General features: G+C 34.5%; 2 protein-coding genes across 4 annotated transcripts; one reads left to right on the forward strand and one right to left on the reverse strand.

The window, feature by feature from the left end:
• Positions 1 to 39140: 39140 nt before the first annotated feature.
• Positions 39141 to 49341, forward strand: NECAP2 (Adaptin ear-binding coat-associated protein 2). Its single transcript, XM_051208929.1, has 3 exons — positions 39141 to 44512; positions 47105 to 47429; positions 49147 to 49341. The coding sequence occupies exons 1-3, from the start codon at positions 44142 to 44144 to the stop codon at positions 49210 to 49212; spliced, it is 762 nt and encodes a 253-aa protein (XP_051074334.1). The 5' UTR covers positions 39141 to 44141; the 3' UTR covers positions 49213 to 49341.
• A 2334-nt stretch (positions 49342 to 51675) lies between these two features.
• On the reverse strand, positions 51676 to 59351 carry CCT6A_1 (T-complex protein 1 subunit zeta; the record flags this gene model as incomplete). 3 transcript variants are annotated; one of them, XM_012942598.3, is made up of 7 exons in its annotated part: positions 59163 to 59351; positions 58746 to 59127; positions 58502 to 58716; positions 58119 to 58470; positions 57938 to 58085; positions 54316 to 54652; positions 51721 to 51793 (listed from the first exon to the last, which is right to left on the reverse strand). In XM_012942598.3, exons 1-7 carry the CDS (start codon positions 59297 to 59299, stop codon positions 51721 to 51723), a joined length of 1644 nt encoding a protein of 547 aa, XP_012798052.2. In that variant the 5' UTR covers positions 59300 to 59351. The 3 variants fall into 3 exon arrangements, with proteins under 3 accessions (XP_051074335.1, XP_051074336.1, XP_012798052.2); XM_051208930.1 differs by having other exon boundaries at positions 51676 to 51793; positions 58119 to 58716; XM_051208931.1 differs by having other exon boundaries at positions 51677 to 51793; positions 58502 to 59127.
• Positions 59352 to 72089: the final 12738 nt, after the last annotated feature.

Genomic DNA, 72089 nt, shown 5'->3' on the forward strand with positions numbered 1-72089 from the left:
AGTTTGATACTGTCATGGGATACAGAAATTCATGTTAATTGAATATAATCTGATATTTCGAAGCTATAAACGTTGGTCAGGATTTGTTGGGTTTAAATTAGGTCACCTACTGTGGTTAATCATCATCCGGTTTCTCACTAATTAATTTTATTTATGTATCTGTATGATTGTTAACTAATAATTTAACTGATATATTTCTAAATATAAATGAATCCATTGACAAAAGTCTAAGTTTGGACAAATAAACAAAAAACAGTGGCATTAATTCATGCAATTTTCTGCAGCATATTTTTCATCAATAAATTTCTAATTTTACTTTCAAACTGATCAGTAGATTTTGTACAGTTTAAAATATTAATCAAAAGTTAAGCAACTTTTTTATCTTCAATGATAATTTTCACCCAGCAACATAAACATGTCGTAATATAACAGAAAACAATGAAATATAAAGTAGAAATAATTCGTTTCATACAGATATTGACAAGTTTTTTTTATCCTTACATTTATGTATCACATTTATGTTTATCTTAAACAAAGATAAACTGAACTGGTTTTCATAAATTAGTTTTATGTAATGAGATGTAATGTATTTACTGTTTTACATGTTTTATTCGATAATTTCTATTCAATATTAAATAAAGAATAAATGAATGTCTTAATAACAGATTTATGGATCACGAATAAATATGTAAATTATAATAACAGTTAACCTTTGGATAATATACAACTTATGTTTATTTATCGTCAGTTAACACTCATTTTCCGCGTATTGTCAAAACCCATTTTTTCCATAGAAATCAAGTGTCAATTTGAATAATCAAAGTAACTAAAGACAGATTATTTGCAATCCTATAATAGGGGAATTTATCTCCAAAAGAAGAAACTTTTAGGTTGAAAACATTGTTAAATAAAAGTAAATAAAAGAAATTCATGTACAAAAAATTCAGGTAATGATTAATAAAGTGATAAAAAGATAAAATATTGTGAAAGGTTTTTCAGTAATTATTATATAATATATTCAACAAGCTATGATCCGACTGTTTGGCACTATCAAGAAGTTTGTAGACAATATAAAATTTGAAGTCAGTTTACATTAATCGAAGAATCATTGAAAACCGAGAATTACCAGAAAGAGTTGTATCCAGCTTGAGACTCCTTGATAGTGAACACTGTATGAGAGGGAATTTAAGACATCTATGTTTCCCAATTAGGATAAGAACTTTACATTACTAAGTCAAAATTCAGTGGTCTAACATTCAATAATGTAAGATATATTTTGTCCTACTCCTCCCCAATAAAAATTCAACTCAGTAGGATTTTGATGATCTCCTCATTAATGTTAGTTTGTAAAGCAAACTGATTTCAGTCTTATCACTAAATTTAACCTTGCATCAAGAATTATCATACCTCTCTATTTCTGTACAGCATTTTACGATCATTTTCCACTACTTTAAACCACTGATTCATCCTCTATCTGTAACGCTTATTGATAAAACGTTTAAGAATCTAGGTATTCTAAATGTTAGAAAGACTCAGGCTTAATATTTTATTTATACTGAATAAGTTTAGAGAAACCAAAATCAACCGCCATTCCTAGAAGCAACCAAACATTTGAATGCTATACGCGATATTAGAGACTAATTTTCTACCTGATTAATCAGAACATAAGTTTGTAACTCATTTGAAACCATCTAGTTTTGATTATCAGACTACCGTGATTTTGAGTTAGTGTCCTTGTTAATTGGTATTTACTCTTTTCCTTAGTAACCACAAGAACCTCTTTTGTACTCATTATAACGTTGGTTCACTTTTTCTCATACTCTTCTACTTGGCACACCTTTTTCAACATGCTATTCTATACAACTCTTCAGCACACAATCTGTCTGCATTCTGCATACAAACAAACCAAAAGTTGAATGCTACAAATCGTTACTTTCATGCACTAATAACACAAGTATAACAAGTATAACACAAAATAAAGTTTATGTTGAAAAGCAAATTTTTGAGATAATCTGACTGTTGTTCCACTTTGACAGACTGAGTTTCTCAACTCCCTAAACGTCTTTTGTGGAGTTTTTAGAAACAAATAGTATGTGAAACACTAAACATAAGCTTGTTTGTATAATGCTATTTCTTGGAAATAAACTTACGCGACTTTATTTACTTGATAGTCTATTCATGATATAAAATTGGTATTGATATCTTGTTTGTTTCGTCATCAGTTTGTTTGTAATCGTGAATAATATTTTGCCTTTATGATAAATTGTTTATATTGATCAATAGATTTGTAAGTAGTGAACTAAAACTGAAAACGTAACATAAGATAATCAATATTCATTTATGTATTATGAATATTCAATATGGTAACTGTTTTTTTATTCATCCCAGTGTAATACAACACTTGAAGGATGACGTCGTGCTATGGTATTTAGTAGTTTGCTAAAAATAAATTTATTTATTTATTGAGAAATAATCTAGTTTACAAATCCATGATATAAAGTTGTTTCCGGGTAATATATTACAGTTTAGATTTGTTCTGGATTTTTTTCATTATTTCATTGTTTAATTAAATTGGTCACGTGTGGGGTATACACTTGACATCAGGAAATAATTCAGTTCTAACATTTCAATAATCCCATCTTTTCTTAGCTAGTATGTAACAATGAATAAAGTTATAAGCAGATGCACAAAATGATTTTAGGAATAATTATTATCGACTGAAATCAGTTAAAGATTCAAGAAATCCAACGAAACACTGGGTGTTCACTATGTTCTAGTTTGACTCTTCAGATTCCACTGTTGAATATGAACGAATAAATGGATAAGATGACACTATGAGAATTGTTCAAAGGCGAATTATATATTTTCATTGTGCATTCACTTAATAATCGGTTTACGGCATATTTATATAATTTTATATATAAGCTTTCTTTTAGATATGTTTCTTACCATTCGTAAATTACAGTTAACTAATTATGCACATGTTATTTAGTTTTCACTTAGACACATAGAAATTATGATTTTTTACTTATGGTGCATTGTGATTCTATAATTGACATAGATTTTCCTGTGAGTTTTCGAGCTACTTTTGTGATCTAATTAAGCATTAAGGATAGCGGGTCATCAATACAAACGTCATGTAGAAGTGAAGTGTTTGAATTGTTCCACGCTTCAGTTGTAGCTTGTTCCATCGACCTCGATTTTGACTGGTTATTGTTGACCTGTCACCTAAATCATCCACCTAAGCAACAAATCTTATCGACCATCTCAAGGAATCAATACTAGTGGGCTCAATGATCTAGCTATCCTATGAATAGTGTACAGTTAATGGACATTTACTTTACCGCAACTTCGCACATTAAGCAAATACTTACCAAATAAGAGTTCAATTTAACTTTGCCAAAACGAATACACAAATGAACAATGAATAACCGATTTCGTTCATGAATAAATAACGTTACTTATGTTTACGAATCTAATCCATTAAAATTCATCCACGATGAACTGTTGTAACGCTAACGATTGGATCATTTTTTAGAAAATTATGATTTTTTTCCAAACTTACACATAAACATGTACTTCTTTATTGTACAGTGTTTAAAGATAAATGGATCTAATTATTATTTTTATTATTATTTTGCAAACCATTTCTTGACTTTTGCTCTGATATTTATAGATCCACAAGGATGTGCAAATATAACATGGTCGTTAAACGTTTTCACTCATTTTTTAACAGTATGCTTTGAAATGCATTTAGGTAAGATAAGAAATAGGCTAGTTTTTAAGAAGCATTGTTACTGTCTTGGGTTTTTTTCAACTACAATCATGTAGAAAACGTTATCAGGTGAACAATTCATTTTAGAAAAACCTTATTCAACAGAATATTGTTAACAACTAAAGTACAGCATTACAATTAAAACAGAATATTTATAGTAAACATTTTGGTTTACATTTGTTCTAGGTATTCGTTTAGGTACAATTAAAACGTTTCCTGATTTATAATGGAATAAACATATCACTATTAATGTATTTGTAATTAGTTAACCGCTAAAATGATATTTCGTATCAGCGTTATTAGTTACACAGTATTTCTAATAATTGAAAGTATTTATGCAAAATTTACATGAAAAGTGCACCATTAAAACAAAGGCTTTAGGAAAATTAATGTTTTTACAGCATATTTGTGGATTCAATCATGAATTTTATTAATGAATGAAAAACTGAACAGTATCAGGTATGTATTTAGTTTTTGAATATTATGTATAGTTTTTCAACTTTTAAAATGAGTCCTACGAGAATAAATATGACAACAATTAAACTTTCTGAAAAAAAAATTGAGTATTCTAGAACATCGGAAAATTCATATGTAAAAGGTGGTAAACAAAATATATCATGTTTCATGATTCATAGTATTCCATTGCATCACCCATTGCGATAACAGTTCATTGTTGTGATAACAACTATGTCTTAGATAATATCGAACTAAAATTTGTATTCAGTTATAAAAACTGTCTGTGTATTTTGAAATATCTCCATTAAAAACTTTATGGCTTTATGATCTCAGTGAGTTGGTGCACACTTTTGTCAACTATGTGACTGCACAATTATTTTGTAGTTCAGTAATTGACAAGAACTGTTCCTATATTCTATGCTAATTGCTTATCAACTTGTAAGCAAGAGTTTATATTGATATAATCGTGGTTTGTTTACCTAGGAATGAAATATAACAAATAGTAGAAAAGATCAGTTCTAATTAGCATTCGTTAATTAAATGACTCCCAACATTTAAAAATTCTACGCTTAGTCTACAATTTTTGACATCTACATTTTAGTAGTCGAATTTTGGTTAACAAAACCTGTTGAAAAAATCAGATTTTCGCTCTGACATAATCGGATAACTTGGTGATCTAGAGGCAAAACGCTCGACAAGAAACCAAAGGTCCTAGGTTCGATCTCCACAAAAATTATGAATGCGCACTACTGGAGATCTTCATGCTAGAACAAAACATCCACCCATTGCCTCCTGATTTCAAGTGGATGCCTAACTTAAGTCAATCCGTTATGTCAAAAACATTCAATAATCTCCACGATGCCCCCATAATGATACTTTTTATTAAGTAGACCAGAAAAACTACTTGAATTAAACTATTCTTGTCTCATCATGAGGAAACTAATGACATTGGGGAAAATCAGTAGAATGATAGTGAAAATAATTTGGGTTGAAGAAATTTACTAGGTACAATATATAGGTAACAAGTAATGATAACACCAATTCGAAGCCAAGTTAAAAACATACATACATAAGTTGCATCTTACTTGATAAAGGATAAGCGTCTCTGTTTAAGAATTTTGTAGACGACATTATTATAATTACGAATAAGCATTAACTAAAACATAAAATTCACCATTATCATGCGGAATTTTTATAGTCCAACCTGTTGAAGCTGTTATTGTTCCTATTGTTTATAAAAATATCCACTTCATAAATTAATATATATTCATTGAATAGTTGTATTCTTAAAAGAGTAACAGGTAAACTTATAGTTTCTTGTATTAAATCGGTTTTTCAACTACCATTTAAAACGTAAATGTGTAAACTATGAATAAATTGCTTTGATTACAACTGTATCTCAGACTACTGAGAGGCTTGTCATAAGTTAGTCACACGTAAACCTCAACAAATAAATATATAAATGTAAGTATACATAAAACCAAATATATACAAGTTAATAATGATTAAAATGGCGTAGTTTGCAGTGGAATCATGACTGTCGTAAGGCTAAAACTGAAACTATCAAAAAGTAATCCAATAAACTATACTGAAAATCCATGTAAATTGTCATTTTCATCCCAAATAAGATTTTCACCTGTTATTTAAAAAAAAAACTGTATAAATATTTTCAGAGTTGTTTACTGGAAATTTTGTGAAGAGTATGAAGTTGGATCCTAGTGACTATTTTATTTTTGCTAACTAATTATAATCCCTATCACCGAGGAAATTCTGTTAAATTAACAAATGCATATGTAGGTATTGCATAGAATGACCAATGAATCTTTGTGTCAAACTAATCCGCATTATGCACTTTATGAGTGTTTGGTTAATTATTCCTCTGACTGAAGTCAGCATTCTATCAGTTGTATGAAAATGAATTACAAGAAATAACACTTCTTGGATTCTTATATATAGAACTTAGCATTTCGTAAAACAACTTTTATACCCAAAGGATATTATAAAACTGTATATGTGTTCACTGTTATTCTTTTCTTGAATCTTGCTTAAACTGTCTACAGAGATTTATTTTTATGCTAGTACCTCTTAAGGCCCTTCACCTCTTGGAATGAAATGATGCCATCTGTTATATGAAAGGTGTTGAGAAATATATGAAAAAACTTTACAAAGAACAACATAAATGTTCATTATGAATTTTATTTTATAAAAACTTTATGTAAAACAAAAGATTATAAATGGATCTAGCTATAATAGAATGATCATAAAAATGTTTTTAAAATCAATGTTTACTTATTACAACATACATTTCAAAGTATAATAATTGTTTGTTTTCCCGGCTTTGAGTATACAGAAAATAATGAAGGATAATAATAGATTAGTTAGTTTAATGAATGAAGACATACTGTATTGTTTATTGAATTAACCTCAGTAATTTTGATAAATGAAATTAGAAAAAATTATAACAAAATTAGAATTTTGTTATAATGACAATAAAAGTTCACCGTATCTAAGATATTCAATATTTTAATCAATCACTTTAAGGAATAGACTTCCATCCGAATTGGTTTAATTAACAAAGAGTAAATAACCAGATCAACTAATCACTTGAAAATTATGTATTGATTTACCATAAAATAAAACACTCTTTCATCTAACAGTCAATTATGAAATTTATAGTTTACTGTTTATTTATGAATGACAATATTTGTTCTACGTAAAAATAACTAATTGTTATAGCTCAGAGGGAGTATTTCGAAGGTAATTTGTTCTTTGTGCTGAACAGTTTATTCATACATTTGAATGCATAGTTAACCAATGAAGGTTGTAAAAATAAATAATCTTTGTTAAGTGTTTTAATCATCTAAGTTAGTATAAAGTAATACAAACTAAATAATACAGATAATTCTCCTGTTTAATACGTCATTAGTACAAAAATAAAATAAATGAGACTATATGACTCGAAAATAAGGCTATCGAGGCGATGTTTTTAAGAAAAACTGATATCTTAGAATGTTTATAAACAAAGTTATCATTACCAAAATTATTTTCCAACTAAATATAACAAGTCGGTAAGATTTGAAAATGAAACACAAACTGACATATTAATCCATAAGTTATACAATATAATCTTAGTAACCTATCGTTTCATAAAACCATAACTAATGTTTTTCGCGCTTTTAATACTTACTTACTTACGCCTGTTACTCCCAATGGAGCATAGGCCGCAGACCAGCATTCTCCAACCCACTCTGTCCTGGGCCATCTTTTTTAATTCCATCCAATTCTTGTTCATTTTTCTCATGTCTATTTTCATTTCTCGGCGTAATGTGTTCTTTGGTCTTCCTCTTTTCCTTTCGCCTTCAGGATTCCATATGAGGGCTTGTCTTGTGACGCAGTTGGGTGCTTTCTTCAATGTGTGTCCTATCCACTTCCAGCGCTTCTTCCTGATTTCTTCCTCCACTGGGATCTGGTTTGTTATCTCCCACAGTTAGTTGTTGCTAATAGTGTCTCGTCAACGGATCCGAAGTATTTTGCGTAGACAAGTGTTACTAAACACCTGTATTTTCTGGATGATGGCTTTCGTAGTTCTCCAGGTTTCTGCCCCATACAGTATTGAAAATTGTATTGAAAATTCTGACCTTGGTGTTGGTTGACAATTGCTTTGAGTTCCAGATGTTCCTCAGTTGTAAATATGCTGCTCTTGCTTTGCCGATCCGCCCCTTCAAATCTGCATCAGATCCGTCGTGTTCATCAATGATGTTGCCCAGATATATAAAGGGTTTTACATCTTCCAAATCTTCTCCGTCAAATGTGATTGCATTGTTGCATTCTGTGTTGTATCAGAGAATCTTGCTCTTCCCTTTGTGTATGTTGAGACCTACTGCTGCTGAGGCTGCTGCCACACTGTTTGTCTTCTCCTGCATCTGTTGTTGCGTTTGGGATAGAAGGGCCAGATCGTCTGCGAAGTCTAGATCATCCAACTGCATCTTAGATGTCAACTGTATCCCGCGCTTCCCTTCAGACGTTGACGTCTTCATGATCCAGTCGATCACCAGGAGAAAGAGAAAGGGTGAGAGTAAGCAACCTTGCCTAACACCGGTCTTCACTTCGAACGACTTTGTCAACTGTCCTCCATACACGATTTTGCAGTGTAATCCATCATAGGAATTCTGTATGATATTGACTATCTTCTGAGGCACGCCATAGTGTCGAAGAAGCTTCCATAGTGTTGTTCTGTCCACGCTATCAAATGGCTTTTCGTAGTCAATGAAGTTGACGTAGAGTGATGAATTCCACGCGCTTTTAATGGTGCTACCGAAACTAATAAGCCAGTCACGCAAGTAGACATTTCCCATTTTATGTACTGATTCCATTGTTGCTATTTATCAAGTAACTGGTTCCATCTCCTGAGAATGCTTCGTGTTCGAATTCTATCTCCGAAAATCTTTTTCAGAAAATATAAGCAAGGATGTGATTGATGGTAATCACAGCCCGGCGAGTTCGAAACTTCAGCAGGGCAAGCGTCGTCCAACCTTTTTTACTATCTTACTAAGCCATTTCGTATTACACTGCGTTTTATTTCCATACATGGAAGCACTAATTTGACACCCACTATCCTACTCAAAACTGAATTTTGATGCTTGGAATTCGTTAAAGTATTGTGACTCATTAAATTGTCAGACTAATTTTGTTACTTCAAGAAGCAATGACACAAAACATAGATCACTTTTTTGTGACATAATTACAGTGTTAAAAAAAAGCATAAATAACTCAGTGACATACAACATAATACATATGACACACCTTTCAGTGGAACTACACATCGTGAATAGCTTCATTAGATAATTTATTACTCAACAGTTTAATTATTACAGTAGTCCACTACCGTTATCAAAATTATTTACTGACATTTTTTTGAAGAACTAAGTAGACTATCTTCATGATAGAAGGCACAAAAACGAAGAGAAAACAAAATAGTTGTTAATATGATTTTTCTTTACTAATCTACTTACAAAATGCGGCTCAACTATGCAAACGTTTCACATGACGTTATCCAGCATATATGTAGTAGGCAACAAAAATGTGAAAAACTCCTACCGTTAAAGAAAATCAGAAAAGAACTACTTCTGTTAAAGTACATATTGTTATATATTTTTTCAACTTCTTAAAAACATTAGTAAGACATTACACTATTCGTGCTGATATTTCCCTACTACATAGAAATATATAATAATAAATAAAGCGATTATCATAATTGTTTTTAAACCTTATAAGGTTGTTATAATAAGTAATAAATAAATAACATATAAACTAGTGTAACATTAATTATGAACTAATGTGTGTAATATTTACATGAATCAGCATATAAATTATTTCAATCATTATGATTTAAACCCTTCACCATTCGAATGAGATAAAATAGAAGACTTTAGTTATCCATATATTCAATAACGATGATGAATTTTTAACAGAACGTAAAATTTTGTTTAAAATGCAATCTATTGAAAGAAAGAGAAACTATTCAAAATTAATATCTCATATTAACTCGGCGCCCAAATACTGTGAAACTATTCGATCAAATTTAGACGAAAGTTCTTATTTAGAAACTATTCAGTTTGCTTATTTTATTTTGTTTTTTTTTAATTAACAATTTTAACAAGAAATATTATAAAAATGTTTATCTCATTAGATTAGTTAGTATACAGTTTACAACAAACAATTTAATATTAGAAATTGCCGTTGTTGTTGTTGTTGTTAAACTGTTTCTATTCTGGTCAGTGTATTAATTTTTGTTTTACCGTTTTCATATTTACATCAACTCTTTACTGAGAAATATTATTTTTAAACACATGACAATGAAAAGAAGGAGGATTTCGATATATAAATAGTCAGATGATTTAATAATATATTCCGGAAATTGTAAGTTATGTAGAATAGTATGAAGACATATATATATATACATTACAAGCATATTGGTAACGTTTATAATGACTTCAGTTAAATATTCATATAAATATAGAAAAAGTGTTAAGTATAAAACATTTGCACATTCATGTGCTCTATGCACTTTCTAATTTATACACATGTTGTGAATGTTAATAGATGTAGTAAAATAATGTAATTTATACAAGTTAAGTCAGTTAATGTCATTAGAGAAAAAAAAGATTAAATAGAATAATGTATTTTTAAATGTATACAATAAACAGTTATACAATTACTATACATAACGTAGAATATAATTTATTTTCATCTTTGTTTAAAGATTACTTAGATGTACTCACAGGGAAACTTATTAGATTTCATAATGAAGCGTTTTGTGCCGTACTGATGAAAAGTTATCGACGTTATACTCAATAAAATTATGATAAAATATTGTTTTATAGGAAGCATACGTAATGTATGTTCGTCCTTATGAATCATGTAATATTATCCCTGGTGCATGACCAATTACAGTGCCACTTTAAAATGAACTAAAATTTGGCCAAGTCTATGTAATCGGTCACTTTTACCGTCAGTTAAACAAGTACTAAATACTGATGATGATGATGTTGATGATAATTACTACTTTCATTTTACATTAAAAGTCACTTAAAAATCCAAAATATTTTAAATAATGTGCTTTAACGAAAATGAGTGATTGTTTTACTTGAAACTTTGAAAATGTTCTATTATATGCTAACATTTTATAATCATTATCAGACTGCTGCTTCAGGTTAACGCACTCGCTACAACTAATAAATGTTTCCCTTCTTTTAAACTGTATGAACGTTTTACGTAACCAACCTAATAAGTAGAACTATCTCCTTACTAATGATTAGTATTGAAAAATTTACTCGGATCTATGCTCTGTTTTTGCAAGTTAACTAAGTCGTGAGTGAAATATTTATTAGTGGCGTCAAATGCGAGTCGTGATAAATAAAAAATATACGAACCGCTGGATTAGCAGTATAAGGATATTGTACTCATCAAGAAATCTATGTATTACAGGTTAAAGAAGAAGCTGAGTAGTCCCAAATTAGGGCTCGAAATTTCTTTGATGTTTGCTGCTTTACAACGATTCATTAGGTTATGTAAATTTTCCATCAGAATAAACTACAGAAGTTCTTTAGTTGCGTAATTTTTTGTGTATTGAACAAGCATAGTATCTTCAACAAATTACTTTGAGTATTATTAAAACTGTTTTACACAACTTGCTGTGTTATTCGCTTTGTCTTCTTCACATTTAGAAGCTTTTAAATGTGGTTAACTAAGAGTGGTATCAAAAATTTTTAATTCTGTAAAATTATTTTCTTTTTCAAACTCACCTGAGAATAATAAGCGTTGAGCGTTTACTTAGTAACGTTGATTTTTACAGGATGGGGTTGCTAACCTCGCACTCAACTCCCCATCTTTGTCTGGGACCAGGACCGGCAGTAACCCTTGAAGGGCTCAGTATAGAGTTATTTGAGATGGATGTCAACAAAATAATTAATCCTGTCTTAATAGATAAAACAATGAAATTTAATAGTTAAAACATCGACAGTTAAGATATGCTTATACTACAGCTCATGATAAAATCAATATGTGAATTCAGTTAGTAAAAGATATAGTTAAGCAGTAACAAACATATAATACGTAATCAAACGGTTAATAATTAATGGATTGTACTATTTTCAGTAAATAACATATTTATTTGAAATTTTACGTACGGAGCTTTAGTATTAAAACTCATATAACTGTAATTATTGTTTGATGATTAGAATACATTGCACACATGCACTTTTTAAAATGTAGGACATTTATCTGACTTTTAATGAGAGATAAATTTAAAACTTAGCCATAATAAAAGATACTGACTACTACCTTTTAAGTGATATATGTAAAATTCTTTGTTTTTTTAGAACAACTTTATCCTGATAAATATATTTTATTTAACTTCAAAAAGAGCATATGTGTAATGTATTCTAATCATCAAACAATAATTACAGCTATATGAGTTTCAATACTGAATCTCCATACGGAAACTTTCAAATAAGGATATTATTTACTGATATTAGTACAGTCCATTAATTAGTAATCGTTCGATTCTGTATTATATGTTTATTACAATACGAAATCTTTAGCATAAAATAGATTCCAACGAGTTTTCCCCATTCTTTGTATAAATCAAAACAAATAAGTAGGTACACAAAAATGAAATAAACTTATATAAAGTAAAATTCTTACAGGGACGGATATCCTTTTGTTTATTGTAAGATTTACTGATGATATAAACATTTAAAATCTTAACCTATCTTAAAAAGGTTAAAATGGCTTGTTTAGTATATATATATATATATATATATATATATCTTGATAGAATAAACAAATATATCATCTTAAACGAATTACATATAACCATAGATAATCTATAACTTCATTCTCATTGTTTCTTGACTTATGCAATAAGTTCAATATGATTTATACACGAAATAATGTAAATGTTATATATTTGCATTAATCGATTAGAATTTAATGCATGAATCAAAATTCTTATGAAGCCATTGAAAACATCAGTGTTGTTTTTTGAAAAAAAAGGGTGATATATTTATTACTAACTAAGTCACATGAATTACAATATAATACAGTAAGATAATCATTTACAAACTGGTAAAGTGGTTACTTGAAGTGACACTTCTTATAGCTAGCTGTATATTATTCTCTGAACAGCAAAGTAGACATTCTGAAGTAGGTATTATGCAGCTGTTTAATACTGGTGTGCGATACCTTGATCATGTTGACTTTCAACATTTTTTTTATAAATCTAAAGTCCCAACTTTAGTTTTTGACGATTTGTCGACTGAGTCACTTGTACACTTTGCAATTCTGATCAATTTGAAGCAACTATTAAAGATCATTCAATTATCATTCAATTCTTGTATGAGTTTAATAATAATATTACTATTTTAGTAAGGTAAAGAAAAATATTATCTAATATTTGATAAATCATTGCTCTACAATATGAAAGTAAACACAAAATTAGCTAACACAAAGTAAGTACATAGTTATCCCAAATCGAAAACAGATATAGACACAGAATATAAGCTCATACTTAATTACAGCAACATTTCAGTTATAAAGGCTAGGTTTAGTCTTTAGAATATTCTTTAAAGATTCTATCCACTCAATTATAAATTGAATAATTTAAGTTCAACGTTCTTGATTAGTGCTGACTGACAAACGTTTTTCTTTCAGTTTAAGTACGTGAGCATTAACACATCCCTCATGAAAATGTTTTACAGACTGAAAATAACACGCAACATATACAAATACATTTGTCATATGTATATTTGTAGTTTTATTAAATACTTTTGTGAACTTTTTTTCCAGAATTTGCTTTTATTTCATCAAATGAATTACTACAATCTGTAGCTTGATTGATTGGTTGTCATCATATAAAACTAAATCAAATCAACTATTTTAAAACTCAGCAATGACTTTATATGAATGTTTTGAGGCTTTAGACATTAGTTCAAGACCTATAATAAATTATTCAAATGTTATAATGCTATTCTAACTCCATTTTTCTTTAGGTTTTTCAAAAGTCTTTGTTCTTTTATAATAAGCATTTTAGTTACAATTATAATCCTAAATTACAATTTCAGTAACATTCATGTAGCTGTCAATAGATCATAATATCCAATACAAACCACAGAACCTACAACATAAAAATGGTCTTATTGTTTATTTTTGACTCAAAACTTAATAGATTAGATAATATTAGGGATATATATAGCTAGGGGCAACTACACAATGACATTAGACCACTCTATGAAGTAGTTATTTGTTTAGTTGGGTCATATTGGTAGATCCAAGTTACCTTGTTAAGATGTATGTGACAACCGTAATAAGGCATTACAGACACTGGATGACTTGACCAAGAATCGATAGGAGGTTAATTTAGTCTTGATCTTCCCTTAGGTGATGAGTTTTAAATTTGTCTTGTACCAATTATTTCTCGAATTAATTCTCTCTTCTCGAATCATATTATTAATATCAAATCTTCCCCACTAACACTAATATGGTTTCTATTTGTACTACTTTAGTGTATGTTTTGATGATTTTATTTTTCTGCGCTAATATAGTGTGGTAACCTTAACAGATAAAGTTACATACCATATTCTGAGTTGACTGACCAGTGTTCGCAATATATGACTTTATACTAACTGTTTCAAAATTTTACTCATATAGTTAATAGAATGTATGTCCACCGGAGCTTATAATTTTAAAATACCACATTATTATAAATACTGCCATTGTTTCTTTGACTTCAACGAACAACCAAGTTTGCTACAGAAAATGGTAATTCAATAAAATCTTAATTAAATTTCATTTATAGTCATTAAGTTATTTACTATCCAAACATTTTCTAAAAATATGCTGTGAATTAGTTAGATCACTTATCTTATCAAGTACATGTTAGTAACAAAATATTTTAACTACATGGCAGATGTTATGTATACGAAATTCTGTTAGCAGTAAGAATTGAACGAAAAGATAGTACTTTTCAGTCATTTAGTTGCGTAATTAAAGTATTACGGTAATTACTTGTCATTCTGAATACGCATCTAAAAGGATATACTTTAAAAAGTTGAAAAATATTGATATTTGAAACTGGTTATTTATATAAAAGTTGATTAAATTATAGTTACATATAAGAGACTATATGATACTATTATCTCTTTTATATTTTATATTTAAAATTAATGTTTAAATCGATTAACTAAAGTGAATTCTACTTTAGTTACCCGAGTTTGTACATTGATCATTTCTATTAGTGCAGATTTGATAGTGATAATAACTTTAGTTCAGTATGATTTTCAATGATTTAATTAATTTCTGTAAAAATTAATTCTGAAAGAAAGTAATTTGTTTATAGTTTATTCTTTCGATTGTAGCATGTGTTATAATTCATAGCAAAGATGTTTATAGCCAATTAAGTATGTCATTGTTTTGTTCGTTGTTATCATGACAACTAATGATAGAGGGGTGAACATCATTATAAATATATTTAATTTAAAAAAAAATTAATCTCATAAATAAACACCATATAATATTATTTCATTAACAGAGCACTTAATTATTATAAAGAATTTCAGTCAAGTTTCACAAATACCTAGTTTTATGAAGTTAAGTTTCTTATTGCCCATCATTGTCACGATATCATATGTAATTGCAATCAGTCTAATTAAACTATTCTAATATTATGTATAAACATGTATTCATTCACGAATAACATAGTTTAATTTTATAATCTGAAGATGATTCATTAATGTAATTAACAGTTGAGTATGTCATTGTTTTTATTCAAATATATGTTCATATCATTTTAATTAGCCTAACAAGTAATCATCCATTTCTGCCGAAAAGTATTTGTGACTTAGTGGCAATATCAAAGCAATACGCACAGGATTCACATATTCCAAGAAAGACAGATCACCACAATTGAAAACCTGGAAGCACTGGACGGCCGTTTTGTCCTATTGTGGGACTCCTCAGCAGTGCGCATCCACGATCCCGCGAGCGGGATTCGGACCCAGGGCCTTCGGTCTCGCGTGCGAACGCTTAACCAACTGGACCACTGAGCCGGCATCCAATGGTGATAGTTTCTAACATCAACCAATCCACGAATTTGCGCGACCAGCTTCCGTTGTAATGAGGTAGATACCTGTCTCTACCCGACAAGGGTTAGCTCCACTGATCCCGCTCGCGGGATCGTGGATGCGCACTGCTGAGGAGTCCCACAATAGGACAAAACGGCCGTCCAGTGCTTCCAGGTTTTCAATTGTGATGGTCTAACATCAATCGGTTCATGATCTCAATCAAAAACTTAATAATCTCCACAACCCCTATACTAGTAAAGACAGATCAATTGCAGTCTTGAACATCAATGAGAAAATTAAAAAAACCACTACACAAAAATTAACAAATAGTTACTTAAATAAGTGATTAGTCAAAATCTTCATTCGATTTTAAAAATATCATTTCATGGTAACGAAAATCTCTTTAAAACTAACCATTTGTTTAGTCATAAATGTACCTAATTTCTTTATATATCTTGAAATTTGTTGATATTCCTAGGTAATTATTCATAAAATGCTTATTTTACTATGACATCTTTATTTCATAAAAGTTAAAAAGAAATTGTTCTCTCTTGTCATTTACTGAAAATTCAAATTAAATTGAAATGTCAAAAATCTTTGAATGATTTCCCTTGATTGTTTTTGTAATCAAAAGAAACTATAAAGACTGATAATATATATATATATATATATATATATATATAACATTTTTGAAATCTAACTGCTGTACCTGATTTTATTATTTACACTTTATCGATAACCGAATGTCTTTGATCAAACTAAAGTGGTAATTGTTTCATTTCTGAACATTTGAAATACTTTAAGATATGTTAGTTACTTCTACAATTTATTTCCTGCCGAAAATATTTAGCATGTATAAACTCAGAATTCCGAGGAAGAAAATCAGCATCAGAGTATATGAGCATGTTTATAGAAAATAACATATTATTGTTACAATAGCAGTAAATGATACAGGATAATTTAAAATGATTACAGAATGCCTAACCTATTTTTCTCGTGAATTGGATACTTAACTTTTGTACAGGTTTCTGCTACTATACAATCGAAATACCTCAACTATCAATGAATTTTACCGAAGAACTAACTAGTATTTTTAAGTTAATGAAGCCAAATGACTATGAATATATATATTTTTTTCTTGACAATATATGTGTTTGTAAAAGTTGCGTTAAACATCTATGGTATTGGTGTCAATCATAACGTTTTATTAAGACACCTATTTTCAATGTAAATTACTATGAATTACCTTAGTTTCAATAATATAATACTCTTAAAATGAGCTATATATTCTATTAACTTCTGTTTAAACAGTCAGCGTATACAACAAAGAAATTACATTATAAAATAGTTGAAATACTCCTCAGTTACCCAAACGAATATCCTTTTATATAGTACAACTCATATATATATATATATATATATATATGAACCACCAACGGTTTCGCTTTGACTTTTAATGGATTTTTTTCTTCTACATAAAAGTTTAATCAATATTTTTTTTAAAAATCAGCTTCCTCTCTAGTAGGATTAATTAGGATCACATTAATAAAGCATGATTAACCAAGATAATTAATTTTATAAGAAAATAAGCACAGTTAAACAAAGAGCACATTAAAACAGTCTCTGGTACAATTGGTTATAATAATAATAATTGTTTTCATTAAACCAATCGTGTTCTCGTAATAAAAGCCAATACAATACCATGAAATCATAATATACCTCTACTTTTAGTAATCAAACATATAAAACAATTATTCACAAGTTTGAAAAAAGAAATTCAATGGACAATATTCAACAGTTGTACTTTCATAACATTTTGAATGTATATGATATTATGACTTCCTTTTGTTTAGAAATTATAATGAATGAAACAATCAGACTTTGTTTTCTAAAAGTTATGATTTATCATTTGAAGAAATTAAATAATTTATTTTTTTAAAAAAAAACATATATATATGGGTATCTTATGGAAATACTGAGATTTCCTTGTAATTAGAAACAATATAGCCGTTTATATGTTGTACTGTTGTAAGAAAGAAATTAACAATTACATCCTGTTTTGTACTATTTTTCATGGTAATTTTTTTGCAAATATAATAGTATAATGTAGGTGAAAAATAATAATAAAACTGAAAATTACAATCATTTCTCTCATATTTTTTTTTCTAAAACTAGAAATATATTTCAGTTGAAAGGTTTATATGGATTAATTTCTAATGAAAATGATTTTTTCTTTCTAATGTTCAATAGTTTTCTATCAAACATCAATCTATGATGAGATTATCCCAGGGTTATTAGTGTTATTTCTTTGTTTTATCTAAAATGTAAGTTTATCAATTCATTTTATGCTTTTGCATAATTTACATGAAATCAAGAAACTTAATCACTTTATCTGGATTTTCTAATTTACTTAGAGATTATCCTTGTATATTATTTAACAATTTTAGTGAATATCAAAATAAATACTTGAAATTAAAACATTTTAATTGATTGTTTATACCAAAATCAACTAAGATAACTGTTAGATCTATCGAAGCGTCCAAGTCACCCGATTGAGATACGCGCAAAATCGAAGTTTCCAAAACAACGATTTGTCTACAATAGCGGTTCTTTATTGAATAATACACAAAATTTAGTTACAACTTGTGAGGTGTCTGAGGCGTTTAAACGTGTCCTTCAAGTATGCAATAAAAAGGCTTCCTGTAATAGTAACATAAAGATTAATTACAACATAAGATAATACAAAGGACAGCTGATAGCTGTATCTAAATTTAATAACAGTTTATGAACAACCAAAACCCGAACCAAGAGCAAAACAATATGGAAACTGTTGCGTTTAAACAAATGCACAAAGCTGTGGATAACCGCTACAGTGATTAAGACAGAGTGATTATAATGATAAATACAATAAACGTTATAAGTATATGTGAATAATATATGTAAATATGCAGTATAAAACAATATACAAAGGAGTGGAAAGGGAGCGAGTAGGAACAAACTTAACATTAACCCTTAAAATAGTTTAGTTAATTTAAAAATTGATAACAGAATTAACCCATGATTCTTACTATTTAATTTATTTAATGATTTACTAAATACAGTTGAGACAACCCCTTGACATTCGTTTAGTGTAAAATATTTAGTATCTTGATATTTGTATTACATCTTTAAGATCAATAACATTTTTCTGTTCTAAATAATACGTTGGTAAGTAATTTTAAAATACAAATGATCTTAATTAAATAAACAGAATAATTGTTCTATAGTATGTATAAATTGACAAAGATCATTTTTTCAAGCATGATAATGTTTTTATTAAAAAATAATGTGATCATGTCCTTCAAGAAAATTTCTAGCAAATAATGCATTACAGTTTCTATGGCCAATTGTGATTTTGAAAACTAAATAATTGATGAAAACGTAAAATAAATTTTTCTATTCAGTTTTACAATGATGTTTAATAAATGTATTTGTCAACCCTAAAATAAGTAATCATAAGATTTAACTATCAAATAAGTTTTATTTTATATGATTCAAATATCATTATGGTTTAATTACACTGAAGGTAGTAGGTATACCTTCGATAATCTTAAAGACTGGAAACTTTTATCGAAAAAAATGATGAAAACTCTTTAGTCAATGAGTACAAAATCTGAATAAACCAACTCAGATATACTTGCTACAAAATAATCAACACTGGCAAATCATATCACTGCGTAAATATACAACTATCTTCATTTTATAACTTTATTTAATTTACGATTTTATGTGACTACGATTCAATATCATCCGTAGATAACTGTCTCTCCCGCTATAGACAGATCAGAGTTTTTCATTAAAGCTTACAAAAATCAGCCTCGAAGTTAGTTCCTAATAATCGTACGATCAAGTTCTATTTTACGTTAGTTAGATACTCAAATCACTTACATCGAATTCACAACCCATAAAGGTAAATTTCCGATGATAATAAGATAAACATGTAGAAACAATAAGTGGATAAAAAATTCAACGACTAATTCGTTGCAATTTTTAGTCTCTCGTAGTCGGGCATGTGTCAAGAATTGCAAAGAAAGGTAATCCATTTGAATTGTCTAAAGATGTGCACTATACTCTGTGATTTATACTATTTTCGAAGAAAACACATTTCAATCTTCAAGAAAATGTGTAAGGAAGAAATAACTTTCGACGTGAAATCTATAAAAACAAGCATTGTAAGCAAACGATACCATATTTCTAACGTACAATATGCAAAAACTTAGTTTAAGTGTTAATTAAAACTAGAAATAACTTTCTGAATTTTCGATTTTGTCATTCAGAACTAAGACAGATTTTAATGGAATTAACCTTTATTCATTTTTATTTTTGAGAACAAACTTGTTTACATTTAACAGAGAGACAAGCGTAAAATAAAGGTGGTCAACTTCAATGCATAAACAAAACGTTGTTTATTCGAACACTAAAAGGAATCAAAAGCATACAAATAAATACGTACACAGTGATAGATAAACAAATAAATGTTCACGATAAAAAAGGTAGATTTTTAGCATTCCAATGAGTAAGAAATCGAATTTTCATTCTTGTACTAATAAGTATAAATTACTTCTTCAGAAAATAACTAACGTTTCCAAGGTAAAACTAGTCTAAATGGTACAAAGAACAATTTAAAATACATTGATTGATCATTACAGAGTAACCAATATCTTATTTTTGTATTTATTTAGTACGGCTGACAAGTTTCGTACGATGCGTGATAGTAGGAGATAAAATACTGGAAACTGACTTCATTGATTTAATACTGAATAAAGTCTATCTATCAAGTGCAATGTGACCGTTAGTCTAGGTGACTCAAAATCTCATGCATTAAGTTTTTATGTTAAGCAGTTTGAGGTGGTCTGCAGATAGCCCTCGACCTAAGTTTCATGTAAGTTGGCATTCATCAATAAGGGGTACATACAATATTATGGGAACTAATACTCTCTTCTTTGCTGTCTTGCAGTGAATCTAAGAGACTAACTTTATTCATGTACTCAAACAGTCACAATATACAGCTACTATACAAGAACCAAGTGTGAATTGCTGGTGAATTCAATTTTTAAACTAATTTATTTTGTACACCTCAGTGCGGAGTCGTAGAGATTGTTGAATTTCATGGAATTCACGAACCAAACAAGGTTAAACAACCATTAAAAACATTAAAGCATTGCGTTTCTATGTTCTCAATAGTTGTCTAACTTTGATCGGCTCGTGATTCCCATGATATTTTGTTAGTGTTAGAAACCTTATTTTGATCTCAATCAACTTCTAAACACTCGAAATAATTTTTTTCATTCACTTAGAAATTTCCTTGGAATAAAAGTCATTTTCTTGGTATGTTAGTATTTTTTTAAGCTTATCAATCCGAGACTCTCAAATTTTATTATGTCATATAAAGTAAACCCCTTGAAAGACAGATATCCTATGAAACGCAATTTGAAATGCCATTGATTCGAATTCCTTCGAACATTTTGTTGGCATATTCATCGCCTATAGATTAGTCCACATGATAGATTACAATACAATATGACACACAAAATTTACTAACACAGCAAACATATTCCTGTTGTTCGGATGTCTATTATTTGTGTAGATTTTCAATACCAACTTAGCCTTAGATGAGTATATAGTCAATCGAATTATCGTTAATAATAATAATAATAATAATAATAATTCGTACCCTTGTTCCATTGTTGAATGCCATAAATACATCTTCATCATTAAAATATTTTAAAGAGTATACACACTTCCTAAACTATAAATAACATTGTATTGTTTAATCTTATATGTTAATTGGCTTTTATTGTTAGAATATTATGAAATTTTGTTTTTATCATATAATAATCAATATCTTATTGTAAAATTGTAATTTGAAGAAATTCCAAGAAACTAAATTATCAATAATGAATATAAATTAATATAGAAATAATGACAATCATTTTCATTTAAATTTCAAGTATACAATAAGCATCTCTTTTAAAAAAAAGACTAAGTTTTTTTCAAATTCCAATAAAACCAATAAAAAGAATAATGAATACTTCATTATTATTATTTCATTAAAATTCGTGGATTGGTTGAAGTTAGACATTAACACCGTCGGATGCCGGCTCAGTAGTCTAGTGGTTAAGTGCTCGCGCACGAAACCAGTAGGTCCTGGGTCGAATCCCGCGAGGTGCGGGGTCGTAGATGCGCACTGCTGAGGAGTCCCATACTAGGACGAAACGGCCGTCCAGTGCTTCCAGGTTTTCCATGGTGGTCTAGCTTTAATTGACTCATGATTTCAACCAGTAAAATTTAAATATTTACCAATAGAATTAAAAAAGAAATTAATTTGTAAAAGTTAAATAACTATTATTGTTGTTCTTTAATCATTTTTCATTTATTATTTAGCATATTTAAATGTTAATAAATAAATAAAAGAATTCTCTAACTGTTATAATAATCAAAAGAAAAAGAATGAGAATAATTAAAAGTATTTTTTGTTATTAAATATTGACTTTAATCCATTATATAATTTGTTTAGTAGAATAATGATATGAACAGGGAAACAAGAAGCCTTGACAAACTACGAAAGCTATTTTTTCGGGATGTTATCTCATTTAATTCAGAGTTTGGGAAACAGTAACATTTATTATATGTGAAAATTATATTTGAAATATTCTCAGCGATTGAAATATAACTAATTCCAACGTTTCGTCCAGCTAACTTGTCTGGACTTATTCAGGGTAATAATCAAAATCAAAATTATCAAAGAAATATATAGCTTTTTTAATTTTGATTTTGATTATTACCCTGAAGAAGTCCAGACAAGTTAGCTGGACGAAACGTTGGAATTAGTTATATTTCAATCGCTGAGAATATTTCAAATATAATTTTCACATATAATGACTTCTCTATACTCGGCGCCCAATTTCTGTCAAACTATTCGTTCTAATCTTGACGAATATTCGTATGAAGTAACATTTATTTTTGTTCTTAGTCTATTCTACAGAACATAAGCTTTCGTTGGATGTATGATTCACTGCCATAGCCTTTTTTGTTGCAATGCTATTGTAATTTAAACGTATTATTTTGTACTCTATTTTCTATTCTAATTCCCAGCTTTGGACATAATTGTATTTTCCTAATTATTGTACGTTGTGGGGTCGGGTTAGTCATCTATTTGTTCATGTATCTTTTTACACTGATCTGAAATCGGGAACCAGATCGGAATTGAGAATAAATCAAGTAATGTTTCAGTTGACTTGTCTTCTCTCACTCGCGTGCTTGTCAGCCAATCAGGTGATAGAATAATTTTCTTCTCTCTACCCCACTTCGAACTCACGCGTACTAGCCTCAGTGTTAAGCCAGTCAACCTATCGCGTCAAGTTATCCTCAGCACTAAAAGTGGGTAGACAGATCAAGGACGTAATATATAAATTAACAAATATTCTATTTCAATATATTAAAATTACAATTTTTCGATTCAGATCATGAACCGATTGATGTTAGACCACCATTGAAAACCTGGAAGCACTGGACGGCCGTTTCGTCCTATTGTGCAGCTCCTCAGCAGTGCTCATCCACGACTCGAACTCAGGGCCTTCAGTCTCGCGCGCGAACGCCTAACCTACTGGACTACTGAGCCGGCATCCGATTGCGGTAATGTCTGACCTCAACCAATCCACAAAGTTGCGCGACCATCTTCCATTGTATTGAGGTAGACACCTGTTTCTGCCCGACACTGATTAGCTCCACTTGTCACGGCTGACAACAACCGGTTCATGATCTCAATCAAAAACTTAACAATTTCCACAACCCCTAAACTGAAAATTATAATTAACGATTTATTTAAATCTTGTTTATTTGGTTCTTTTAATCGGTCGACAAAGTGTTTGTTTTTTTAGTTTGAACATAAAGGACTAGATAAATAACATCGGTCACTACTTGTTCTAAAAAACTGAACTCTATGCCATTTAAAATATAAAGTAAGTTTAGATAGAAGTATTTCACTTTCAAAAAATAAAATGAACGACAAACGTAACTAGTAGACGAATAAGAAATGCGAATGTAAAGTCATATTATTATACACAGCATAAGGTTTTATAGAGATTGTAGAATTTCCATAGTTTGAATCACGAACTGATTTTAGCTAGATCACCATTGAGAATCAGGAAGCATTGAATAGCTGGTTCGTTCTAGTGTGGGACTGATTAACACTTTCTATACACAACCCTACTGGGCACCAATACTACTGTCACTCCTGAAGTGACCAGGTGACTTCAATCTCTAACGTGTATTTGTATAACATTGTTTTTACAATTGTAGATTCATTTTTCTTCATTCTTTCTTATTATATAAGCTTCATGTATTTAAATCTTATAAACGACTGCTTTCGTTATCGCTGTTATTGCATAGCCTTTAATGTCAATTTTCATCACCCTTTCTTTATACCCTCCTAAGATTTCCTACTAAAATGTTCGTATTATTTATCGTAAGTATTTCAACCATTCGAACAAATCTCATCATTCTCCTACATTGATTGTTGTTTCATCAATCTTCATCGATGGAAATAGCTGATATACTTGATATAAAGTATGTACAATGCTTTATTTCAAAGGAGTTGGTACTGTTAATTCCATGTCCTGCCGTGGGTGTGGATTGACTCCGCCTGTAGATCTTCTAGAGTTACTGCCGGTCCCAAGCCCGGGTAAAGGAGGATGGTTGGGCATGAGGTTAGCGACCCCATCCTGTAGAAAACGAACTCGCTAAAAAAACGCTAACCACAAAAATTTATTCAAACCATTTAAACTCTGTCCTGGGAGTTAGAAGGTCTTCATTTAGAATAATTATGACGCTTCATGGTGAAAGCCGAGTTTCTCTGGAAGTCACGAGGCCGATGCCCCTTCTAACAACCAAAGCAACAATATTTATAGGCACATTGAACGTACGGACAATGTGGGAGACCGGGAAGATCAGTCAAATAGCAACGGAAATGAGGAGATACAACTTGGCAGTACTGGGAATTACCGAAACCCATTGGACACTAGCTGGACAACAAAGGCTAAATACGGGAGAGATGCTGCTATACTCCGGTCACGAAGAGGAAAATGCTCCACACACTCAGGGATTTGCTCTAATGCTGTGCAAAGTAGCACGAAATGCACTTGTAGGATGGGAATCTCACGGATCCAGAATCATCAAAGCATCATTCAAAACAAAGAAGGAGGGGATCACAATGAAAATTATCCAATGTTATGCACCCACCAATGATAGCAACGACGACATTAAAGATCAATTCTACGAGCGGCTACAGTCAATCATTGAGAAGTGCCCAAGAAACGACCTCACCATTCTGATGGGAGATCTAAACGCCAAAGTCGGAATAGACAACACCGGATATAAAGATATCATGGGACGACATGGACTGGGAGAGAGAAACGAAAATGGAGAAGGATTTGCAAATCTGTGTGCATTCAACAAATTGGTCATAGGAGGCACAATATTTCCGTACAAACGTATACACAAAACTACATGGATCTCATCAGACCACACCACAGAGAACCAAATAGATCATATTTGCATCAATAAAAAATTCCGAAGGACAATGGAAGGTGTCAGAAGCAGGAGAGGAGCTGATATAGCTTCAGATCACAACCTAGTTGTGGCCAATTTAAAACTGAAGCTAAAGAAGAACTGGACAACTGGAAAAACAGCACTACAAAGGTTCAATACAGCCTTCCTTCGAGATACTGACAAGCTCAATGAATTCAAGATAGCTCCCAACAACAGGTTCCAAGCCTTACAGGATCTACTGAAGGAAGAAGAAACTACTATGGAGGACAACTGGAAAGGTATCAAAGAAGCATTAGCTTCAACGTGTCAAGAGGTTCTGGGCCTAAAGAAGCACCATCATAAGGAATGGATCTCTATAGAAACACTAGACAAGATCAAAGAAAGGAAGAACAAGAAGACAGCAATTAACTACAGCCGAACACGAGCAGAGAAAGTCCAAGCGCAAGCTGAGTACATAGAAGCAAACATTCAAGTGAAGAAGAGCATTAGAGCTGACAAGAAGAAATACGTGGAAGAACTAGCAACGACGGCAGAAAAAGCTGCAAGAGAAGGAAATATGAAGCAGCTATACGTTACAACGAAGAAACTAGCAGGGAAATATAGTAAACCAGAGAGACCGGTCAAGCACAAAGAAGGCGGGCAAATCACTGAAATTCAACAACAGACAAATCAAGGGCGGGAAAGCAGCAGGACCCGACAATATACTAGCTGAAGCACTGAAATCAGACATCGAAGTAACTACAAACATGCTTCACCTTCTATTCAAAAAGATTTGGAAGGAGGAACAAGTGCCGATGGACTGGAAAGAAGGACACCTCATCAAAATTCCAAAGAAAAGGGATCTGAGCAAATGTGGAAACTACAGAGGCGTTACACTACTGTCAATACCAGGGAAAGTCTTCAACAGAGTGTTACTGAACCGGATGAAGGATGCAGTAGACGCCCAACTTCGAGATCAACAAGCTGGATTCCGTGAGGATCGGTTTTGCACAGACCAAATTGCAACACTACGGATCATCGTCGAACAATCAGTTGAGTGGAACTCATCACTATACATCAACTTCATTGATTATGAAAAGGCATTCGACAGTGTAAACAGGAGGACGTTATGGAAACTTCTTCGACAATACGGAGTTTCTGAGAAGATTGTCAATATTATCCGGAACTCATACGACGGACTACGATGCAAAGTCGTGGATGGAGGACAGCTGACAGATGCATTCCAGGTGAGGACCGGAGTCAGACAAGGCTGTCTACTTCTCCCCTCCTCTTTCTTCCAGTGGTCGACTGGATGATGAAGACCTCGACACCTGAGGGAAAACGCGGAATACAATGGACAGCTCAAAATCAATTAGACGATTTGGACTTCGCAGATGACCTAGCCCTCCTATCGCATACACATGAACAGATGCAGATAAAGACAGCCAGTGTAGCAGCAGTCTCTGCATCAGTAGGCCTCAGCATACACAAAGGGGAAACCAAGGTCCTCAAATTCAAAGCAGAGAACAGCAATCCAATCACTCTTGATGGCGAAACTCTGGAAGATGTAGAATCCTTCACATACCTGGGAAGCATCATCGATGAACAAGGAGGCTCAGATGCAGACGTAAAGGCAAGGATCGCATTCCTACAATTGAAGAACATATGGAACTCAGAACAACTTTCAACCAATATCAAAGTGAGAATCTTCAATACGAACGTCAAGGTAGTTCTACTGTATGGAGCTGAAACTTGGAGAACTACAACAACCACCATCAAGAAGGTACAAGTATTTATAAATAGCTGTCTTTGCAAGATACTCAACATCCATTGGCCGGATACCATCAGCAACAGCCTTTCGTGGGAGAGAACAAATCAGCTTCTAGCTGAAGAAGAAATTAGGAAAAGACGATAGAAATGGATAGGACATATATTACGCAAATCGTCAAACTGCATCACGAGGCAAGACCTAACTTGGAATCCTGAAGGGAAGCGGAAGCGAGGAAGGCCAAAGAATACATTTTGGTTTCAGAATCCCTCCATGTTTGTTGTTATGTCTCCTTTGAGTTCATTTGATCTGTTAGTAATTCTACTTACGATCCAATGACTACAGTACGAGTGAAATCTACCAAATAGAGATTGAATTATCTGCAGCGTCCACAAAAACAGTTTTGTGACTTTAAAGAAATCAACCACTTGATCTAGTTAACGTACAAATTACGAAATGGATTATTCGCATTTCTGGTGAACCTTTAAAATTTCTAACTATATCATTTTGTCCTTTCGCAATAAAGTTCTTATTTTAATTTTGTCTTCTGAAGAATAATTAAAGATTAACAGATCCTTTCTACTCACACACACATGTATAGAAACAAATTAAACCTAAGCTTACATATATGTACTCATATCTTCTCAATCTTGATGTTTCTGAATAAATTAACTAAGCAAATTGTTGAGAAAGAAAGATAAAATACCGGTTGAATAATCAGAGCTCAAGAAAATCTGATTTGCATAACTAATAAGGACTTCATTCAACTAAATGAATGGTTAAGAATAATCTGATCAATATAACATATAGCTTTTTTTATCATAAGATTGGTAGATGTTTAATTTGCTTCTCTTTCCATATTGCCTAATAAGGGTTTCTATACAAAGGGATACATAAAATTTTATAAACTTGGAAAGTAAAATAAGGAAGTCAACTGTTCAATTTATCTAAGCATAAATTTTATGCTTTTTAAGCCAACTCCTAAAGCTTAATAATAAGAATAATTGATATAATCTAGTGAATTGATGGTACTTTCAGAAATATACGTTATCGTTTACATCATTTGAATATAAATAATCAAAAATGTTTTACGTTTTATATCTTATAAACTGCATCCAGTCGTTTGAAATTTATTTAAGAAAATCATATTAGCCAATAAACACAGGATTACTTCAAAGTAGTCATTTGTTCGAAGAAAGAAAATGTAGTAATTATCGGTTACCAGAAAATAATAGGTGTTACTATTCCACATTGGAGCTAATAAATATCTTCACACTACAGCTGTCTAGACTATGTATTTTGAAAAATAAATCCAAGTGATAAATTTTAAATAGCTCAACTGTCTTCAGTATATTTTCCTAGAGTTTAACACGACTCGATTTTTTAAGTAATAGCGCTGAAACTGTGGAAAGAGATTACCAAGTAGTTTTGGCTTCAAATTATCTAATTAGTCTCTGAAGAATCAAATTGATGATGGGCAAAAGTCGTGATCCCAATTTTTCAAAGACTGAGTGTCCTAAGAAACTGATTTTCTCTAATCACTTACAGCATCTAATCATGTTTACTTTTCTGTCAGTGCTTTGTATAAAAGCATTTTATTTCATTGGATGGGCAGTCCATTCTTCTGACTAGGAGTCTTGTCTTAGATCACAAAACATCTCTTTCTCAATCAAATGAGAAAATTTTAATGACTCCACAATTTGACTTTAGATCATGAAAACTGATCAGGTGTAAAGAAATACATAATAACGTTCGGATCTCATTAGTTTATTGCACATTTAACAGTTTATTAAGATTTTCCTCTTAATGTAAGGAAGCTTGGATCAGGTTATCATTCAATTGCCGTGCAAATTATCTTCCTGATAATGTCAGAATTAGGTGTATATATAATTCTATACAATCACTGATATCTGCTTCTAGTAATACAATGTGAAACTAGTTGTAAAAGCAGCAAGAACAGTTGCCACAATAGTTCCTCGAATAGCTTGTTGGTATGCATGATTTCCCTTAACAAACTTAATGAGACATGGCTCTCTTCAACTTTTTGACGAATTGAAATCTTAATTTAGTGTTAATCACTTCTAAAAAATCTTATTAGTTTGTATTTTCACATGGAATTAACCTTATTCGTTGTAATAATCTTGAAGTATGTCTGAAAAAAGCATAAGCGCGTTGGTCTAAGAAAATTATGTCAAAATATTACCAGCTGCAACTTCTTCTTGACCCCCTATCAAAAAAGTGTGGCAATCTGTTTTCGTAGCAATACTTAATACATAAATGGCTTCTGTTAATATTTTTATTCCACACAATTTGCAGATTTCTTGTCACTTATTGTAAGACAGTTTGTTTATATCGGACATTTTAAAATGATTGTCACTTTCTAAATGCACGTCTCCCTCTCCCCTCTCCTCGTTCTGCTTTTCTCAACTAATTTGCCACGTCTTTAAGAAGTCTATCGTATATATTTTCAGTTAGTGTTTCAACATTTATCTGTTCGATTTAACGCCCTACCATTTATATTTACGTATTATTTTAGAAGCAACATTTCGTGAACATAAATTTGTGGACTAATTGAACTTACTCAAAACTCAGATTAGAGAAACTAGTAAATAAATCTTGTAAAACTGTCTCTCATTCTGATCTAATATTGCTGTTCACGGCTGCCATACATGTTCCATTCTATTTGGGTCATTTTGTTGTCTAACTAGTGTTATTGCACAAAGGATACTTCCTCCACACATTCGCTAGCTAGTTTGACAATGCTACTTTACCTACGTCTGTACTCGTCCAACTATAATGTTACATCCTGAATCACCATTGAACTATTCATATGTTTACATCATCTCTGTAAATAGCGGTTTACTAAGCTTGCTATAATTAAAGTCAGGCGTTCCAATGGACAGATGTTAATATTCACGACCAAATGTGTCATATTTTCAGAGACAAAAGCTATGGTATTGAGAGGCACTGGCATGATATCAGTGCATCCATAGAAGAAGAAGATACCGAAATTGTGGGACATGTTACTATAAAGATGCATATTTAGGTATGCAGTGACCTACTTTTACCAAGAGAACGCGATTGATTTAGTGGAAACAATCATTATTATAACCAATTGTACCAGTGATTGTTTTACTGTGCTCGTTTGTTTAACTGTGCTAAAGACAGCCATATTATTACTACTCCATTGATTGTGACCTTGCACGGGTTTGGTTGGGCTCGGTTACCACGCTTGTACTCCTTTAGCACGATCTCGGTATCTTTTCGATACCACGAGATCGCCAACAAATACATCTCGACTACAGCCATCAACTGCCTTCTGATATTTGGCTTACGGGGGATTTTATCGGTTAACTGGCACGTGGTCTTCTTGTAGTGGTGTTCATAGTCAATCACGACTCGACTCCATGCTACAGGTATAAACTGTGATCATAAACAATGGTTTAAGTTTTATTCACACCAACTGATCTGTACCCCCTACACCAAATGTCGACTATAGGCTGCCTTGATTCGGGAAGATAATTAGTTTGCCTCTCCAGCCATATGTTGGATCGGTAACATTTATGGACAGTATATTTAATACATTTTGAAAGGCTCCATAAGCTGCACTAACCTTCCTAACATTGATTGACCTGAAATAGTAAACCCTGGATAGCTTCCTTTACTTTTAATCAGTTTGGCCACGTTCTTGGACAGAATGGACGTTTTTAATCTGAGATTTGGTGAATGCACAAAATGATGTCGAGGAATTGGAGCACTTTCACGTTTGATCGTTGTTTGGTTTTTATTAATTTAGTGCTCATACGTTTACTGGGGTTAGACAAGAAGATATGGACGTTGTGAAACAAATTAGAAGTACCTGTCCTATCCTTTATCTGTAATCGTCTAGACATTGAGCTGTTGATGACAAAAACTGTTATTCTGATTCTGTACAGTATTTGGTGATTATTATCCTCTCGTGCTTGTTGACGAGTAATGATGATTGTAATGATTGTACCCTGTCCGTTAATCCGTTCTATCTCGAAAGCTGGTAGTGAATATTATGTGCTGTTCTATGTTCAAGGTATTGATCGGTACAATCATTTAATAAAATGAGACTGATTTGCAGCAGAGTTATTTCAATGAGCAAACACAACGTAACTCACACTGGATAAACCAGTTAACCAGATAACCAGTTAACTCACATGATGTTGTCAAGTTAAAATGACTATTTGAATATCGTAACTCTCCGTCCTCTAGTCACTTTTCTCCTCATTGCTTTTTAATAACCGATCTATACGTCTACTAAAGTATTGTGATTTGCTACTGATATCGACAGATATAAGTAGTATGTATCATCAATCGAAAGTGAAATGTCTGGCGGCAGAATGTTTCTAGTTTTACACCTAGGACCCTGTTACGTAGCATGTACGAAACTGGGTTGTTGGCCGAAAAGGGTGCATAGAGCAGTTCATAAGTAAATCTTGTGTATTTTAGATGCAGCGTAAAACCCTTTAATTTAAATTTTCATCCCATAAGTCTTAAGGAGAACTAATATGAAGTGAAATGAACTAACAAGTCCATTTGGATTTTGTTTCGCCAAATGACTATAAAGTCTAGATGATGTATAAAATGTATGTCAGTTTACATATGTTTGGTTTTTGACCCAAAACTCACTAGGGTTGAGAGGTATGCTTCAAAATTTACACTGTTCTAAGAATATGTCCCAAAGTTTGCACAACTACTTCTAGACTTGAAACGTTGCAACCAGATGAAAAATATATGGCTGATAAGTACTTATTGAAAATATACTGGTATTTGACAAGTGAGAGTCTTGATGTTCACTTTCAGTGGTCCCAGCAACAGAGACCATCTATCACTTACGCTACCTTCATACTCGACAAATTAATTAAGGACTGGTATACAACTCTGTCTGAAAGTATGTTTAAGTCGTTGAGTTTACTAGCCTTTATCGTAGTAACAAACGATCATAGTGTGATAGAATTGAATAAACACAACTGGACTGGAATAATACAGTAATCGATCACCCAAATAGTTGGTGAAATAAACGCAGGACTGCATTGGACTGGTCTAATCCGCATTGTATTGAAATGAATCCAAACCGTTCACAGTGTTAATTAGTCGGCTTTTCACAAACATTTGTACGCCAGTGTAACAGTGGAACGCGATTCACAGATTAGATTAGATTAGATAGATAGACTCCAAACATCTCATATTCGACCGAAAAATTCTTCCTTTTAATAGTTTTGATCGAGTCGCTTTCGTCACAGAATGTCTGGTACAAAGGTATCTACTCCCCTCTCCAGCTCATTAAATGTTGAGGCGGCAATAAAATCAGTAGCAATTATCAATGTCCTGACAAAATTTTCTGCCTGACCATTAGAACATTGATGTCTGGGAGCAGTAAACAGATGTTTGAACCCTACACCATTCAACCAGGTAGTGACTGTATCTGCAGTAAAATGAGAGCCATCATCAGTCATTAACACCATGGGATCCCCTTCTCGACCAAACACCTTTCTTAATGCTTGAATTGTGAAGTCAGAATTTGGTTAAGTTGTGAAAAAATTTCAGGCCACTTTGAAAAAGAATCAATGACTGCAAGTGCATAGTATTTGCTAAGAAATGGACCACAATAGTCAGCATGAATTCTATGCCAGGCATCAGACGATACTGGCCATGGAGTCCACTTCGAAGGATGATTTTTCAACTTATGACACTTTTCACAATTGTTTGCTTTACGACATATATCTTCATTTATCTCTGGCCACCAACATATGAGCCTTGCCAAGGACTTCATTTTTTCAACACCTAGAGGTCCACTATGAAGATCTTCAAGAAAGGATTTACACAATGAAGGAGGAATAACAACACGATCATTTAAACACAAAATAGCTCATCCCGCTTTCAAATCTACGTTTCAGATTAGCATCTCAACCTTTCCGTATAGCATTCAGTACACATCCAAAGTATCTACGAGTTTCACTAATGAGATCTGGACATCTCACTGGTAAAGGTTGCACTAACAAACAATCCGAAGTATTAACCGGTCTATCTTGTAATGATTGTCGAGAAACGTAGTCAACGTGTTGAATTTTATTTGGCACTTCTCTTCTGAACCGTATAGTCATATGCACTCGAAGAAATACTCCATCGTTGAACCATAACAGCTGAGGAATGTGCTAAGGATTTTTCAGGATGATAAATAAACTTAAAAGCTTAATGATCAATAACAATAGTAGATTTCTTTCCAAATACACATTTATGAAGTCTTTTAACAGCCCAAAACACAGATAATGCTTCTCGCTGAGTCTGTGAGTAATCTTATTCAGTAACAGTACGTTTGCGTGAAACACAGATAACTGGTCTACCTTCCTGCTCCAAAACTGCGCCAATACCCACAGACGATGCATCAGTAATGAGTACAGAATGTACGCTCGGGGAGTAAGTTCGAAGACCAACATCATTTTGAAGGAACTTTAGTAGACTTCGTAAGCATGACTCTTGTTCTTCACTTCATTTGAATGAATTGAATGTCAAAATATTAAATAAACAATTTGCACGACAAGAAAAATTAGGAATAAAACGTGAATAGTATTGAAGAGCACTCACTAGTGAACGTAGTTCAGTAAGATTTTTTGGAGACGATGCATTTGTCAGTGGAGCTAGTCGTTTCATATCTGGTCTCAAACCATTACCATCAACTAGGTATCCAAGATATTCGATACTAAATACACAAAATGAACGCCGATTTGGATTCACTGTAATAATAACAATAATAATAATAGTAATGACATATTTCTGCATGGGCAGGTACACGCCATTTTTTACAGGCATAATCCATAAATTACGACATTTGTTGGAGCACAGCATGTTTTTCAACTTATTAAGTTTATAGTTGTTATAAAGTTGACTCGTGGAGCGCTTGCTGTAAACTATGACCTTGACGAGACGCGTACATCAAGTTTGTTCCAGAAGTCAGAAGTTCCATAGCTGTGCACTCAGAGCAATATTCTGAAGAAAAAAGGAGAAACGGAAAAGCAGCAAGGCACTTGGATATGAACGCCAAACGTTGCTTAACATTGTGTAGTAGAACAGATAGAGGTATAATAAATCAAATTAAATTCATATTACCTCTTGTTAGAGTGAAATGGAATCAGATGCTCCATGTAAGAGAATGTAGTAATAAAGAACAATGATTTGTGACATTTAACAAGCTGGAGTAAGCTCACATGAAGGAAGGGAAGTCCAGGTTGGTACAAAGAAAGCGGTTTATTAGAAGGGAGTGTGTATATAGATGGTAACGTGTTAAGAATACCAATGATTATATCTTCTATTGTCTAATTTTTTCTTTCTCTTCTTTTTGTCCATCCGATGCCAGCCACACAATACTAGTGTAAAAGTCCGGTTTAGCATGTTATAGGTTGTCTTAGTAGAATAGCTAATCCAGCATAATATTGGAAACGTGAGTCTGAGTGGTGAGCGTAGGAAAACAATCTATATCACAGATTGATTGGCTTATTCTCAATCATAAAGAGCCTGATACATACAAAATGTTCTGCCCCCACAAACACGGGTGGATTGAAGTTATCGCCCTCACCATCAATGCTTGCTGGTCAGTAACTCCACCCTCCCTCCTTTTGTGATGTTAGGCTCATTTAAGATTATTTTTGTATGTATGTCATACCTCACGCAATCCTCTGCGTTCCACATCCTGTTGGAAAGCACTATTTATTAGTACCATTTTGCAAGCTTATCAGGCAGTTACAAGCTATGGACTGCGGGTAAGGCACCGATGCAGTGCTTTTGTTGACTATAGTATAAAGTATAGTTTGCCAATCAGAGTATAAGCATCAAGAAGTGTGTAATGTAGGTTAGTTGTTTATTAAGGCAGGCGGAGAAGTATAGAAGTACATGAGTTGTAGATAAGGTAACGAGTGGAGAAATAATACTAATTGCTAGTCAACATAGTGTACAGAAGAGTAAAAATCTAATAAAGAATAAATAGGTAGAAACTCACACTAACTTCGTGCTGATGTTATTTTGTGTTGTCCTAACCAGTTGATGGGTAACAGGCTCCATAGATGCGAGACCACTGGTAGTAGGCAGTCGATTGTGCGGTTCTCTTGACTTTTTAGGGTGGTGGTGAGTGTCCCTAAGCGACCGAGTTCAGCTGAACAGTATCGATAGGTCCAGTGAGTTACCTGTCTACTTCAAGTGAGGAAATAGAGTGAAAAAAACAATACAGCTGTAAATTTAAAAAATGAGGCAAACTGAACTTGAAGTCCACTTTGGTCTAGACATGGAGAGATCCTATGATGTCAGAGTGGGGCGCAGATGTGTTCGTACGTGCAAGATCAGTGCAAGTGAGGGCTTGATCGAGGAGTTTTACAAACGTATGTAATTCATCTGCCGTGCGTTTTTCGGAGGGAAGACTGTTCCATACCAATGCACACTTGATGAGGAAGAAGTTTTCCCGATGTTTTCATCTGTATTTCTCAACTCTGACCGTAGATACTTTGTTTCGAAGTTCGTATTCACGTGAATCTCGGGCAATAACTACATTACATGTTGAATAAGTAGGGTTTTTGAGTAGTCTGAAGTGGAGAATCAAATTAGACCCAAGCCTTCCTTTCCAAAAAGGTTCTATTTCTAACTGTAGTCAATGACTCATTCAGTCGTAGGTATTTTTACGGGTGAAGTCTCGTTGTATTCCTTCCACCTTTACTATATCAGATACGTGTAGGTTGGAAAATAAGAACGGGCAGTATTCAACGATAGGTCTTACGCAAACTTTACAAAGAAGGATCATAAATTCATTTTGACAGAAATTGCGGAGAATGAAGCCAAGCAAGCTAATAATTTTAGATGCTTTGGCTGAGCTGTGTTCAGAGAAATTAAGACTGTGAGTAACGTACCCCCAGATCAGCCAGTGATGGCAGTCTGGGCAGTGTGTTGTTGCTAAGCGTTAGTTTTATTTTAAGAGACGTGTCTACTATACATAACCAGCCTCATCTCTCTATGTTGAGCTCTAACCTCCAGCGTATGCACCAGTCGTCTACCACGTTGATTTCATGTTGGACTGTTTGCATAGTACTACGTAAATCACAAATGTCAGTTTTATAGATGGCTTTTAAGTCATCGGCATATAGGTAGGTCTTACCTGTGCCAAAGCACTTGCATGTATTGTTGATGTAGATTATAAATAGCAATGGACCCAAGACACTACCCTGCACAACACCACTGGTTATTCCTCTCAATTAAACGACGCAATGAAGCAATAAGTCTCTCGTCATGAACTACCTTATCAGAACCATGAACAATGAGGTCATCTTGATAAACTTCAACACCTTCAAGATCACTAACTACCTCATTCTTAACTTCCTGAAATATGGATGGAGAACAACTTAGACCAAATGGAAGGAAATTGTATTTGAAAAGACCAAAAGTAGTGTTCATTGTCGTCAAAATAGATGAAGATTGATCTAAGGAGATTTGAAGATAAGCATCTTTTCGGTCAACCTTCGAGAACACTTTAGAACCGTGAAGTCGATTTAGAATATCTTCAGCTTCTACCGTCGTGCACGTTTGCTTCAACAAACAGGAGTTCAATGTTATTTATAGTCACCACAAATTCTAGGGGTCTTGCCGTCCGATTTCAGTGGCGTAACAATAGGAGTTCCCCATGCTGAAGACTGAATCGGTTCAATTGTGCCTTTCGCACACGAATCGTTCAAAGTCTTATGTACTGCTTCTCGATGACCATAAGGAATTATTTGTCTTCTAAGAAAGACTGGTTCACCCTGTACTTGGAGTTTTATAGGCTGAATTTTCATACCTCCACTGCACTTAGCACACATAGCCATCAAATCTTTAAGTAAAGTATCAGAATTTTCTTTAGAAACTAGGAAAGACAACTCCACTTTAAACCTTTTCAAATTCTTTAAACCCAATATTGACAGCCCTGTTTCGCTAACTAAAAATTCACAAGGTATGTATGAAGAATCATGATCTCTGACTAGCAATTCACGGCGAGACTCTAATTTAGGGACGAGCCAATCAGAAGCGTCTGAGCAATTTCAATTATTAGCCAATCAGAAGACAGTTAGTATAAAGTAAAAATATATTATAAGAAAGTAATGAATTACAGTGGATATTCTTCTTTCACATGATTTAGAAACTTGTTAAGGTTTGATAAAGGTTCAGAGGCTCTGAATTCATGATGCATACGGTATAGAAACTCGTCCATGGGGTTAGGGTGGCGAGATTCTAATTTAGGGACGAGTCAAACCGAAGCGTTTTAGAAATTTCAAGGTCACGGAGCCAAGTTCAGCACGTGATACTAACATACGATCGGTTTACAGCGGATTTTAGAGAAGAGGTATTTATTGAGAGGCTACAACCCTAACCCTATGGACGAGTTTCTATACCGTATGCATTATGAATTCAGAACCTCTGAACCTTTATCAAACTTTAACAAGTTTCTAAATCATGTGAAAGAAGAATATCCACTGTAATTCATTACTTTCTTATAATATATTTTTACTTTATACTAACTGTCTTCTGATTGGCTAATAATTGAAATTGCTCAGACGCTTTTGATTGGCTCGTTCCAAAAATAGAGTCTCGCCCAATTCACAACATCCTCGTATGGGCAGTCTGTGTCCAGTAATCCCCAATATTGATACTTCACTGGGTCGTACTACAACGTTAGGATCTAAAGATTTCAAGTTCTTGAATGAAATAATGGACTCTATACTGCCTGTGTCCACAATAAAGTCATGAAATGGACCAAGCGATGTATACAATCGCTTTTGAATATGAGCATTACCTTTCGATATGGTAGACAAAGATAAACGGTCATTAGGAACAGCTGAATTAATGGGATATAAATTCCAAGGTTTAGTACTACTTGAGGCAAAATGAACAGTAGCTTTGCATACTGACTGAATGTGTCCTATCTTACCATATTTAAAACATTTAGCATTACGAAATGCACATGAATTACGAGAATGAAACTTTCCACATGATAAACATTTACCAAACTTGATCTCACCTCTGTCATTTGCTTTGTAATTCCTTGTTGAAACACCTTTCATATTTACACGAGAATAGGAATCACTGTTAAACGAGCGCAAGTTTGATTGACCCTGAGATTGTAGTTCATCATGATGAGTAAGTAAAGTATTAGAAATGTTCATCGATTGGATATCAGGTTCATTCACTGCCTCGTAGTTAATACACGCAGTTCTAGCATCTTGAAAGAAACAGTTGGGTATTTTTAACAGCTCTCTTTCCAAACCCGGTATGTTAATTCCTGCAATTAATCGATCTCTCAGTTGCACACGAAGTTGATCACCGAAATTACATTTGGCTGCTTGTTTCTGCAATTCAAGGATGAATTCCCTAACCTCTTGGTCATTTCGACGCATCATCTTATGAAATTTTTCCCTTTCACTGCATTCAAAACTAGTGCACTTTACATGATTTAATAATAGCTCCTTAAGAGTTACATAAGGAAGTGAGATGGGTTTTTCTGGATATGCCAAATTTGTTTAACAAGCGGTACGCTTCTTTTCGGATGAATGTCAGGAGATTTGCCACAATTTTATCACCTTTAACATCTTTCTTGGTCATGCTCCAGATTTCAAACCTTTCCAAATAATCCTCAAAATCTTCGGAAGTTGAATGAATATCTAACTGTTCCATCGCGACGCCAATATGATAATTAGAAGTATTTGAATTATAGTACAAACCGAATCACAGAAATAACGCAATTGGATCAAGAAGTACTAGATACTGTATTTGGAATTCGAAATCAAGAATTCGACAAGTACAAAAGAATCATTAGTGCATTCAAACACCACGATTTCATTACTTACTAACTGTTGTAAGACTGAACCAACTGCTGCCTGAAACGCATCTGTACACAAAGTAAGTGTCGTGTCCTGTTTGAGACTTGAGTAATTATTTTGCCTCAGAAAAAGCATCTTTCTCTTCGAAAGATAATATTAACCTTTCAACCTCGTCCTTCTGACCTCCCACATTGTCTGAACATTTCATGAGCCTATATTAATAATTTCTCTGCTTGTTAAAAGGAGCACCTGCCTCGTGACTTCCGAACGATCTCGGCTTACACCATGAGGCGTCATAATTCTTCCATCAACTCCCAGGGCAGAGATTAAATGGTTTAATTTGTTTATACTGGTTGGCGTTTTTTAAGAAGGTTATTTTCTATGGGATGGAACTGCTGACTCCTCCCCTTTTATCCATGCTTGAGACCGGCACTAACCTAGAAGAGCTACAGGCCTAGTCCACAAAGGAAAGTCCTCTGCTCAAAGAACGGCATAAATACCAAAGAACTAACATTTAAGTGTTTCTGCCCATCAGTATACGTAGTTTAGGGTTTAAGTAAATATTAATTGTACATTGAAGTTCTTCGCAACTACTTTAGTTTATCGCGTTATCCGTTTAGTGTAAGCAGTGGTTGAATACCATGTTTCCATATAAAATTTCATTTATATGAGCTTATTTGTGGCTATAGATGTAAAGTTAATATTTCATTTTGTGGGATAGTGCTTAGTGGGGCACTTCAGTGCACAGCTTTCAGTCTTCAGTAGTGTTTTTGATTCCGCATACAAACTACCTTTTTACTCCCATATTACCATTAATCTTGTTATATGCTGACAAAATTATGATGTAGAAAGTTAGACGAAGTGGAAAAACTAGTTTAGAATGCCAGAAATGTCTACAGAAACTGCAATCGGTGTATATTTTTGTAAGGCAGTTAGTCCTTGAATTTTGTATTTGCTAACTAGTGAATGTAAGTTCATCATGCTGCATATTGGCCACCAAAGCATTCAAACGATTACTAGGGAGTCTTCGATAAAAAAGTTTATGTCCATTGCGTACTTTCGCAATAACTATTGAGTCATAGAACAGTTAGTACCAGAAACTTCAGCACCATAGATATCACATGCCTTGCTTTGTGTGCCATTTTTTAACGATTGAAGCTTGAGTATCACACACAATTGATTTGTTACTGTGTAAGAAAAGATGGTGGTGTTTTGGAAATGATTTAGAGAACTGTGACTAAGTTAACTATAATCTCGAAGCTGGTGTATGACAAGATATAGACCTAAAAACATATTCCCTTTACTATACTGAAGTATTATTAGTGATCTCACCACTGTCTCCAAATTAGCTAGTGATTTTATATCTAGTTCCCCACATTTTTTGTATTCCTGGACAAAAATGTCACGAAACGAAAATTTAGAGGGCAACAATTCTTACCTCAGGAAAAGTGAAAAACTCCCTAATCAGTTGCACTTGACCTAAATCGTCACTAAACTTCGGTATGTAGACTTTTCTGAAGATGGTTCTTGAGTTATATACGGAATTTGAAGTTTAAAATGGGCTTCCGAGCAATATCCCAGTCCTCACACAAATCGGATGATAAACTGTGGCGCATATATATTTAGTAACTCCTTATACCAATGTTTATGTGTTTCAGCAGATAATAATAAATGACAATTCATCAGCTGGGGGAAGAATAAATGCTGACCAATGTGACTGAATTAGAGCCATCACAGGAATTTTAGTCATGTTACGGTTGTCGTATGAGCTACATCTATAAAGTCTAAACCTTAGATAACTCTTATCAGCAATTGACTACTGTGCTCTGATGATACTTCAACCCTTATGACATCATATATCATCGTAGCCAGCATGGTATGGATTAAGGGGTGATTAGACTGGATCTACACATATTCTCCCTGTCTCAATCGATCATCGTTCGCAACTTCGTCTACCGACATACCACCAGTTAGTAGCAGATTGCACGGTTTCGGTATCATCACACAGTACGACAATATCATCTGCACACTCAAGGTCGAAAAGTATTTCTTCAGGCGACAGATCTACACCACCATTACCTACATCCATCAAAGCTGTTTCCAGAACGTCATCGATGGCAGAGTTGAAGAGGAATGGCGAGATTGCGCAACCCTGTTTAATCCCACTACTTGAATGGAACAATGAAGAGAGGTAGTTGTATGCTCTCACTCTGTCTGAGGTGTTTGTATGTAGAGTTTTTAAGATGTTATTAAACTCAGGCACACCCTTCAATTGACAGTCTCAGAGGACAGTCCTGTCCAACTTTATGGTTGTTCTCAAATGCTGATCATCTCAGTTTAGGAGAAAGATTTGAAATCCTCTTGTGCTACCCACAGAGAAATCATTTTGACCAATAGTGTTTTTCAAATATTAGCTATACTAATCCAACGCTGAACTGGGGCTCTTGAACTGAAAACTGGTGAAAACGACTGGTTTTAGTTCGAACAAGGCAGTTTATTTGATTGAGTATTGTTGACAATTTTCACCTGAACTTTGTGTGGCAATTGTTGTCTTTAAGCAATGCACCGAAGGAATACATATATTTTGCATAGATTATTTACGCAAAAGCCATCTGTTTAATCAGGGTTTGTGAGGAAACAGTTAACAGTTAGAAACATTAAGTGATGTTCGTTAGGGTGGTTCATTGTCCTTACTCTTATATAGTTTTGTTGCGGCTATTTTTCTATCAGTGATCCTTTCTTCGTTCGTCTTCTCATGGATTGATCTCCTGCAAGGAAATTCACTTGCCGATACAGAGTCGACAAACGACATTACTCTGTTTGGTGAAGACGTTGACAAAACTCAGTCTTCCAATCTCTCCAAGTAACGATGGGAGCGTGTTTAGAAGGCGTTCCTCTCTCCCTCTTTAGATGAAAAATGTTGCTTCAGGACTGGTCTACGTTGATGCCTAGACTGATGATCAGGGATAAGGTAGTCGAGCTCGTCGGTCTCTTCCGTTAAGTTAGAAGTCTCACCAGCCCAGGTGAATTGGTTAGTGACTGAAAAAACTTCGAGATGGATTCGGAAAGCCCAACTGAATTTCGCCAATTTGTGTCACTTTTGATGTCAATCTGTCAAGAAAAAGGGAGTTTGCTTTGAGCAATCTTCTTTGTTTTACTCGATGTTTATGATACAGTTTTTGGAAGTAGGAGACATGCGTAGACTACAAACGTTTTATTGTAGATATCTCAGAAATTCTGAGGTTGGACGAGAAATACTAGGGGGAGATGACAACACAGGATGATGAAGTAGTGAATATTTATGGAATGAGGTGATTGAAATGTGTATCATATATACCCAACCGTCATCTACTCCGGCGCACTTTGTTAGATGGTTTAGAAGTAGTTTGAAGTGCAGTTAGAGATGGCCAAACGAAGATGTGGAATTAGCCCATGACATCATTGGCTGTTGGACTAAACTGTGTTGATAGATACAGACCACGTTGATAGATTCCACTTGAAAATCGCAATGAGTGATTGTAGATGTTGAGTAACAATGGTCAGAATCAGTTGTAGTGTCAGATGTATTCATTCTTTATCTTCCTTTAGGTCTTGAATTCCGATGTTCCTTCATTTCGAACCATCATCTCAATCCTCTGACTCTCTTGCTATCATTGATACTGCTATTATTTCAACTTTTCTCCTCGTCTTAATAATTTTACCTCGCTGCCCAGCTGTGGTTTGACAACTTTTGGTGATTCTCATACGTGTCATTCTACGATGGATATAACTAATTGTAAATATCTATTGTCTTAATTTATAGTATGGGAATTTTTCTGTACAACAGATTGATTGAAATTAACTTTAGCATGAAACATAAACGTCATCTAAACTCCACTTTGGGATCCCATAATGCTTGTGACATTAGAGACTCTTTGATAAACACAATGTCGAAGATCAATTATCTTGGTGTCACCTTTTCCTCTGATCTCTCTTGGTCTTGTCACGTTTTATTGTTATCGAAGAAAGTTTTCCGTCTGACTTACTACATAAAGAAACTGCATGCTCTTGGGGTTACTCGTGATTTGATCTTACAATTCGTCAATTCTTGCATATTACCTATTATTCCTTACTGTTCTCCATCATTCTTTCCCAGACTTTTGAGAAAAGACTTTGCTGTATTGCGGAGAGTGCTGAAGGCAGTTAACAAGGTGTGTAGTGAATCTTTCGAGTTCATACTTAATATGGTTGTGGATAGACATCTCAAATCAGGCAAACTCCTGACAGGTGTTATCTTATCAGATACTAACCATCCCCTTCACTCATATCTTTCTCCTTGTATATCTTCTGGTAGAACAAGACGTAATTACATTAAAATCCATGCACGCAAGCAAAAGTATAAAAGTTCTATAATACCTTACCCAGCAAATATACTCTGTGACGAACAGATTGTTAAAGTTAACCTAGTCAATAACCTGCATTCTTAAAATGTCTCGAATTTTGAAAGTTGTACAGTTTTTCAGATTTTTTTTCTAACCTTTTTTCCTTCCTTTTTTGTCTTTGTTTTTGTTTTTTTTGTAAAAGAAACTTGTTGAAATACCTTGTGCTGAGAATTCTATATTGTACCAAAATATAATATTGAATAAAGCCATTAATAATAATAATAATAATTAGCGGTGGTTTTTTTGTTGATTATCTCCAACTATGTGTGGTGGCGGTACAGACCTTATTATAACAGTACGAGTTGTTAATAAGTATGACATAATGTATAACGCTTATATCCTCCACACTTATCAGTCATGTCTCAACCCCCACTCCAAAGACCGAAATAACTCAGAATACGACCATCCTCTTAGTCAATCAGCTCTCTCATCGGTGAGATATGTCGGGATTTTAAAAATCAAACTCTCGTCTCAAATTTTCTTCCTATGTGGAAATTGATCTTGGAGTGACAACTGTTGTGGCAAGTAAAATGTCATTTGATTCTTATTTAAATATTCTTACATTGAAGTCAGAAATTATTATTCTTCCCTCATGCTCATTTTTGTGTTTCTTTCTTAGTTTGTGTCCCAGTGAAGTAGTTTGTTGATTCATTGTTTAATATCGTCCTGTTGAATGTTATGGATTATGAAAACGTGCTACTTGTGAAAAATGAAGTGTTCGTCTATCAGATTCTTTCAAGACAGTCTAATCGGGGTTACAGGGCTAATAACTGGAACCTAGAAACTCCTATGTGGACTGGAAGACTTCGTGTTATCGCCAAAGGTAAAGATCTCGTAATACGATTGGAAGATAAGAATTCTGGACAGCTATATGCTGAATGCCCAGTGGACTCATTTCCTGGGATATCCGTTGAACCAGTTATTGACTCAAGTCGATTTTTTGTTATTCGATTAATGAATGAAAATGGGGAAACTAAATTTGTAGGGATTGGTTTCGCAGAACGTGCGGATTCTTTTGACCTTAATGTAGCAATTCAAGACCATTTCAAGTGAGTTGATATTTTAGTTACCAGTTCTTTATTTTCGTTTGATTTCCTGTGTTATTCAGAAGGGTATTACGTAAAATTAGTAGATATTTTCCTAGATCTCATATTGGGTCCCCTAAAATCAGATTTATTGTCGTATATTTATTTTATTGTTTTGCGAACCCTATGTTCTCTACTGAAATAACTTATACCTGGGCAGATTCATAATTCCATCTCCTGTGATTAATAATATTTTGCATAGTGCTAAAATGCATTTGAAGCATTGTTTCTAAACAAAAGTAATATTTAATGTATTTGCCATGCATTACGCAAAATTTTCTTGCAAATCTAATATTAAGTTTGGTACTAGATTATGGTCTAACCATAAAGCTTTTCGTTCTTTTCTGCGTTTAAGTCATATGGCTGACTATTCCTTAGGATTCGTGGTTTAGGATTACGATGTAGAATTTAGGATTACGGTTTAAAATTTAAGGAATGGTACTAAGTTTTGCGCTTAGTTGATATTCATCCTAAATCTCAACCATAACAGTAAATTCTATAATCTGCATCCTAACCGTAAATCTTAATCTCAAACAATAATACCAAACCTAAATCCTAGCCTTAGCATTATCGGTCACCAGTTAGGTCATTTAAGTTGTCTTTTGAGCTTACTGTAATATTTTGACTTTACTTGTCCTTTCATAATAGTCTATATCAGTCGGTGATAAAACCCAAACCCTAATTCCTAACCTTAATACTCCTAATCCTAGTTCCTAATCTTAACTCCTAAATTTTCTCCAACTCCTGATTCCCAACCCTAACTTTTTTTCGTTAATTAATCATGTTATTCCATCCTTTATTATTATTATTACTTTTTATTATAAATTGCCTTAAAACTTAACATTTTTCGATTGTTTGGTTGATCACTCAAGGCTCTCTGTATGGTATAGTTTTACCTTTCTATTTTCTATAAGTTCAGCCTTCGCTTACATTCTAAACTTTTAGATCATAGGAATAATATAACATTAAAGTTTTACATTAAACTGTTAGTAAGGAGCAAAATATATAGCTCAATAATTTAGTCATATTTATTAGTTTAAGCATTTTCACATTTCGATTTTATAAATTGTATACACTCATTAAATTCTTAATTAACTGTTAGTTCAATTCATTCAAATTTGTTTCTTGATCAGACATTTGAAATGGATGGATGCGATGAAGGAAGCAAGACTGTTAAATAAGAATTTACTTGTTTACCAACTACGGCATCCAAAATAATGATGAAACATCATTTTAATCTTGTTCTGTTGAATAAGTAGTAGCAGAAAGAAGTTATTTCACAACCATACATACCACGAGCAGTAATCAGCGATTTTAATGAAATATAATTTAGAAACAATTCAAAATAGTTATACTGAATGGTTACTTCATTCTATCTTGCAAAGCAGTTACGAAATGTTAGTAATAGGTTGATCATTCTACTGATTTATCTGTTAGTACTCCATTCAGTTTATAGCAATAAGTTTCCTTAAACCGTAACTAATTTTGACCAAGTCACCTAAGATGATTTAGTTCTATCTTATCGTTTTAGAATATGATTTCTTTAAAATCATATACGATATTTACTAGATACACTGCGGATTTCATTCTCTCTATCGTCTTTGTTAAAGAGTATAATATAGGTTACATATTTAGTTCAAAACAATTTTGTTCATTGGTTTGCTATGTACTTGGCTGTAACTGATATTACCTCTTAATGATTTATTAACACAGTCAGGTGACCGCTTCAGTTAATAATATTACTTCTCTCAAATTGAATTGCTTTTCTCTGTGTATGAATTTTTTTCAGTAATGAGTTGATGCCATATTTATCATTCTTTTTATTATCAAATATATTGTTAGCCGGACTTTTGTAAATTTTTAGTTTCTAATCATAATAAGTGACATTTTTTGCCGCGTCATTTGATACAAAGGCCCCATCGATATAATGTCTCTTTCTTGATGAAATCTAAACCAAATTAGTTCATTGTTTGTTAGAGTTTTGTCAAAAGATTTAGACTTAATGGGCCAGATCAGCGTGAGAGTGGAAACCAGCAATGATTAGTAACTTAAAGTCGAGTTCACTGGTGGAGAAAATAGCTACTTTCACTACCTTATTGCTACATCTCTAGCCACTAAATGCCACGGTTGTTCTTCTTTGTCTCATGTCACTCTGAATTTACCCTGTCATATTAATTGTAGTGGCTTAAAACGATGTCTTGTTATACGAAACCATATTTACACTTTTTTTCCTTTGACTGACAGGGTTACTTATTGATTAAAAACAATTGTTTTCTAGGTTATTACATTTTAGCATGTTTTCTGTAGAGATAATACAATTTGAGTTCAAATATAGATAGTTGTATCGATCAATGCCTCTTCATATTCTTCGCTGTAAGTATTCCTCATACAAAACACCTAGCTCGAAGCTTGCGCGTGCTTACTGAATTGCATTTAGTCTTGTTTTAGGATAAATAATATAAAGCATATCAAATTCCTACTTATTTTTCTTCAATATGAATTTCATTATGTTAAAGGATTCAACTGTAATTAAACTATGTTTTTCGTTTTGCGTAGATGGTTAAAACAGGAAAAAGAAGCTAAAGAAATGGAAGAAAACGCGGGCAACCAACCAGCTAAAGATATGAGTTTCAAAGAAGGGGAAAAAATAAAATTAAATCTGAATACCCGTCGTACAGGGGATGATCCAAATCCCAAATCAAAAGTTACACGCCCCCTTACTTCTGGATTATCGGGTGGTCTACTGCCCCCTCCTCCGCCGCCGGCAGTTTCTCGGTCTCGTGGTAGTCGCGTTGTAGGAGATACCGCCCCAGTATCCGGTAACTTATTTAACAGTGACCCGTCACAACCAAACTATACAAATCCTGTGTGCACACCGAACGTAAGTATAATTTGAAAAAATCTTAATCCCCTTTTGATTTTTTTATGTAATAATGTTTGTTGCTTATTGTTCTTCCTAATATATTCACAATAAATCAAGTACAATATAGGAGTCTTTGCACCGCAAAAGGTTCCCATATAGTTTACAGTATACTGCACCCCAAAGGAGTCGAGTGACTATCCTACTAACGTATGATTGTTTTCCAATTTTTCACTTGTTGAGCATAAACTACCCTTCATTTCATCTCAAGATATCCAAATCAATCTTTACCACTTTAGTAATGAGAAAGATGAGTTAGGTTTCGACCGTTAATTCGGTGGTATTTTTGGTGTGTGTACCATGTAAGGAGATTGGTTTGTTTTAGAGTGGTAATTTTACCTACTTTAACCTAAAATAGATAAAGATACTTGACAAATTTTTAAAACATTTCTGTAGAATATAGATTTTAATAGTAACGTGTAATATCTATGGATCATTGGTAGTAGTCTTGAAATTTGATCATCATACGTTTCTTCACAAGCACTCCAAGTCCATTCATTTCAACGGTAAAGTGTTACTCCTAAACTGTCTTTGATTAGATGACATAATCTCGACAAACAAGATTTATGTAATGAAAGACAGCAAAATGATTTGGTCACCTAGTTATTCATCTTGTTGTAGTGCTGAGGATAATTTAAGTATCATTATTGTGAACATCTGTTTATTAAATTGTCATAGATAACTGATCTTATATTTGTAAAAGTTTTTAAATATAAACAAATTCCCACACATCTTGGGAGTATTTGTAGGCCTTGGAAAATACATGTACCTATGTAAATGCGTTGTTTTCATATCACAATTAATTCCTTTTAGTAAGTCATAGCCGTATTCATAGTGAAATCAAAAACAATTACTTCTGTCGCAGTAAACGGCGACGAACATCCTTATTCCAGTTCATTAGCTGTCTCAAATTTAGTTTTATGCAAATATGGATAATTATCCACCAGAATCCATTGAACCAGATAGGATTTTATAAGTGATAACACCTCGCTAGTCATGCTATGTCCGTTCGATCCTTTAAAATTTCTGTACAGTAGTCAGTCTGTTATAACTGAATTGCAGATTAGAGCGCAGCGAATTATCGATCGGTCCAAAGACGCGTAAACACGTAAGAACGACTTAGAGTTTTGATTGGTCCCGCTTCCCTATCTACCCCAGCCAGTTGAGTCCAGAACGCAAGTCTCAACCTCTGATATATGAATCATTATATTTCAAACATACTCTGTTTATATACCAATCAAGCAGACCACATCGTACCATAAAATAGAAAACAACATCGTACAATATTGACCAATAAGAAAATGACACCATCTCAAGTCCAAGGATAGCGTTAGACTTAACAGAATGATTTTTGGGATATTTTCCTGAATATTCCAACACAGTCATATTCCCACACCTAAAAAACAGCAATCGGCAGCATCTTAGATTTTTGCTGTTCATTATTTTCAAACTATTCGGTTTGTTTATAAGCATACAACAGTACGCCATCTCAACTTATTTAGAATGACTTCATTCACCTATATTATTTTGATTTAAATCTCAGATATTTCACATGAAATTTTGTCTTGTAGAACCATGAATTAGGTGTCGTGGTTTAACTCGAACTGTGCAATTACTTAGAAATAATCTGAATTAAATTATTTTCACCATAGACTAATACTGTGTGTGATATTTCCAGGTTCCATCGACCACTTCAAACGTCGACCTTCTAAGTGATTTCCTCGGGAATTCTGGGCAGTTCTGAATGCCATCAAATCACTACGTGGAGATATTCTATTTTACGCTTCTTACTCATTCCTCTTTAATGCTCGAAATAAGAAGACTGTGTTTATAGCATTCTAACAATATTTAAGTAAAAGTCTTTCACTTAAAACCTGATTTATTGCTACAGTATTAATGTGAGGAAATATTATGGTTTGCATTTGTTAAAAACGTGCTCTTGCAATATATATATATATATATATATATATATATATATATATATATATATATATATAGTTTCTCACTTTTGTGAATTTTATTCATGTAGTCTGATTTTATTACAAATATCACTGTAATGAATTCCAAACAGGATGAACCGCTAGTGGTTCCCTGTACATGATTCATACCTTTCTCGACAAAAGCCACTATTATTTCCAAATCTTATCATATTGATATGTCTTCTAATAGAATAAATTGTGTTGACTTCAGTTTATCCCAATATTATTGAGAAAATTCCTCGCCATACGTCACCATCTAAGAGTACCGGTGATATGTGACATTTCCCAGGTGTCAGGCGTGCGTTAGTAGTGTTAGTATCACACACTGATCTTAAAACTTGTCTGTTTCGACATCAGTTCTGATATGTTGAAATATCAAGATTCATAATATTGAGTATTACATATAGCCAAATCAGATTAAAATAAGATGAGTGGTTTCGACTCATTCTCACGTGTAGTGCATCGCACTAAAACCCCATTTACTAATATATTTAGTTTTACAGACAACCCGTATCTACTTTACGCAGTAGACCTTGAATGTGCTTAATAACCCTGGTGAATTTGTCACTGGTCCCACTATATTGCAAAGAATGCGGATATCACCCAGATAGTAATTTAACTGTAGTTTCCATATACTTATACGATTGGGTAGATTTGTGAATGTCGTGTCTACAAACTCGTTTTGTTGTTAGTTATTATGTATATTCTCACAAGTAACCAAGTAAAGGGGATTTGTTATCATGTCAGAGCAAACACAGGTACGATTTAGTTTCATTCCACCGTACGGAAATGCATGGTGGCCTTGTAATTACAACCGCAACGTAGCACTGTATCGATAAACTAATGATCAAGAGCCGCTAAATGCCTTGGTACGGCTGAGAGGGGGGATAGTCAGCTCTCCCTCACGAAATGCTCTCACATGGCCACACATATACAGCCACTCCCAAGTCGTACTCACAGCCTTACGGCAGGGGTGCTGCTTGTAGGACTGGGAGGACGAAAAGCGGATGCCCGGAGCCCAAACCGGGTTAGTGGGTATGGATGACCCACCTAAGAGAGGTGAAAAACTCGGTCCCCAAACCAATGGTGTACAAGGGCTTCAGTATTCTGAGTGAACGAATGGCGTATGAACCAAATATTGGACACCAGATACCATTGGACTGCATCTCCTGTCGCTGCTCCACTGCTTTTTGGATCAGACCTTTAGGTGGAAGGCTCCGGATGTGCCCCCTAACAAAACCACCTGTTTCGGTTTGGGCACTCAGATAATATTCCAGCTCCAACACAAATCGAATGCCTTATGTGACGCATATATATCTGGTGCCTTCTTGTACCGATGTGTCTAAATAAATAAAAAAAGTTTGAATCAGGTAGCCAAACGTACATCACTTGGCCCGCAACGTCTAAAAAATCGGTTGAAAGTATTCAGCTGCATGGGTCAAACCTGAAGATGTCATTTATTACAACCCAATGGTACCTTATTCACCTTTTAATATAAGTAGCAATAATACAACATAATAGTGTAGGTTGATAGCAAACTACTCAACTGACTTCTATTCAAGTATCAGCAACTAATTTACTGCCGGAAAGCTTTTCTTAGAAATTTGCAATTATCTATAGGTCACAATATTCTTAAACAAGAAACACGTTCCAACTACGCATTGTGCAAGCTGTGAGAAGGAAGTTAACTTAGGACTTTCCATATACAACAGATTTATTAGACCTAGCTCATACTGAAGAGTTGGTAATCACGAACGACAACAGTTACTTATTACTCTGAACCGCGTTCTCAATAAAATGCCCACTCTAAGCGTGTAATGGCTAATCAGTCTCTTAGGACTGAACGCGGAGTTAAGGGTTTTCTTTTCAATGGCGCTTTAAGCAAACGCTACTTGAATCATGAGACTTGCCGCAACACCTGTAGTACTTCAACACTTACGGTATATGCACGTGGTTCTCTCTGCATGAACAGTATTTGTAGTTGCTGAGTGTTTTCTGACTGCGTACTAAAACAGGCATCTAACAACTGAAGCATGTTTGTAAAGTTGCGTGATACGACCTACTGATTGCAAGCATCAGGCCATGTCATTGCATGATAAGGTGAGGGATCTTACAACCGCATTTGAGTAAAGAATTATTGTTTTTAAGGCTGAGATTGTTAACAGACATGAGTTGTACAGTTTTGCAGAAAAAGACTAATTGATAAATGGTTTAAGGACAACACAAACAGACACATAAACAAATATATTTAATTAATTCACAAACGCAAGAATTTAACATTTGAGAGAACTCATTCCGGCTCGCATTATCTCGTCAACAAGCAATATGTTGGAGGCAATGACAGAACTGAAAAAAAGATATAAACACTGTATTGCAAGCTGGTGTACCACTTTTCAAAGTATTATGGTAAAGCTTTTCGCTGTTCGTTTAATTTGCATGCATAGATTTAAGATTAATAAAACAAAAATTACTATACTGCAAGTCTTTTAAGGATGAGATAGGAATAAACAACTTGAATATTTGTGGAGGATCAGACTATGACTGAAGCTTAAAAGATACTTTTCACTAAGAAGACATCGTCTAGTTTGTATGTCAACATTTGCTTGACGAAAATTATAACTTCATAAACTAAAAAATCGATCGGTCCCATAATTATATCTGTTTGGATGACCGGTTTAGGTGAATATAGTAAAAGGCGTAGTTACAAATAAATTATTAGCAGCGATCAACACATCATATATTTTATGAAGATTCAGTCAGTTGTAAGGGACGTGGACATGAATCAACTGAAGTTCCAGCACCATTTGAAAAGATAGATAAAATTACCGGAGTCGTACAAGCAGTAATAAAAAGATGAGGCTTAGAAACGACTACAGAAGAATGGATTCAAGTAATAAAACAATTGATAAGCTCAGGAAAAAGTGGATGTATCTGCGACATTACGACTGATTCTGACCATTGTTACTCAACATCTACAATCACTCATTGCGATTTTCAAGTGGAATCTATCAACGTGGTCTGTATCTATCAACACAGTTCAGTCCAACAGCCAATGATGTCATGGACTAATTCCACATCTTCATTTGGCCATCTCTAACTGCACTTCAAACTACTTCTAAACCATCTAACAAAGTGCGCCGGAGTAGATGACGGTTGGGTATATATGATACACATTTCAATCACCTCATTCCACAAATATTCACTACTTCATCAACCTATTTGCCATCTCCCTTTAGTATTTTAGTAAGAAAATCTCCAAAGAGTTCATTCTCTAGAGACAGACGAAGATAGTGTCAACAATACTTGACGAATTAAAAACAGCTTTTTCCGAATACAAAATTAGCATCACAGTACTAACGATAGGATAAGTAGTTAAATTATAGTTTCAGGCGGATAGTGGCTATTATTTGATGGCTAGAGTTGGGTTGAAATCGGGATCATTTTTATGCAAGGAGTTAGTGAGTCAAAATAAACGTAGTACCTATCACATCAGCTCCAGTTGCCATACACCATTGGTATAAAGAGATGAAATTTTTAGGGAAAATCCCTTAGTAAATACGAGTCAGTGAAATAATAAGATTATGAGGAATTCAAAATCTCATATTTTGAGGAAAGACAAAGAGTGGATGCACGTGCACCATTAAAATCGATTTCGAGTCATGTCATTGAGAGCCTCTAGCGATTGGTTACGATAATCACGTGGACTACAACCAGGTAGTCTACATCTGCTGCTGAGATGGCTCAGTATAATTATCAACGACTTCATGGATTAGTGCCACGTCTTGGTTTGATCGCCCCTATTTTTCTCCTAATCTAATCCTACACCAGACAACACTGCTCGTCGAGGTGGGCGGTGGTTGAGCATACGTGAAACATGCCCCAACCACCTCAATTAATGAAGACTTACTACTTCATTAATCGACTTGCCACTTTTACCTAGTACTACATCCCTAACCCAACCTACAGACAAATTTGGAGCAATAGCTGTCGAAAGTATTTTCGAGCATTTTTAATTAAGAACAAAATGAACGTGCTATACAACTATTCTTTATATTTCAAACTTTCAGAAAATAATTCAACTTCTATTGTTTTCTAGCGAGATCAGTTAATTTTAACCGGTTTTGAAATATCCATCTATAACTGAACTTTGAATTTACTAGCTATCAATGATCAGTTATTTCGCAAACAAACGAACAACTCAAAATACTGTAGAGTATACTGTTTTAGTTGAATCTCACTGAGCATTTAAATAATTTGTTGTGTCCAGATAAGAATAATGAATGGTAATTTTTGGGATCCAATTATGGACCAATATTATGAGTATATTTTTATCGTATAATCGTTATGCAACTAAACTGTTCATATTCATACCCCTCTTATTATGAGCTTTATGTTGACCTATGAACTACTATTGTACGATTTACCATTCATGAATTATTCCCTATTTGTTAATCGCTACCTCCCTCATTCACAGCCACTTCTGGCTAATTATTGTACAAATGTTATTTCTTATTTTATTGGTACGTTGTGGTCGGGTTGATTGGTATATAAACAGAGTATGCTTGAAATACAATGATTCATATCTCAGAGACTGAGACTTGCGTTCCGGACTCAACTGGCTGGGCTAGACAGGGAAGCAGGGCCAATCAGAACTCTAAGTCGTTCTTACGTGTTTTACGCGTCTCTGGTCCGATCGATAATACACTGCTCTCTAATCTTTCGGTCAAGGACACAACAATTGGCACGGGGTAAAAATCGATCCAAGTTCAAGTCACAACATAATTAAAAAATAAAATTACTGATCAGTAAAAAAAATAGCTAAACAGATGTTTATCCACAAAACACGAAATACGACTCAACAAGCTTACCAGGAATTAATTATTTGCTTTTTCACAATAAAGTTGTCATAAACCCCAACTTGAGCAGGGATCATCGCTTCCCCTGTAGTAAGATCAATTCCTACAAGCTGTGTGGGGATAATATTGTTGCAGCGATTATCCACCTTAGTCGCTTCTTCATGCAATTTCACCATTGTTTCCTGAGCATCATGACCGGCATTCCTAGCTAAGACTTTTGGAATAACAAGCAACGCATCTGCAAATGCTTGAACACCGAGACGAGCACGACCCTTAACAGACTGTGCAAATTTGCATAGCTCGCGATAAGCAACTAATTCAAAAGCTCCTGCTCCTGGAATAACGCACTCTAAAATTTAGAAAAATGCGACTTAATAAAGAAGCAAATCCTGAGAATATTTGATTTATGCAAGTCACCAAGTGGTAGCCGACAAAAAGATTTTTTCTTACACATCTAAAGCGCCGTCAATTATTACCAAAGGCCTACAGTATGTCTATCTGCTGAGGCTGCTACACTTTATATCGACAGGGTTAAAGAGGAGATCAATAAGACGGAAAGAGGTGGAGTTGATTTCGACTACAATGGAAATTAAAACAAAGGAGTTTCTCGCGTTACGCGGAACCGAGTAAAGCAGGTATAGGCAAAGGTGAAAACTAGGTGGATGTGGTTGAGATATGCCAAACATACTCATTCACAGCCAATATCAATGTGCAATGCTGGCTGGAATAAATATAGATTGCAAGTTAGGAGTGGGGTAACTGAGACGTAATATCAATCAATAAAATCGACTTTATTTTAGCAATGTTGGTAGGTGCACACTGTGTTTGGATACTTGAAAGACTGTTCACAATCAGCTGAAGTGGTGTAGATGCATTCATTTTTTTAAACTAACATTGAATTGCAATGTTAGTTCATACTTTTCATTTCGTCAATTTATTTGATCTTTTATAACTACAATCTCTAAACATAGTGCTTCTTATTATCACTAGCATGACAAAAACTCTTACTATCTCGGTATTCATTTTGTTGATTTCATCTTGCTATGTTGATATGGTGCGGTAGATTGGATTGATGGACAATTGTGCTAAGTTTTGTTTTGCTTACAACTGGTTAACATTTTAAAAGGAGCAAACGAAATCGACTAATTTGAAGTTAAGATTTGAAGGGTGAATGTCGTAAGGTAAACTGGATCGACGTAAATTTCGCAAGGCTCTACGTTGAGTATAACTGCCTGAAACAGCCTATTAATATAGACGAAATACGTAAGTCGCCACCATTTGCTCACACGCATCTTTAAAGTTATACTTGAATTTATTGGCACCATAGTGTAGGTAATGTTTACGCTTTGTTGTTCAACAGAAATATATCAATACAGAGATGATTGTTGTGGAGTATATAAACAATTTGATTGGTAAACAGATACCTCGTCTTTTGAAAGACATAATAACCTAAAGAAATGTGAATGTTACTTATATATCCACCTTTACATTTGAAACATGCATGATATGTCAACATAAGTTTCTCAGGTTTCATGTTTACGGGCTTCAGCCTAGTATCATATGCTTACGGATACTAATATTTTAGGCTACATTAGTTAATCACCAGGAAAAATTACATTTGTAAAATCTCAGAGATTGGACTTGATTCATTTCTTTGAACACAGATATTGGTACAAGAGGGCACCAGATACATATGCGCCACACAAGTCTCATTCGATTTGTCTGAGGGCTGTGGTACTGCCCGGGTGCCCAAACCGAAACAGGTGGTTACCATAGGGGGCCACACCCGGAGCCTTTGATCTAAGGGCCTGATCCACAAGGCAGTGGAGCAACGTAAGGAGATGCAGTCCCATGGTAGGCGGTGACCAACGATTGGTTCATACGCCATTTGTTCTACCAGGGTACTGGAGCCCATGTGCACCATTGGTTTGGAATCAGAGTTCTCCAATTCCCCTAGGTGGACTCTTCGTGTCCACCAACCCGGTTAAAGCACCGGGCATTCGCTTTTCGTTCTCTCAATTTCGTAAACAACACCCCCGCCACGAGAAGGCAGTGAGTAGGACTTCCCTGGTAGATGCTATATACTTTAAGTAAATCCACCGTTTCGCTCGCCTGTCTGGTCCAAGCTAATCCCAAGAAATATAATCAAACACTAAAATTATTGAATACTAATAGGTACATGGTTCTTCAGTTGACTTAAAACTAAACAGGTTATCTAAATATGTTAGCAATGTTGAAAATAAGAATTTGCCGTAGTGCGTATGAAACACCTGGTGTGTTAAGATAGCAGTGGTATGTATGTGAGTGGATCTAATGTGAGAGAACAGACAAGAACTGTTGACTTCTGAAATTATTACGTTGATCGACCTGCTTTGAGCGAAATTTCAGATAAACAGGCATGTCGTGAGGATTAAAATCTCGGCTGTACTATTAAACCAAAAGCCTGACGTTTCTAATCTATCTAAGGAGGAAATAAACGTTCTAAAACAGCTGCGTAAAGACAGAAAAGATGTTATTACGAGACCACACAGAGGTGACACCACTGTTGATATAAACAACTCGGATTATGAAAAATACTTCTTTACACACCAGATGTCTCATACGCACTACGGCGAATTGTTAATTTTAACGTTGCTAACATGTTTAGATAACCTGTTTAGTATAAAGTTAACTGAAGAACTATGTGCTTATTAATATTCGATAATGTTGATGTTTGATTATATTTCCTTGTATGGGCTTGGGTCAGATAGGTGAGAAAACCGTTGAAAGTCCAATGATTTTCCCTTCTTAACATATCAGTCTGAATTTGGAAATCTTAGTTCCTTTCTACGTTTAATTTCTCCTACTGTTACCATGCGACTTGCTATGACAATTTTATCTCATTGTGCTACTATGGTACGGGGACGAACTGACGCATATATGCAGGGTCCTACAATGCATATAACACTAGTTTCGGAATCTGACTCTTAAAACTAAATTGTCTTAGGAATAAACACTCACGAGCAGCTACTCTTTTCAAAAATTTAGTCTCTCTAACTTAGCTGAGTCAAAGACCTGATGGCCGTTTTTACCTAAGCAGTTGGCAAATGACAGTGTTCCGTATGTTTTGGGTGGTCTTTAGTTATTATTTATTTATTTGAACACAAATACTGGTGCAAGGAGGCATCAGATACATATGCGCCACACAAATCTCATTTGATATGTGTGAGGGCTGTGATACTTGCCGGGTGCCCAAACCGAAGTCTAGGAGTAGATAAAAGTCCTATTTTATTTTAAAGATAGTTACGCTTACAGTTGGCGCCTCAACTAACTTCACTATAACCAACTATTTTTATCAATCCATTATACTGAATACACGGAAGACTATTGAAAAGACAGCGAATAAACTGACAAACGTTACACTTGCCTGATAGTCAACACACACAAATCAGGACAGCCACACTTTAGAGAACATAAATCAATAAAATAAATATACTGCAATGGAAGTCACCAATAGAGACATATTAGTAAGATTTTGTGTGGCGCTGAATCAGATTTCATGAGGCACGATTTACCACTTGACGTGAAAATTTCAAAATGCCGAGTATTGTATGTATTCATAAATAAACGAAAACTAATGTAAATACTTGCTTACCATCTTCTAATGTGTTCTTTATAGCACGTAGCCCGTCATTAACCGCATCTTTGATTTGGTTGAGTGTATGTTTATTAGGACCACGCATCAACAAAGTTACTGATTGCGGACTTTTGCATTCTTCAATAAATGTATATTTCTCTTCGCCCTAAAAATAACGTCGACATTCAAAACAACGTACCAAAACAAATTCATAAACAAGGCCAGCATGTCCAAGACAATCAGGTGTCATTTCGTCGACTGAGTTCAGCGCATATCCACCACATGCAAGAGTTACTCTTTCCATATTACGTTTTTTAGCACGACGTAGAGCAAGTATTCCCTCTCGAGCGAAGGCGTCTAACGAAAATGGATCAATTCCTTTTTGATTGATTATTACGAATCCAGGTTTGTCACCACTACTATCCTCACCACATACTTTTCTTTTCAGAGCGATCACTTTCTGAACTCTTGAGTCAATAAATTCTCGTTCGGATTTTACAAGAGCTGCCCTTTCTTCTGCTGTCTTATAAAAGAATCCGGAATTCACCTCACTAATTGTTGATATATATAAAGTTAACTTACGTTTTTTCGTATTCGAAGGAGACGTTACAAGTCAAAATAAATGCATTAGTTACACGCTTAGGCATGTCTGGGTGTCTACCTCCATGATCTAATACCAGCCCTTTAACAAGTGTTGTATCCATATCGGTTCTGTGTTGCATTTGCATCAGTTCAACCCGATGCAAGTCTAAAGGTTCGTTTGGTCGCCGAATTGATAATACTGCATCTACAACATGCTACGGGTGTCAAGTAAACCAAAAATTACCTCAGTTAGGAGGTTAGCCAAATCAGAATGGACTTTTGTATTGAGGGATGTCGATGCAACTGATATGAGTGTGCTCCTATCTGGCATTTCTGACGGGCAATCGATTCGACACTTGGATAGTATATCCAAACATTTGTTTGCGGCGATATCGAAACCTTCCGTGATCAAACGCGGGTGAAGTCCTTCAGAAGTATGAACATCTGCCTGCTTCAGTAATTCAGCAATCAGAAGGACATTTGAAGTTGTCCCATCACCTGTCATATCATCTTGAGCGGTCGCTACACGCGCGATCAAACTTGCAGTAGGATGTTGTATTTGCATTTCATGAAGAAGAACATTACCGTCTTTGGTAATCTTGATATCACCTGCACCTGAAACAAGCCTAAAAACGGACATTAGACAGCATTATTAGCGTACATTTTCATGGTCCCCTTAGGGCCAAGATTGGTTTTCAAAACGTCGTAGAGTCCTCTTGCAGCGGCCAAATTGATACTGAATGCATGCTGAGCCTTTGCGAACTCTGCTTTCGGATTTAAAAGAGATATAGATGCCATAAATAATAAACCACGCGATGATTTGAAATCACCACAAACTACAACCAAGGTCAAAGAAATCTCTGGAATAATTCGGGTACAAACTTCAATCTTATGGACGACGTAATCAAAGTATGGAGAATTTGAAATTGGTATCCATTCTGCAACTCAGTTTTCACAAGTACTTTGAAAGCTAACAATATGACTGTTACCAAATAATGCTCAAGTCTTTTAACTCCTTAAGTTAAACCACTCGCAGCAATCTTGGGAGACGTTCTTGGTCACATAGAGGTTGAATTCTTTCTGTTTTCTTTGTTAATTTCAAAGGCGAATATATTATTTAGTTATCAGTTATTTGAGTTAGGAGGAGTATCCAGAGTGGTTTTCCTAAGTTCCTATGTAACTAAAGAATTACGCGATTTACTAATTTTATTTATCTTAAATGGATTTCCTCATGAATGTGGTCGAGCACTGAATCAAAAATGCGATCTACTGGAGTGGATATAACATAATCATCCCCACTTCTCCTTCAGTACTATCTAGACTATCGATCTAATGCCACCAGGACAGGCTGATGGAGTTCATTTATAGTTTAAAATCCGTTTTGAACTTATTCCAAGAATGTGATATCCTTAAAGACTGAAGAGGGCTTGATAATTGTGCTTTCGGATGAGGTGTCAAGCGAATGCTAGGAACAAGTTGAAATAATCCCGAAGATGGGCCAGACAATTTTCTGAATAATTCGATAAACCTAGGGATGCTGCTCAGCTGTAGTCGATCATCAGGTTATATAAAATTATTGTGAGTTAGTAAAATTATGGTCCATGTTCGTACCAGTACATTTATCTTTGATACTGTAATAATGGACTTAATTCCAAAACCATAGATTTGCCATGATGTGACTACATGATCTGTAAGATCTCACGTGAAAGTCACATCACTGTCTATTCCGACTCGTCGTATCATGATAATCAGCAATATGATGTTAAGCACTTCTAAAAAACACATTTGGGCTAGGGATAGAATAATATATTGGATCCGGTGTGTAACGTGGACACGATGCCACTTTGGAAAATATTTTGAAGACTACCCGGTGTAACACTTAAGCATAAACCTAATCATTAACGCTCGACGACATCTGCACAAATGAACTGACATTCACTTTTACAGATATATTTATCTAACAACCCTACTTGGGATACATAAGAGCCACTAAATTTTGTAATTTGTAGATCGTGCCTGCCCTTGCAGAAATATTTTATTATTATTTAATGTGAAAAGGAATAAGTTGTACATACGTTACATGCTTAGATGGCTGAGCCATGCCAGCTCGTTACACGTTGAATGTAAGTCTTCTCGGTAATTGTATTTTAGCTTCAAAGATCGTATGGCTAGGCACCAAGAACACTACGATTTCCTTCTAGTTCATCTTCAGTTAAAAAATTTTAGAACCTAATTTGTCACCATTCAAATGTTTTATTTACCATCTTACTCGCAGACTTCAGAACCCGAATTTCGTTTTCTCCTATTCTGTTCGATCAGTTATTCATCATCACCATCGGTAGACCAAATATCTGATCACTATCTTAGACTTCGTATCATTTGTTAACGTAGTAGCAGAGTGGATTAAACTACAATACAAGCGACGCCTCAAAGCTGGAGTTCTTCGCAGTACTAGAGTCATCACTCAAAACTTCCGGAATCAGTGAAGAAACACAACAGGAAATAAGGCAAACTATAGTGCCGATAACTCAACAGGTGAAAGGAAACAGGCAACTGACTCCACAAGAACAAAAGGCCTTGAAAGAACTCAGAAATAGAAAAGATATTATCATAATACCAGCGGACAAGGGACGCACCACAGTAATCATGGACAAAGAAGAATACATCAACGAAGCCGAAAAACTACTCGAAGAGCACATACAAACTGATGGACACAAATCCCGTCAAAAAATTAAACAACCAAATCTCAAAGACTTTAAACAAGCTAGTCAAAGCAGGAGAAATAACAAAACAAGAACAATGGAGAATGAAATCTAGTGGACCAGTACTCCCTCGATTCTACGGTAGACCCAAAATACACAAACCAAACATTCCACTACGTCCAATTGTAGCACTCCCCGGAACGCCAACATACAATTTGTCAAAAGAAATTTCATGAATACTGAGACATCTAGTAGATTCATCCAACCACTCCATCAAATCCCCAACACAATTCCTGGACCAAATTAAGGATATTCAAATCAACAACGACGAACTCATGATATCCTTCGACGTAACAGCACTGTTCCCCTGAATTGAACCACAGCTAGCAAAAGAAACTATATCCCTGCTACTCAACAACGACACAAATCTCACCAAATACACGACGCTTCAAATTCAAAGTCTACTGGAACTCATCGATTTATGCCTAACAACATATTTTCAATTCAACAACAAAATCTACGAACAAACAAAAGGGACACCAATGGGATCACCAATATCAGGACTGATCGCAGAGGTAGTGATGCAAAGACTAGAAGCCACGATATTACCAGTGATCAAGCCAAAAATTTGGATTCGCTATATAGACGACACCTTTGTCATCGTCAGAAAGGATTAACTGGAAAACACATACAAACTGATCAACAACGTTTTCAACGACATCAAGTTTACAATGGAGCAGGAGTCAAACAACCAACTAGCATTCTAGGATATATTGATCACTAGAACTGATACAGGAAAACTGGAAACTCAAGTATATAGGAAACCGACCCATACAGATCAAATCCTCAATTACAACAGCAACAACCCAAGAGCTCACAAAATCAACTGCGTACACACATTGTTCAAGAGGGCGAGGACACACTGCAGCACGAAAAAAATGAAGAGAAATACCTGAAGGACACATTTCAAAAGAACGGCTACCATATCAACTTCATCAAAAAGCACCAACGGCACACAGCATCAGAACCCAAGCCAAGCACAAAAATCAACAAAAGGATCACCCTACCGTACATACAAGGAATATCAGAAACCGCAACGAGACTGCTGAAAACCTTCGAGATATGAGTGGCACACAAACCAACAAAATCACTACAATCAATCTTATGCAAACCAAAAGATGAAATAACAAAGGAAAACAAATCAAACATCATCTACAAAATAAATTGTACCAACTGCGACAAACACTACATCGGACAAAGCGGACGCCCCCTCCACCTACGCCTAACATGAACATCAATTAGCAGTCAAACGCCATGATATCTCTTCACTTATATCAATACACGTGGATAACTACGGACACTCATTCGATTGGGAAAATGTAGAAATCTTAGACAGAGGAAACTCCAAAAACACCAGAGAATTTTTAGAAGCTTGGCACTCAGGTCAGTCGGCAATCAACAAACATAATGAAATCAATCCAATTTATCAATCAATCAGGAAAATCATGCATAAATATAGGAACAAAAATCAAACCAATGGGAGACACAACCAAAACAAAGAAGTAAACAATGATAAATTTAAGGTCAACAAGAACCAATGAACATCGAGGTGCACAGAACAAGCTGTGAAACACATATGGAGTAATTCGAACACTTCACTTCTATCTGAAGTTTGTGCTGATGATGTCGTCCAGAAGAACGATGTAAACTCCACGACCAAACCATCCAGCTCAGAGAACAAAACTCCACCAAAATCATCCACCTGAGCTATGACTCTTCTCCACCATCTCAGAGTGATATACTAAATGAATATTTAGCCCAAAATGTAGAAGCTTTAGCCATCTGATTTGATTGTGGCGTTAAACTGGTAGAAACAGTGCATTCCAACGATGTAAGCAAACTGCAGCTTATATTTCAGCATTGTTCAAATATACCACAAGTGTGAGAGAGCCTAACGTCTCAGAAGGAGGGGGGTAATTTTCATGACCAGCACGCATTATGGTGGAAACATAACTTTAATCCATAAATGTCCGTAGTGCAAAACAGCTTGTTTACTCAAAGTTCCTTGTGGTCAAATGTGATGCTATTTTCCTGTGACGAATACCTCTTCTACTCATGTCCGTAAACTGGAATTGGTTGCACTTCCCGCAGAGAAATCGTACCACAAGCCAAACAGCACAAGCACGCTAAAATGGAGTCCACTCGTGACCTAATACAAGTCATTATAACAAAAAAACTAATATTATTTGCCATGAAAAAGTCATTTGTGTGTCTCAATACTATGTTTTACCCGCTACATTCTTCCACAACTTCTGTGAAATCAGCACCTCTTGCAATCAATAATGCTGATGTTACAGCGCCAACAAATTTGGTTCCTAATTTTATCATTTCATCCATTTTGAAAACCACTCGTACAGGAAAACAGGCACATATTCCAGGATATTATGTTGCGTTCATTACTTAATATTCCTCCTGTTATTTTTTGTGGTACGGGTAGATACTAGCAGAGTTGCCAATAACATTTTTCGCCGACAATTGTTTTGGTAAAACCCCTATTCGTGTGTACTATTCCTGTCGGTAAATTCATTATATTATCCCTATATGAATGTGCATTTCCCATGATATGTATTATTAAATGTGTAACATCGCCGTACTCGTTCACTTTATTACTAACCATATGCATGACATGGCAGAATATTAATTTAATTAGTTATATATGTTGGGGACGATATATCCCCAAAACTCATATTCTGTAATTTCATCTTATAGATTAAATTATCGATTAAATGTTAAGTATTTGAATGGATGTCAATTGACGAACTTATCGATTAAATATTTGAATGCCTGTCGATTGATGAACTTATCGATTAATGTTTAAAAACAATTTACTATGACAATATCGATTGTAAATATTTGTATAAATACGCTTGACTTGTGTGTTTGACGTGACTTGTTATCTGCTGTTTGTCTGTAGAATACACTTTCTACACCTTACCCAGACTTCTTGATCGGGTTAGCAGAGCCGGGGACAGCGAAACAGAATAGCTATCGAGTCTCTGAATCATTGACCCTTCGTTCCGTTCGAGTAAGACGAATCAGTAATAGCAATTCAAGCTTAACGAATCATAATAATATATATATTATATATAATAAACACAAAATATATTTTAGCGCGAAAAGGTTTTTGTTCGAAGGAATATATATTTATTTATTCTCCTATTCGTCGTGTGTTATATAATATTTTATTTCCTCCAAAGCATCATAAGCTTACGACGGGCATACCTCCACTGACATATACCCTAGGAGGGGAGTTATATGTTGACGTGTATATTCAGTGATTTTGTAACGACAAAATAAAGATCACGTTTTTCTCTATCTGTCACAATTTGTATATAGTTACATTTGTATCCATTATCTTTTATTTCTCTGTATCAGTGGCAAAGAATCAGATATGATTGCTTGATCGTAAACACACACTACCGCTTTTGTTAAAAAGAAACAGTATCTCTGACGTCTGTCCTTCCGCTTTATTGACTATAACCTTTTATTGGAGATCATAATAGTGTTATAACATCCTTTTCGGCCATTCTACACTGCGTTGGAGTTTTGGCTCAGATTATGATTGAACAATACTATTGGATTCAATCTTTGTCATTACGCCATTGGTACAATTACGTGCAAAGGAACCTTTATTGACCAAGTGAACTCATCCGTGATTGTTATCTCAGAGAGCAGCTAAGAAGTAACATTCATCTCACAACAACTGTTATCATTTTGGTAATTAATATACCATTTATATATTAGTTGTAATTTGCTACCGTTTTGCTTTACTTATAGACAGAAACCTCAGTTTTTAGTGTTGATTATTATTGTATATTGTTGTGAACTTTATTGTTTATTTCTTTGAACACCTAATTATTTCAGCGAAGGGGCACCAAATAAATGTGCGCCACACAATAACAATAATAACAACAGAAGCTTGTGTGTTAACTTCGTAGTTCCGTAAGGATGGAGATCTGACCTTAGTCTGGAAACTAAAGATAGCTGTTTATTTTGTTTGAACACAAATATTTATACAAGGGGACACCAAATACATATGCGTTACACGATAATAATGAGAGAATTTAAGGTGTGTATACGAATAAGGGGAACAATAACGAACAAAAAGTTGTTTATAATAGTAAAATAATAAAAATTGGAGAAGCAGTTCAGTGAGCAAAGGTACAACCAGAAGGAATTTTTCCTGTTAAACAAGTTACGTCCATTTTTTCTGAATGAAATGAAATAAAGTTACACCAGGATCGCCACTGGCTTCTATTCTGAGCCATATCTAATAATGTCTCTAGCCAGTGTTGCACTCTCTCTAGGACCCCAACCACAGAGTCTTGAATGAACAACAAAAGCTAGTCCTGTGGAGTTTTCTTTCATACCACGACACTATGTCATACACTGACCACCCCTCCGCTTTTTCCAATCAGTCCCAGAGTCTGCAAATAATGCACGACGTCGATTTCTCTAGGAAAACATTTGTGAGACATGTCCAAGCCACCGAGACCAGTGTTTTAAGATGATGACACCAAATGAATTATCGTCACTGTGCCCAAGCAAACCTCTGGATTACTAACACGGTGTTGCCACTGGATGTCAGTAATCCTTTGGTGATAACGATGATCAAATACAGAGGGTCGTCTAACATCTTCAACTTGGAGAGGCCAAGTTTCACAGTTATATAGCAAAACTGCTCTCACTGGCGCGTTGTAGATCTGACCTTTTACATTCAGGTTAACATCACAAAGATAGCAGAGACTTGAATAAGCCGTTCTGGCTCTCACTGTATGTGAACTGATCTCATCGCTCATGCCACCACCAGCACTTACTCAGCTACATGAACTTCACGGTTGCTTCTGTCCGCTCATCACCAACAGTGAGTGAAGGTTCACAATACTGCCAGTCATGTGAACATACTTTACTCTTGGAAGGTGCACAACCCCTATTGACGTTACAAGTTACATGGCCAATAATTGGAGCAGTGCAGTCAAGGCAATATATCAGGTTGTGGTATAAATCGGAATAATTTTTTTCTGGTTAGTGTTTTTTTAGTGAGTTAAATAAGGTTCTCATGGTAAACATCGAATAGGAGTTTCAGTCCGTTTCCAGGTTTGTTGATCAAAATGTCTGCTCTGGTGCATTATTGCAGCATTAGAGTTCAATTGTATAGTGTTTAAAGTATGAATAATATTCAATACAACCCTGTGATCACTCATAAAAAAACTCATGACTGATGTACACTGAGATAGAGTCTATGTTGATTATAAATAATTAATCAAGTATATTATTCCTCCCAGTCGGTTTTCAAACTTGTCGGACCCATCTACAAAAACCTAATGTTTCAACTAACTTGGTATATCGACTTGGTACCTAAGTCGAACTGCACTCAGTGTTTGAAAGATTAAAATCGTCTCCTATGCGGTTGGTGTGAAGCAACGATAAATATGTTTGTTTGTAATCTATCAAAGTTAGTATCCGCACGAGGTTGCCTGTATATGTATCCCATCACGAGAACACCAGCGTCAAACTGCCAGGTGCATCGTAATCCTGATGCTCATAAAATTAAGTCCGATTCTAAGAGGATATCTAACTTTAATAAATGTGCCACGACTGATAAACTCTCCTGAATCTCCCAAAGTTCAAAACCCGGAAGAAAGTAATTCCGATGTAGGTGGTATCAATCCTCTTAAGAATGTTGATTTAGATCTAACTCTAAGTAGTTGTGCTGGTGACGAATGGGATAACACAGTCCAAATTCCTGTCAGTGCAACACCCGGGTACAGTAGCTGTGCAACGGATAACGGGAAAACTAGTCATAGCATTTATATAACACACCACACACTTAACGTCGATATATTTGGACCTTTCAAACCATCGCTATTACGTTTAACAACACACGATTCTCCCCAAATTACGAAGGAGCCAAAAGTAACCGCAAACCTCAGGAATAAACGTCTGGAATATATTATCCATACGCTGCAAACATAAACCTGATAGCTTTCATGGTCAGGCTCCCAATGTGTACACTACACCTTTATCAGATGTTATATTCAATAGCAATATGACTTTTTTGTAATTCCGCAGGCTTTTCTGCCGGCAACGGTAAATATATTACAAATGATGGCAGTCTTTGAATCCATTTTCCCTCGCAACACAACTTTTACCTTAGCCAATCCTACAAGTATTCAAGGAACAAACAATTGTGATTCATACTGTAACCTGCTTCACCATGATAACTCTCAGTTCCTTATTCTTTCGTTCAATACCCTCTGTCTGTCCAATAAAATTACTCATCTTAAAGACATTTTGTTGCTTGTGAATCCAACCATTGTATTTATTACGGAAACGTAATGCAAATCATTTATGTCCGTTCACTCTTTGCACATAGATAACTACGTTTTCTTTCGAAACAGTGTATGTCATGGAATAAGAGGCGATACAGTTATATATGTCCGTTCGGACATTCAGGTGTGCAAATTTGAGGATAAATCTATTGATACTATAGACTTCACTTGGGTTGCTGTAAACTGTGATTGCAAAATTATCTACCGGTGGGATGCATATACAGACCACCTCGTGCGGATACTAACTTTGATAGATTGCTAACAAACATATTTTTCATTGCTTCGCACCAACTGCAACCTCATATAATGCCTAAACTACACTGCTACAATTATTGGCCATGTTGTTTATAACGATAATAGGGGCCAGAATAATTTTAACACTTAAAAGAAAGCTGAGAAAATTGAAACACCGCTACCGTGAGCATCATGACGTGTATGCACTTCAGAGCATACTTAACTTGACCGACAGAAATGCTTCATCTAAACGCAAGTATTTTATGAATATAGAAAATAAAGCCCTAGGTAGTAAAAGCCCAAACTTATCAATACTTTGGCTTTCTAAATCCCGTGTGAAGTCGAATTCCCTTGGCACGACGAAATTCTTGGTAGTTAACGGAAACATTGATGACGACGCTGACACTATTGATGAACAATTCAGCCAGCACTTCTTGCAATGGTACAACACTGAAATTGAAACCTCTATCAATATATATCCAATGTTGACATTCAGACACCTACCCAAAATTGATTTTATACCACCAACATCAAGCAGACCATAGCTGCCCTGAAAATTTCTTATCACGGTGAGTCTAACGGGATTCCTTCATCATTTGTGAGAGTTTGTCATGGCACTGGGCCCTAATCACACGATCCTCAAAGCTAAACACGAGACATTTGGGAAAATAGATATTCAACGTTCAACACGGAAAAAACCCAGCGATGAGGAAGGCGGGAACAATGAATTGAGTTAGTTTGAATCCATCGGATGGCATGGCTCGGCCTTGCAGGTGTGGTCACTCTTAAGTGTTGTAACATAATCTTTTATTCATAATAAATATATTGTCCTATCTCTAGCCTAAGTTTGTGCTTCATCATATACTGAGATGATGAGTTAATGTAGACAATGATGTGACTTACATGTAAGATCTCATAGACTAGGCAGTCACGTCATGACAAATCTACAATTTTAGGATTAAGTCTATTATTAGAGTAGTACTAATAACGAAGTAGGCCGTAACTCTACGGATCTTCAGTCAGACTTTTGTCTTCAATAATAAGTGCATTAGGTCGTTGGGCCTGTATTAATACCATCAGCTTGTTTTCCAGTGAGGTTCTGGTTTCTCTTTGAAAGTGTTCACTGATGGTGCTGGTACCATTTTTTAATTATCTCAATCTAGTAACTGCCTACTCGATAAAAAAGGAACCCTACTATGACATTATTAGATCGAGATTTTTGAATCTTCCTGTTATGTCCTGGTTGATGATTAGTTCCAGAAGAGGCAGAAAGGTAAGACATATCTACACAGAAATCACTATTAAAGATATGAAATGCCTGAGTAAGGTTTCCTCGCTTTATACAGTACGATAAGGGGAAAGATAGGTTTGAACAGTTTCTTCAGTGATTTTGTTCTTACACACTGAACACGCTCGAAGGTGTCAGTATCCCCAATGAGACATGGACTGTTTGCTTGGACGATGATCTACGTTTCTGTGACAATAATTATATTATAGCTCGGACGTTTAATTCCTAAGACTCTGATATTTTGGGCAATACACGTTTAGGGTGTTTTGGGAATCACTCGTTATACAAATACTGGTCTCGACATCACTAGCTTCCAAGACCTGATTGCCCGGAAACCCTTAGTCTAAAGATTTGTTTTGCCATTTCACTTTTCATTTAACGGAATTCTTCCGCTTGATTTAATCCTCAAGAGACGAAACCAGGCGGATACGTATATCGGAATTAAGATATTTGAATGCGTTATTTAGCATGATGTCCCTTATCTGTAAATATGCACGTAAATAATTGTTTTATTGTATATCAAAACATATGGTATGTGGCATGTCTCTCATGGACCCATTCATATCTAACGAATTGCTATGATCCTTCTGTCCGAAACTCTCATAATCCCTATTGTTTACGTATCTAGAGAATTTTTTAAGACAGTTCTTTATTATTAGTTGTTTTATTAGATCCTATCACGATTACATAATAATGAGGTCAGGAAAATCTTCACAAATAAACAAACTGCATTGAACTTGACAAACTAACTTCAACATTAGTTGAAATTCTTCATTTCCGCGTTCATACTTTTATTCTTTCAGTTAGCATACGAGTGCAGATGCCAATGGAAACTGATACGGGCAACACTCTGACATGAACATTAATTGACAAATATCATCTATACAATATTGGCCGCTTAAATATTTCACAGGACAAAATGATTGTACTGGCTATATATGACTTGTTAATATATGTCTGTGGTAAATTCCCCTTAATTATAATGAGCTCGCTTTGTTTGACTCCTAAATAATCTCTAGTGGCATTGGACAATAACCACACAATCTTCAAAGCTGAATACGAGATTGCCCGGAAAATAGATATTCAATATTTAACGCGGAGAAATACCTAACGATGGAGAAGGCGCGAACAAGAATGAATTGAATGAATTAGAGTTGATCGAATGGCATGGCTCGGCCATGCAGGCGTGGTCCCTGCTGAATATTACCTTATATCTTTTATTCATATTAAATATATTGTTCTTTCTCTAGCCTAAGCTTGTTCTTCATCAGGTATTGGTAGTTGTTACGATACAGTGAGTTGGTGTAGACGATGATGTGACTTCCACGTAAGATCTTATAGATTAGGCAGTTATATCATGACAAATCTACAATTTTAGGATTAGGTCTATTATTAGAGCAGTACTAAGATCATAGTAGACCATAATTCTACAAATCCTCCCCTAAATTTCCATTTTGCGCGTGTTAAGAAATAAATCGAACATTTTGGAATTGTAACATGTATTTCTCTATCAGTTGCTGTCGCTTTCTTTCTGATTTATCTTCCGGCTAAATAATACCGAGAGGATTCTTATTATTCTTGGCAACCTCCGGCCTGAGAAAATCCTACTAAATTTGGTGTCGAATCAACGTCACATTGATTCTGATAGGAGAGTGGTGTAGTAGCATTGGACCGTAACCTTCTTTGAAGCCGAGCATATTATAACTGAAAAGTTTTATATTCAACAATGGACACAAAGAGAAGGTTAATAATACAGAACGCGGAAACATTCACTCCAGTTAAGTGGAATGGCTCAGCCTTGCAGTCGTGGTCATTTTGTATAACTTGTCTCTACTCACATTAAATATGTAAGTCTACCTTTAGATCAATGTGTTGTTCAAAAACCCCAGACATCATGTTGTTAATTTTTCTAAACAATGAGTCAGTGTAGACAATGACGTGTATTCCACGTAAGATCTTATAGATTAGGCAGCCACATGATGACAAATCTACAATTTTAGGGTTAGGTCGATTACTACAGTAATACTGATAATAACGTGGATTATAATTCTACAATTCACTGTCAGTACTCATGATAACAGTCCACTCCAAGTCAACGTCCTTACTAGCCAGTCCCATGAGGTCAATAGCCCCTAAGATTAGTAATGTCTTACTCGAACAGCAAAACATACAATGCAAGTGGGAGTTAGGCTTCGAGGATATTTTGTGGGTATGGGGATTTTAACTGGTACATATCTTGTGGAGCCACATTCACGCCCATCACATTGCGTTTCCTTCTCCATAAGGAAGAAACAATTTGACTGACCACATTTATGAATAGAGCCGACCATTTTAAAAGTAGATAAAGGGGTAAAAATCAACATGCTGCACATGGCAATCGCTAGTGTGATAATCAGCCAAAAGGAATGCGACAGAACGAACTCAAACTAAACAATTCAAGGTATAGTCGACCAAGCACACCTTCAATGCAGTCCTATCAAGATTATAGTGGTTAAAACGAGTATCTGGACTTCTGAAAAAGCTCAATGAACATTTGTTGTGCTCAAACACCCCATTCTTTTGGGCAGCTTATACAGGAGCGTGCCCACTTTCTCACATATTTATTCATACCAGGCCAATAAGATCGTTGTGCTATGAAACTGATGTTTGCTTGAACACTTGAATGGAGATTTTTTGATGTATGGAAGACGTTGAGTCGATAATATTTTGGCACGATCAAATGTCACCAGGTAAAGTTTTGTTCAGTCTCAACTCTCGTGGAGAGTACTTGCCTAAAGATGAGTTGAGAGGAAAGGTTCAAGGCCTGTGGTCAGTAAACAAGGTGGATTGCAGTCTTTTCATGGTGCTGATGGTGTCATACAGCACAGTACAAGGTTAGAAGTTCCCTGCCAAGTTTGCCGTACCTCGTATCATTGGTTCAAAACCCCGAGAGGAGTGCTAAGATTCGTCAAATGTTGCTCACTCTTTCCCGG

This window comes from Schistosoma haematobium, chromosome 1, assembly GCF_000699445.3.
Source record: "Schistosoma haematobium chromosome 1, whole genome shotgun sequence".
NCBI lineage: Eukaryota > Metazoa > Platyhelminthes > Trematoda > Strigeidida > Schistosomatidae > Schistosoma > Schistosoma haematobium.

Excerpts from the sequence above, each read along its gene's own strand:
- NECAP2 (XM_051208929.1), top strand. The coding sequence starts at position 44,142 with ATGGATTATGAAAACGTGCTACTTGTGAAAAATGAAGTGTTCGTCTAT. Across the intron at positions 44,513-47,104 it reads GCAATTCAAGACCATTTCAA|ATGGTTAAAACAGGAAAAAG; the intron begins GTGAGTTGATAT and ends CGTTTTGCGTAG. Across the intron at positions 47,430-49,146 it reads ATCCTGTGTGCACACCGAAC|GTTCCATCGACCACTTCAAA; the intron begins GTAAGTATAATT and ends TGATATTTCCAG.